Raw genomic sequence first — 71,559 nt, forward strand, 5'->3', positions numbered from 1 at the left:
ATCTTAGTATAAAAGCGTAGTGGGTTTCTTACGTTTCTCAGTTGCTGGAAGACTGATACAATTTTTGTTTGTTTTCCTTGGTTTTCCAATTTTACTTTTGTAATTACCAGCTTAAGACTCTGGGAAGCTGAAAATTCTCTGTTTACAGCAGAAAAGCAGCAGCTGCATGAGCTGTGCACGGTTCTCATCTAGTACCGCACTGACGCACCTCTTTTCTACCCAGGAAAGGCTGCACTGAAGAAAAAGGATTATTTCGGAGTCTGTATCAATCAGGTTGCAGCGATGTGACTGGATATGCAGTTAATAATCCAGCAAGAACTGCAGTGAGGCTGCTGTGCTCGTTTCCTCTGAGCCCCCAAAGAGCTGGGAAGCGCAGCTTTGTCCTGGTGACCTGGGCTGCATACAAATCACCTTCTCCATGTGAAAATCACAGCTCCTCCCTTGGGCCAGCTCACCGCTGATGCTTCCAAGCTCATTGTCTTCCTCCTCCTGTTGTTTTCGGCTACAGAAGGGAGTGTGGTGAGACGTAGATGATTCTGTTAGTGCCCAGAAAGTTTAACTAATTAGACCAGTGTCTGTATTTGATGAGAATCATATTATTTCAGCTGATGGGGAATCCGAGGATGTCGGGTAGAGAGACCATAATAGAAAGTAGGAGTTTTCTCTTACTGGAAGGAGGAAGAAATTTTGCTTAAATGCAGGTAATGGAGCAAAATCTTAAAAAGAATCCCCAGCACTATGCTGTTATAAATAATAATGCATGGCTTTTATGTAGTGCCATCTGTTATTAGTTTTGAAAATGCTTTATGAAAGTGGGAAACGGAGGCACAAAAGAGGTGATGGAACTTGTGTGGGTTTGCTCACTAGGCCACCATCAGATGAAGAACACTCCAGATCCTGACAAGTTTCATCCTCTGCTGGCTGTAAGGGGAAAGCCAACGGTGAGCTGCTGTTAACACATTTAGAACTAAAGTATCAGCCTAATATGCCCAAGCTACAAAGATTCAGTGATTTGCTGCTTGAAGCTGTTTTAATGATGTGAGTTCTTAGCTCGCCTAAGAACTGCCAAGTAAAATGGATTATTACAAAATACTTTTACCTTGTGGTTTTGCATTCTTGAGCCTTGCCTCCTTGGGCATTATTGCTATCGACAAGTTTGTTTCTTGTTTTACTTTTTGAACAGTTAGAAGATGCTCTGTAATTTTGGGCCTCCTTAACTTGGGACCCAGGGATGTAGGTGATGAGAACTAAGAAAGTGATTAGCATCTGGAAGGCAACTAAGACTAGAAAAAACGCTGGCATTTTCACATTCTGCCTTTTCTTTCTTTACCCACAATGACTTATTTCATATGAATTTTCTGAGAAAATGTGTGACATTTAGCCACATTTCTGTATTTATGAAGTAAGCCTAAACCATATTGTTTTTATTTTCATTTTTGTAGTCTATAACTGGAACACTCTTGACGTTTTATTCATCAGATGTAAAAAAATACTGTCAAGTCTATCTCTTATGGGTGACCTCCCTGGATTAGGCTAGAAGATCCTAAACTGGCTGCATGCAGACATTCTGAGTCCAGATAGCCTTAATTTAGTCTTATGGAATGATCTGTGCTACTCCTGAGACTGATTAGGGCTGTACAGCAGATTGGTGATTCTTATGTGATGGTGGGACTTGATTCAAGAAGAGCCTCCTGACCAGAGCCTGCTGAGGGTGGCTCTGACGCATCTGCTGCGCCTCATCTCTGCTTCTCTGCAGGGACAACCTTGGTATATCCATCCAAGTAGATCAACCACTGCAGAGCTCTGGCCTTGGTTCAGGTTACTTATGCTTTTCAGGACTCATAATTTATGTGCTTTGTTGGTTTATTTTCTTTGTCCATGGTATCTCAACCATCTCATTTTTATGGAAAATGGAGAATGGAAAATTGATTGTAGGTTAGTCTGAAGTAAATGGCAATGTTGGTGCCACAGCTACAAGCAGAATTTGGCCTTTGGACTTTCTGGATCTATCTCATGTGTTTCCAAGTCTGGGCCTGAGTAAAAATAGGAAGTATTCTTGGAAATCATCTTATAACATCTGTAGAAATGCAGCAATCTGTAGTGTTTTAACCCTAGCCATTTACCAAGTACCATGGAGCTGCTGGCTAATTCCCCCTCAACCAGAGGGATGGGGAGGAGAATCAGAAAGGAATGTAAAACTTGAGGGTTGAGATAAGAACAATTTAACAAATAAAGCAAAAGCCCTGTACATAAGCAAAGCAAACCAAGGAATTCTTTCACCGCTTCCCTTCAGCAGGCAGCTGTTCAGCCATCCCCAGGAAAGCAGGGCTCCATCATGCGGAATGGTTACTTGAGAGGACAAACACCATAAAGCCAAATGTGTGTCATTGTCCCCCCTCTCCCGCCCTTCTGCTTCCCCCAGCTTATATATACTGAGCATGACACCATATGGTGTGGAATATCCCTTTGGCCAGTTCGGGTCAGCTGTCCTGCCTGTGCCCCCTCCCAGTTTCCCGTGCCCCTCCAGCTTCTCGCTGGCAGGGCCCAGGAAACCGAAAAGTCTTTGATTGAGTATAAACATCACCCAGCAACAACCAAAACCATCAGTGTGTTATCAACATTGTTCTCACACCAAATCAAACACAGCACTGCACCAGCTACTGAGAAGAAAATTAACTCTATCCCAGTTGAAACCAGGACACAATTGCAGCTTCTGACTCTTCATACGTAACTGGCTTGTTTTTTACATCTCTCTTCTGTTTCATGTGCCGAAGGAGATGAAGTGTATACCGTTTTCTTGAGTACATGCATATGTAAGTATGTGAGTATCAGTGTGTGTCTGTCCACCTTGCCCATACTAACTTTTGATCCTGTGGCTAGTTTCATTCGCATTTGAAAAAAACCTAAAGATCTAAAAAAAAAGTAGCAAATTGATCTAATTAGTCTTAACGAATATAGCTGCTGAGCAGGGCTGAGAAAATGCATTTGTGCTCTCTCAAACTGCGTTGTTATCAGAGATTTCACTGGAGAGCAGTATGAAAACAGTGCATTAATAAACACACAAACTGGAAGAAAACATTTAGCTAAAATCTATACCTTAGTGGATAAATTTAGGTTTTGGTAGTTTCTTGCTCAAGGAATGATTTGTTCTACAAATACAAGGACGAGCTGTTGAACACCTCAGATGCAATAAAACTGATACTCAGCTGCAGTATCACAGTTACAAGTGACAAATAAAGCTCAGAAAGGTTATTTTATTCTGGTAAGTGGTGAGGTTGTCCTGCCTGTTCCTACTGACCAGAGTAATCCAACTAAAAGGCGCATATGCAGATCAGTTTGCAGTGGAGTCTCTGACCTGCAAAGGGAGATGCTAACTTCTGGCACTAACCTGGACTGCATCTTCTTCAGTTTTGTGCAAAGCTTAGGACGGTTGTTTTTATTAAGGAATATTACACAGAGATTAGGTTTGCCTTCAGCTGGTTCATGTTTAGGAAGGCAGTAAAAAAGGAGGAAAATTGTTCTAGCTCTCCTGTACTGTTCAGCATTGTTTTCAAGTACTTCAGATTTATTCTGCTGTGAAGAACAATAGGAAATTGCAACTGAGAAAATGTTCATCAACCATCACAGGGAAGAAACATTTTTATCTATAGTTAGGTGGCAATAACAGCACTTGCAGATCTGGAAATAGGTGTTGTGATTCAATGCACACCATCCATCCGCCTTGTCTTCACCTCAGCAAACCTCCAGCTGTTTCTGGCATTCTGAAAGCAAACTATAATACACAATTTTCTGGGAGAGAGCAGAATAAGGAGGAGCCCTTCCCTCCTCTTCATTAAACTGTGCCCCCCCAGGGCGCCTGTTTGCTTCGCAAAACCAGAAAGCGTGCAAGATGAAGCATGGAAAATAAGAGCCTGCAGCAAAAATAATGACGCCCTGGGAGATGGAGAGATGGGAGCAAACGCTCATCCTGAGGGACCTTGGTGCGATTTTCCAGCCATCACCTTCCAGGCGGTTCCATGGATGGGATTTTTTTTTTTTTTTTTTTTTTTTTTTTACTTTCTCGCTGCAACGCACAGCTCTGATCAGCAGTGTTGCTTACAACTTTCAGCTGTACCCCAGAGATATTTTATTTTACGCTTCTAATCGGATCTAGGGACTTTTAAAGAGATGTAATTTACAGCTTTTCCTGGAAACCTGCCAGAAAAAAAAGTTCTGATGGCTGTTAACAGGCAATACGCAGCTGCCAGGCCCAGCGCTGCCGGCCTGCGGCCCTGCTCGCCCAGGGGTCACAGCGGGGAGCAAAACCTGCCGGCCGGGGGTGCGGGGCCGGCCGTGGGGCGCGGGTTGCGTGCCCTGCGCGTCCGCGCTGCCCGCCCACGGCCCCGCGCAGCTCCCCGCTGAACCGCTGCCGGTTTTCAGTCAGAAAAGCTGAAAACGGCCGAATGACGTCAAGGCTAATGTCGACCCTGCCAGGTTTCCTTCCCGAAGCAGCGGTCAGCCGTTAATGCCGGAACTTTAGGGGTACGTGGGAACGTTTCAACGCCGCCCCTCTCGCCCCGCGCTGTAAGCGGTTTCAGTCAGCGGCGGTGCAGCGCGCCTCAGCCCAGCCGCCCAACGGCCGCGGGGTTTTGTCCCCTCTCGCCGCCCGTACCCAGCCGCCAGGCCATGGCGGGACGGCCGGCGCCGCGTCCCAGCACGTCGACAAACGCTGAGGGGACTACAGCTCCCAGGCGTGCTCCGCGCCGCCGTGCAGGGCGCAGCGTCCCCCACCTCCCCACCCCCTGCGCCATCTTGGCACCCGCTTCTTCCATCTCCTCGCTCGCGGAGGGTGGTGGCCAGAGAGGGCGGGAACTACAGCTCCCGGCGTGCCCTGCGGCTCCCGCGCATGCGCTCTGTGTCCCGCCGCCATCTTAACCCGGGGCAGCGCTGCCGCCGCCACCGCCACTAAACAAACCCGAGAGCGGCACCGGCGGGGGGAGGAGGAGCAGGAGCCCGAGCCCTGTCGCTGAGGAGCCTTTCGATGTGCCAAGCACGGCCGGGCAGGTGGGTCCCGCTCCCCGGCAGCGCCGCCGCGCCTCCGCGCTTTGCCCCGGCTGCTTCCCCTCGGGGAGAGGGGCAGCTCCCCTTCCCTGGACGGCGGGGACTCGCCGCCCCCTCACGGGCCCCGGCCCGCAGGCAGCACCCCGTCCCCCGCCCGCAGGCCACCGGCGCTGTCTCTCCGCCCGGCGCGGGGAAGCCGCGGCCGCCGACCGCTCCCTCCCTCCCTCCCTCCTGCCGGCGGGGGCCCCCGGGGACGGCCGCCCCCGAGCCCGGTGGGGACCCAGCGCCGCTCGCTCCCGCCGGTCCCCCGCGCCGAGGGCCCTGGAGGGCCCCAAGAAGGGCGGGCGGGGAGTCCCCGGGTGGCGGCTGCCTCCGGGTGCCCTCGTAGGAGATTCTCCCTCCCTCCAGCACCGCGCTGGAAGCTGCGACGGCTCCGGGGCTTTTGTTCCCGGTGCCCAACCCCCGCCGCCCCCCCGCTGTGCCGTTCCCTGCCCGGGGCGCACGGCGCGGCCGCGGGCTGGTCCCAGCCGGCTCGCCCTGCTCGCCTCCGGCTCCTCGTTTTCCTTTATTATCCTCGTTGCAATGGGGAGATGCGCCCTCCCTTCTCGTCACCCCCGGAATCTCGCCGCGATGTGATCGGGCGAGGGGGTGTTCCCGTGTTTGGGTTTTTTTTGGGGGCTGGTGCTGGTACGTGGAAGGCAAATTTCCACGGTGTTTTTGCCATTCTGTCATATAATAGGCTAGTGCTAAATGCATTCCCCGGGGGGAAGGGGGAGCGTGCGGTTAGCTGGAAGAGTTCTTATAATAGGTACTCAGTGCATAAAGAGAGGGAGGAGACTTGAACATCAATTCGGAGAGCGTTTCAGCATGAAAAAAGGCTGGAGAAGGAGAAAGCAAACTCGGTAAAAAGGCTTGGGTGATGGATTCGAGCAAGGGAGTGCAGGAAGTCCGTGCCCTTGTGAAGCTGCTGAATTCCTGCATGGCAAAACATGCCATTACAAAGGTTGGAGCCTGGAGCTGGAGTGCGAGGGAGTATGTTGGTGGAGATGTGAGCAGGCTGAAGAGAGTTTACATTAATTGGCTTGGGAAATCGATAAATGATGGACTTGCATTTACTGCATTTATATTCCTTTTCCAGCGAGGCTGAGCTCAGTGGGCACACAAACACAAGGGAAAGATGCCTGTGGTGTGGCCAACTCTTCTGGATCTTAGCAGAGATGAATGCAAGAGGATCCTTCGCAAACTGGGTACAGTAAGATACAATTTGTGGGTCTGTATGTTTGCCCTTTTAAGATTTGCCTGCCTGCTGCTTCCACGAAATACTTTAATATGTCTACAGGCAACTTACAAGTCATTTCCTGCATTTTGCATGTGTCATTGGTTTGACAGCCCTGGCTTAAAATGATGTTTGGCAGATGCTCTCTGCCTGAGCAAAATGAATAGCACAGAATTGTTTTGGTTTGGTTGAATCTCTGACCATGGATGTCCTGGTCCATCTCAGCCTCGATGTTGCAGTGTTGTGCTGTTGTTCTTTTTATGACTATTAACGTGCAACGGGATGCACTGTGAGAGGAGGGTCTTCATTTTTTTTTCTAATCTGTATTGGACACCTTTTTGTACCAAAAGAGGTGATGGTACCCTAGTTTAACTGGCACTGCGGGACTGAGGTCAAGCAGTAAAGACTTGAAACAGGAGGAAAAAAAAAGATTGTGATGGTTTGTGATTTGCAGTTGCACAGATTATCAGGGAAGTGTGAAAACAATGTTCTTACTTAACTGTCATAACAACAGCAGCTTTTTGCATTGTTACAAATGTAGATCAATATCAGAGTCCCCTGCCCATTAGATAGGTATTGGGAGACTTTTTTGTGCTCTGTCCTTGTAAATATATGTGTACAAGGAGACTTGCTTTTGTATTTTGGAAGGTAATAAAAATATTTGCTCTTTCCTTATGTATCCACTTCCAACTACCACAGGAGAGGGAATCCTTTGTTAAGCCATTGATCTGATCTTGCATGGTTGTTTTTGAGTTCTTGGAGATTAAATTCTTTTTATTTAGGTGTTTTTTTGGTTTTGTGTGGGGTTTTTTTTTTTTGCCAGTTACATGATGCATAATAATAGAAGGGAAGAAAAACCCCATAGATTTGGTTTCAGACTTTCTTCTGAGGAGCATAATCTAGGAGATGATGTCAGGAAGAAAGCTGAGGCTCCCTCTAACTTCCCGTGACTGTCAAGTCACAGTTATTCTTGTTCTCATTTTACTTGAACGTTAAAAGATGATGTGCTGTACTTTTTAACTGTGCCAAGGTTCTTGTATATTGTGAAGCCATCCACTTTATTTTCTGAGAGTTGAGGATTTATTTTCCCTCTATTTGCCCTTTTTATTTGATTTCTTGGGAATCTGGGATTTGCGTTCTGTTGAAACAGCGATGCAGATGTTGCACACAGCATTGCAACTAAGCTGTGTATCCATGAAGGCGACAACCCTGCACCTTAAGCGAGGCTCAAGAAGTATGAAAGCTAGGAGAAAGTGCAGGGTGCCAAGATTTGGACTGGGTCTGTGCTACTAAATTTTGTTAACGTAGCTCTGCTGGCTAGGAGCATGGAAAAAAAACTTCTACCCCAGCTGACAGTGGTGTGCTGGCAGAACCTTGCTGGTGCAGCCGAGCCAAACAGAACTGCGGCTACACCTCCTTCAATGACATAACCTAGGCTGACAGGAAATTATTTTTTTTTTTTTCTTACTGGCATGAGCAGTGTCCCCACAAGAGGGCCCTGCCAGCGTGATAGAGGATTGTAGCAGCCCTGTCTCTTCTGGGGTGGAGAAGCTCTTCTGTTAAATAGATGTACCACAAGAGTGGAGGGTGAAGGAGCAGTGGGAGCAGCAAATAGCTGTCTAACAGTCATATCCAGCAATATTTATAGAGTCCCACTTTCCAGCTCTCAGCCCAACATCTTGTTTGGCTGACTGTTCAGCAATTCCATCATGAATGAAATGCAGTGGTGTAGGTGAGGCTGAAATGCACCCTGAGGTGTGCAATACCTAGGGTTTTTCTGCAGCATTTGTGACTTATAACTGAGTAAGTGGGTGATGGTAGCACCTTACACTTGAAATAATGATATTTATTTGTGAAACCTGTTTTGGCTGTTTGTATGTTGTGTTGGAAAGAGAGCGCACCAGCTAGTGATTGCTATGTAGACATAAGGGTAAGGAAGCTAGTTACAGCTGTTCTGTAATCTTTACTACATTCCAAACAGCCAGAATATGCATTTTTAAAGTCCTAGTGTAGTGGATCTCTATTAAAAATGCAGAAAGAAGAAAAAAAATCTGTCCTTGCTAAATAATTATATGGTTGTATCTGAGAATTACTTTATGTTGTTAACAGAGTAAAATAATTAGTATCTTAAATATTGTAACATGGTTGTCTAAATAAATGTTGATATTAGTAATAACCATTGCATTAATTAGCAAATGTTTTATAACTGAAGCTGTAAATGCTTCTGTAGGTCACTCGGCATCCCTGTGCAGCCTGCATAGTTAACAAAAGCGACTTTGCTTTGTGTTTTGCCTGCTTAATCAGGACAGGAGAGCAGGACTTCTTTTCAGCACAATTCCTTGATTTGATTTCTAAATTAGCTCTTTGGAATACCAAACTGAAAGCTTTTCAGAATGGTATCAGTCTTTCTTTTGCAGCAAACTTCAGAGGTGTTAGGTTTTGGCCTGCCCATTTGATTCTTGCTTTTGGTTAACTGGGATCTGTTGTGGGGTTGGTTTGGGTTGGCCGCTGAAATGGGTGTGATACTTACATAGAAGGCACCTATGTAAGTATTAGAAGAATTTGTATTTCTGGTTAAAGCAGGAGTTTCAGAAATGTTTCCTTAAGCTGTGCTAAGCTTAGAATAGAAAGTCGTTCTTCGCCAAATTAGCAGACTCCATTATTTGTATTAGGTATATTGTCACTCTGTTTACTAGGACAAAATTCAGACGCATGACATTTACATAAGTCACCTGGAATTACAAATACATGTTAAATCAGAGTTGTATTTTTGAGAATTAAATCTTCATGATGGCTCTACATTTAAGAGTAGCTGGATTGTTTCTTTTGTGTTGAGCAGATTAAATTCGGTGTGTTGCATTCTTTTCAAATTCAAGCAGTTGTACATATGAAGTAAATGGGCATAAAAGATTATGGTGATCGTATTTAACAAACTAGAGCTGATGTTCTCCATGGGAATTGAGGAAGGGCATTACAAAAAAAAAAAAATATCAGTTGCTCTTTTGATAGTATATTTCTTTTTCAAGCCAAGCTTTTCCATGGAACTTTCAATAATGGTACGTGTTAAAGATCTTCTGCTTCTGGAGAATTCTGAGCTATTCTCTCCAAATTTGGGGACTATTTCTTCAAGCTTTCTGGCTGAACTGTCAGCTCAGAGAGAGCTTGACATATTCGGTTGGTTTTTAAACTGGATAATCCTCTGTGATGATACAATTGTTTCATAGAAAAGCTGTATGCTGCAGAGTAATTGACTGAGAGAGTTCTAAATCATCAATCTCTTTTGAAAAGCACGAAATAATTGAAAGACATGTTCCTCTTAATGATTTTGAAAATTAATGGAATACTGTCAGTAATACTGAAAGTAACTACCCCACCCCCCCCCACCCCCCCTTTGCTGTGAGCATTAAATAGAAATACTGTTTGTTCTAATTCTTCAGAACTGGAGGCATATGCAGGTGTCATCAGTGCCTTACGTGCACAGGGAGACCTTACGAAAGAGAAGAAAGATCTTCTTGGAGAACTCTCTAAAGTGCTTAGGTAACCCTGACCTTTTTAAAATAAGGACCAATGACCTGTTTTCTTTTAAAGTATTGCATGCTCTTTCTAGTCATTACTATCACAAAGCAAATCTTAATTTGGAGGAGTAATTCTCCATCTTGTGGAGATTTAATTCTTATTCTGCTCTGAGGTTTTGATAAAGAAAACAACTGTGCTTCTGTGGCGGAAGCGTTTCTGTTTTGTGGGTACTTTGTGAGTTATAGAGTGTTAAAAGGATTACAGCTAGCTCGTGAGCATGTGCTAGCTTGCAGTTTTGTCAAGGTAGGACTTCAAGGTCTTTGGGCCCAAGTTCCATCAAGAAAGAAGGCTGCATGTTCGGTGCGAATTTTTCTACTGTATGCTTTGCATTTATTGCTCTCATTAGGAGGTTGGATTCTAGCTGTTTTGCAGGGGTACCCTCTGAACAGTAGTGTTTCTTTTATTCTTCGGTAATATTTTTAAACAATAATACATTCATTCTTTCTCACTGTGATAGCACAAGTTAAGTGACAATCTCTTAAATGTAAATGACTGTTCCCTTTTGTCTCTTGAGTAGATTATTCATAAGTTTAATTTTAGCTAGAAGTTTTAGATAAATGTTCATGTCTCCCTCTGACTAAAATATATTGCTGGTTTTTTTAATAGTATTTCAACAGAGCGACATCGTGCTGAAGTTCGGAGAGCAGTAAATGATGAACGACTAACGACTATTGCACACAAGTAAGTTACAGGTCATTTTCTACATGATTTCCAAAGGTACCCTTTGGAAAATCCATTATGTCTTATATGAACGATAGAACTTTGGAAGATTGATAATGGTTTAAAGAACAGTAGTTAAAACAATGTATGGATGAAGGAATGATGGTGTCAGACTTAAACCAGGGAACTAGAAATGGTTGTTTAGTACTGTTGCATTTTGGATCTGAAGACATGGCAGTCACTGTACAAGTACAATATAAGAAACAGTCTTTTGTCTTGAAGAAGTTCCTGTGAGATAGGTGAGAAGAAACAGAGTGGAGAAAATAGAGAACTCCATATGCAGGATAAAAATGTTTGCTTTATTATTATTTGTTTTGCCTTTAATTTTATTTAAATCTGTTTGGAAAGGTTATATTAAGAGGGACTTTACATAGAAAGAACAAAGAGGGAGAGAGGAGGCAGAGATTAGTGGAAAACAGTGTATCAGCACAGAGGGGAAAAAAATTGTCAGAATAAAAAAACTGCAGCAAGCTAACTGATGACATCAGTGTCCACCATTCGCTGTTTAATGCAGCTGCTGTGCTGGTATTAACTGGGCTGATTCCTGCTTGCATTTGCTTTCGCAAGCTCCACATGATTTTGAGAGGTGGAGAGGAGCAAGAGGGCCAGTGCTTACATGTCTTTGAGAGTTATTTAACAGTCTTACGATTAAGGACTGTCTTTAAACAGAGCTGGATTGTATTTTTTTTCTTTTTTTGTGTGTGTTAAAAACATTGATTTTTAAGTTTGACTACTGTAGCTTAGGTGTTAGGGGGAGAAAAGAGGAAATCCTACAGATTTCCTGTAGCAGGCCACTTGAAGTTAGCAAATGTCTGATCCAAGACTTGCCAAAATCAGCATACTGTTTTGAGTGCTGCAGAAGGACATTTTCACATTTTAGTGTTTTAATGTTCAAATCTGAAGAGTTAGATGTATGCTGTTTACCAAACAACAACCACCAACTTCCTTACGCTCCTTTAAAGAAAGGGTGGGGGGAGGGGGATGAGCATTTAATTGTCAAATCAGGATTCTTTCTTGAATAGTTTCCTTTTTAAGTATTAGTCCTGTTTTTAGCGTTTTACAGAATAAGTATAAAGTTTGTCCTGAGGTGTTGAACTTCAAATGGATGAAATATAATCCAGACAAGGTGCAATTGTGAAGTGGTGCATATTTTTATTTTTCCTGGGGTAATTCTTTGTGTAAGTGATGGTTGGTAATACAGTATTTGACTTACATAATTCTCTAACTCTTTCGGAAAGCCAACTTTGTGCTAGCTTTGCTATGGGCAAAATTTCTAGTCTTACTTTTTATTTTAGAAAAGTATTTTCACTTCAGCTGATGTAGCTCTGCTTATACTATATAAATATGTATGAAGAATGCTGAAGCATATCAGGATTTAACGACAGAACAAATCCTTTGCATTTTACAAACTAATTTGTGGTAGTTTTTGCTGGAACTTATTTGCAATAGTTCACTTGAAGTTGTTTTTCAGAATATATTAATGGGTTGATTTGCTTAAGAACATAACATTGAAAAATAATTTGCTTTTCTGGTTTTGCTGATTTGACAAATGACTCATGTAAAACAGCCATAAACAGAAACATTTTTCCATCTAGATAAGAACAGCATTTTTTGGAAACATTCTCATTTGTGTGTAAGTACTAAGGTTAAGAGAAAATTAGAGCAGCAGGCTGGTTTCCGCTGAGGAAGATGCGGAGGGTGTGTTTAAATCACCTTATGTTCTGTTACCTTGTTTGGGACTACTTTAGTAAGTCTGAGAAACTCTTCTGCTTAGGTAAAACAGGATTTGCATTAAAGCAGAGGGCTTTTTCCTCTAATGTAATCAATTTCAGTAGTCTTGTATACAGTCTATTCAATGCCTAGGGATTTTTGTCATCCAGAATTGGAGAGTGTACCGACTCTATCTGAATTCTAGGTAATCTAATATGGCAATTTTGAGTATGACATGCGCACACCTCTGGCCCATTAAGGGCTTTGTAAAACAAAACAGTAAAAGAAGAGGCAAATCTTACATTTTTTATGGGACGGTTTCTGCATGAGGTGGGAAAAATGTAAGGGCTTTCATGAAATGAAGAAAGTTGATGATTGCTGTACTGTGTCTTTAGAAACTGCTTTTTAGGCTTTCATTGTTGAAAAAAGGCACTTAAGAATACTGCATATTTTGGAAACTCTGCAGGATACTTACAGAATGTGCGTTTCTGTTTAGTATGTCTGGACCAAATAGCTCTTCTGAATGGTCTATAGAAGGTCGTCGACTGGTACCACTGATGCCACGGCTTGTTCCACAAACAGCTTTTACTGTTACCGCTAATGCTGTTGCCAATGCAGCTGTTCAGCACAATGCATCTCTTCCAGTTCCTGCAGAAACTGGGAACAAAGAAGGTGAGAGAAAGACGGGATTCTACTGCAGTCTGTGGGAATATAAAAAATGTCACAGTTGAAATTGTTATCTTAGATGTGAAGTGTTAGATTAAAAAAAACCACCCAGATTTTCTCTTATTATATTCATAGAAATATGAAAAAATACCTTTGTTTTTACTTCTTAAAGATGCCTTTGCAGCATCTGCAGCAGAACTCAGACAGCTTTGTGTTAATGAACACAGAAGCAACTGAAACTTAAAAAAGAAAAAAAAACCCCAGGAAAATAGGGGGAAATTCACTGGGTAACTTGTTAATTTCTATAAACTATAAAACCTTGACTGATGGCTTTAGATTTTATGAAGTTCTGTAAGTGGTGAAAGATGTTTCAGAACGCTATTCTAAGAATGTAAGTAGGTTTTGGTGAAAGTCAAGAAAATTTTGTTGGGTTTCTCCCTTCCCCCCCCCCCCCCCTTCCCCCTTCAGATGAAACATACTGAGTTAACAAGTTAAGATTGCTTTCTGCTTTCCCTATACCTTTTAAATAATGCTAGTACACATTTCATCTGGCTTGGCTGAATGGGCTTGAATTAGGCTTCATGCAACTGGAGAATGTGTAACACTTCTTGAAAGAAGCTGTTTTATTCTGGTTTTGTGAGAAGTACTGGATTGTTGTTCTATTACTTAGAAGCAACAGTTTAAAAGAGCTGATTAGCAAAATCAGTTGTTCATTACTGAAGGAATATTTTGGTTTCTTCAGCTGATGCGCTGTTGAGGAGCGGCACTAGCTATTTTCTATCAGCAGTGTAGATATGGTCATTTACAGAAAAGCAAAAATTGAAATACTGAATTAATGCTAAAATGACAAATAACAGGTTGTAAAGTAAAACTTCAGAATAATACAAATAAAAAGTCTAGAATGGGCAGTGCAGATTTCTGGGATGGGTGGAGGGAGGTTAGATTTCTATGTTGTCTTTGAAGGCAGTTAATTCCATGGCTATGCTTAAGTCAAGCTGGGGAGTATTCAGCAGTAACAGGATTGCAGAGGCAAAGATGTGGATAATGACCCAATAAGTCTTTGGCTTCCATTTCTATTGTTAAAAGAGTGATAGAATAATGGGATTCTGCACTTCAGTTATATGGAAGGTGTCTTTTCTCCTCTTCAGTGGTGGTTTGCTATTCCTACACAAGTACCACTTCAACCCCAACATCTACCCCTGTTCCAAGTGGCAGTGTAGCAACAGTGAAGTCCCCCAGACCCGCCAGTCCAGCCTCCAATGTAGTCGTCTTGCCAAGTGGAAGTACTGTTTACGTCAAAAGTAAGTGATACTAGCAACTGATTAACCAAAGGGAAAGAAAGGGACAGTCTTGTGGCTGAAGCATGAAGTGAGTTAAACACTCTGACCCTGGGCAAGTCATTTAATGCCTTTGTGTCTTCATTTAATCTAAAGAATGAATTTGTTGCTTCCCTTTTTCAGAGAAATTGTGTTCAGAATAAATCCACTCACTGTAAAATGCTGCAGGGAGCAGTAATGGCAAAGTCAACAAGTGAGAGGTGTTTTGAAAATAAAATACAGGAATTGCTGTATATCAGTGGATTTCTAATCCAGCTTGTTAAGAACTAGTCTTAAAGGTGGCTCTGCTGGTTGCTTCTGCAGAGGACTTCCCTTTTCCTTCTGTTTAAATAATGCATAGTAGTCACTTATTTGAGTTAGGAAAGGTCCCTCCTTTCCACTTTCACAGTTGACCTAGATTATTTTAGAATACCATAGTTTGGTAAGCATTTATATGCTTACATTAACTATGTCTGGCCATTTTGTGATGTATTTGGAAGCAAATCTTAATGAGGTTTGTGTTCCTGGGCAACTGTGAAAACTCCATACAAAATCCCACCAGATACCCATCTTCATGTTTTTAACTTTGGAAATACAAGGTTCTATCCATGTCTAGAAACAGTCTTTTTTTCTTGTCTCCCCCAACCTTTTTTTCATTAGCTAATAAATCACCTAGTTCTTAAAGCAGAATTACGTCCTCATACATATGCCCAGCTCATCAAACATAGTTTTATTTAACTAATAATTAAAAATTTTTCCTTCCGCCTTTTTTGGTGTCTATCAAAATGTAGGTGATAAATACAGATTAATAGTGAAGTTGATAAGTGCTGGTTTTATGCTTGCTGTGGATACCTTTAATATTAAAAAATTATTTTAATCTTTATGCTAGATGTGCATGTTTGTATAAACTTCGAGCTAGTCAGAAATGTCACATTGTATGTAAATGTAATGTTACCTGCAAACCACCATCTTTAATGGCTACATTAACCCACAGAACCCATTACATTAAGATTTTTCATTTTTCTGATTTAATGCACTGATCACTCATCTTTAGTTTAAAGATTCAGGGGAAAATGTTCTTAACCTCTTAAAAATTTAATTTAGAGTTCTATTGAATTATTACGTGGTAATGAGTATAAAACCAGTGTAGACACACGATAGAGGGATGAAAGGTTCTCATTTTTATTCTGTTCATCCCTAGATTTAACTTTTCCCCCACTTCATGCACTTCATTTTATTCTTTTTCTTTTTTAAAGGAATTGTGTTTTTCAGAGTATATCAGTCACATTAGTTTTAACAAACCTACTTAAGAGCAAACTGAGGAGGCCTGAGTTAGTTGTGACTTTGCCACTGATCTGTTATGTGACCTTATCCAAGTCACTGTCTGATTGAGCCATTAACCTCTCCGTGCCTCTGCTTCCTTGCTCGTCAAGTGTGAATTATGGTTAAGCTGTATTACCTTTCAGCTAAATGCTTGTGGAAGACTTTGTGCAAATGCAGTTTCTAACGTGAAATTATAGGAATAACGTTCTTAAAGCCCCAGCAGTGAAAACAGGAGATTAAATGAGCTGTACCAACATGGAATAATGTTGTGCTAGTTTAATCTTACTTTCTTACTTCTGTGGTTAATTGGGGTGGTTTTTTGGGTGGTTTTTTTGTGAATAACAAATAGCTTTATCTTCAGTATTTCTTGGTGACCCACCAAAATAACAGCTGTGTCCTAACATCCTCTCGCTTGTGGATTTTTGATTCAAATGGGTTCTGAGATTCTGAAATTCCTGCACATTTTCAATGCGATTGGAGACCTCAGAGTTGAAAGTTTGTGTAGTGCACTCACTAATACTTAAAAGCTAGTTCATAATAGACCTTAGTCATGTAACCAAATCTCTGCTTTATAGATGGAGATCACCACCGGGCTTCTTCAGGGCCATAAAGTAATTGCTGATTAGAGCTTTGAAATCCAGACTTGTAGATCCGCTCTTCGTCTGTACTGTTGCAGCCAGCTAAAACTATGTTTTGGAGTTCAAAGCAAATTTGAAATAGAGCCTTTGCTTCTCTTCTCTAGTTCAATTTCCCGTTTTTACGTGAATGTAACTGTCAGCCTTCTGAAGTGTACCTGCAAATGAGCTGGTACTCATACTAAGGGCAAATCCCATTTTTCAGAAATCACTTGCTATGCTGCTGGGCACTTTCTTGTCCATGTCAATTCCTGCATCTTCACATTTTGCATGCCAGAATATTTAGTTATTTTAATTAGAGATTGACCGTAATGAGATACTGTCTGTAATTAGAGGTTGACTGCCAACCAGATTTGCTTGGATTACGAGCAAGTCTGCTTTTTGCTGTGACAGCATTTTTTGTCTTGAAGCCCCAGGCATAGGGAGCAAGATCTTCAGTCTTGTTCAGTATAGAGGAGGTAGTGTCTTTTCAGCTTATGGATGTTTTTCAAAATTTTTTTACACTGGCTAATTTGGTAAACATAAATGCTACCCAATAGCTGTAAGAGATTTTCAAGGTCATTAAGCTGTGTCTTTCTGTAATGTATACCAGTTTTTGAACCTGTTGCCTACTTTGGAAGATTTCATATGGATTCAACATTCCTTGATCACGCTGTTATCCTTTGCTCAGCTGAATATTGCAGCAGATTTGATTTTTTTTGTATGTACACAGATAGTGAGGAAGAATGAAACTCCTTGAGACTGGACTTTTGTTTTTAATTGTGTGTTAGGTGCCATTTTACATCTGTTGCACAAGATGCACCAAACAAGGCAGAAGCTGATAAAGTAAAGTTTGACCTTTATGGTTAAAATATATATAATTAAAAAAAAGTATCTCAAGATGCAGTTCAGATGAAAGGGGGGAGTGGTACTGTAACGATATAAGCATGGCATGAAAGCAGATGCAAAGCCTGAAATCAGAGAAGACTACAGGATGACAAGCTTAAGGGACTAGTTGCTGTTAACAAAACCACCACTACCAGTGTAGCGTGAAGTTTTAAACCAAAGTGTGCATGATGTTTCCCCACCACCCTTGTGTGTATAGGCTCATTGGTCAAACTTCTGTAGACACCATGAAATCCCTGTACTGGTTCTTAAGTCCTTTTAATCTCTTAAACTGAATGAAGTGACTCAGTAACTGAGTAGCTTGGATTTTGTTTTTTTTTTTTTCTTTGTTTTATGGCACTGGTGGTGTGGTTTATATCAAGGGCTAAGACCGTCTGTGGTGTGGTACAGGTTAGTTGTGACTGTAAGATGTAAATCATCCTCTGTTTCTTTTTATTATATTTGAAAGTGGGTGTAACACTCAGCAAGTTTGTAGTGTTTTAGGAAGCACGGAGTGCCACAGACAGAGAAAATATAATACAGAAAAAGTACTTCTTTTCCAGGTGTTACTTGCTCAGATGATGATGAAAAGCCCCGCAAAAGACGGCGAACAAATTCTTCTAGTTCTTCCCCTGTTCTCCTGAAAGAAGTCCCGAAGGCTGTGACTCCTGTCACTAAAACCATCACGGTGCCTGTAAGTGGCAGCCCCAAGATGAGTAATATAATGCAGAGCATTGCCAACTCTTTGCCACCACACATGTCGCCTGTGAAAATAACCTTCACTAAGCCCTCAACACAGACAACAAACACGACAACACAGAAGGTATGTGGGGGAAGCTGCCAAATGTTACTTTATTCTGGTATTATCAACGAATAAGATATGATGTTTGACTCTTCCTTTCTGTGAACTGTCTAGCTGTTTTCTAAGGATTGCACTTGGGATAAGGCAATCCCCCTTTAAAAAGAACAAAGAGAAAACCAAACTCTTGTATGAATTTAGTTCACCTGTGTGTGAAAGGACCTGGATTGACAGCCGTGGAGACTGAAGCCCTCTTTTTATCCACAGAACAGGTACAGCACAGGCAGCGGGAGTGCAAGCTTCCCCCAGACTGCCCCACCAATGTGCCTCAACCCTGACCTGAAGGGACCACTTCTAGGGATGAGAGGGGATTCAGTCTCCATGCTCATTCAATTCTTGGCCTCTCTGGTGAGACTGCCAACAAGGTTGCCAGTTAGTACCATTTGTGGTGTTGGGTTTTGTGATATGGACACTAGTCCACTGAGAACTGGATCACATAGGCCACTGAACAGCCTTCAGATGGTAACAACTATTGGTCAAAGGTAATCTTTCTTATTTCTATTTTCCTTATTTATAATTATTCTTTGCAGTAGTAGAATTCCAGGAGAGGTGGCATGGGCTTTCCCTTGCCAAGCCTTTTGTCTAGAAACTAGTTTTTTGGGGTCTATAAAGGTTACTCTTGGAGTTGATCAAAGACTTGGGGGGGGCTTTATTTTCCTTTCAGTACTAGGGTGCCATTTCTCATTCTACGTTAACAGTATTATAGTGGTCAAATTCAGTCGCATTATTTCAGCGGAGCGTGCCCAGCTTTCACCAGAACGCAGTGTGTGAGAGAGGTTTTCAGTGTAAAATTTGTTTTGGACTCAGATTTTTATGTGCTTAGTCTATGGCATGACTATTTTCCCATGCTTTAGGAAGCATTTCAGATGCACCTACTTTTTTGTTCTTAAGGTTTAAAAAAAGATTAATGGCTTAGACCAACTTCATTCTTGGTACAGTTATTAATTAAGGCAGACTTGGGGCAGGGGGTGGTCTGTGGAATTAATTTGGCCTTGATACTGACAGGCTGATGGTAGGCTGGCCACTAACAAGCATATTTTTTCCAACTGTGAGAGTTTGACTATTGAGCTCAAACCTTCACGTGGTATTTGCTTTTCTTAATTGTTTTATGACTATTTGGATTAGCAGAGTTCCCATGTCCTAGTTTTTGGAAACCTTAAAGCCAAGGAAGATTAACTGAAGTAACATGCAATAAAAAGCTTGCTTTCTGGCCTTTTCCCGCTTCAGAGCTCTTTGGTGCTTTCGTTTGATTCGCTGTTCTTTAACAGTGTCCTTAATCAAATTTAGTCTCTGAATACATGTATAGAGATCCGTGAGTGAGCATAAACCATCAAGTAGAACGTCCTGCATTCAGTGCAGCAAATCCACAGTTCGTATAGGGCTTAACCTACCCATCCTGTTGCTCTTGTTAGACTCATCTTTTGTGCAGGAAGAATTTTTTTTCCTTAAACGTCTGTAGTCTTGTATTAAGTTTCACTATTATATATCATGGTAGTTAGAGATGGAGTGTATTAAATCTCCAAAGGGAAGAGAATGGACTGTTGATACAGTCTTTTCTGTAGTTGTGCCTTTGCTTGATCTGCTGTGGAAATTTCAGGGTTTGCTTTGCGTAGTATTTGACTTTCTGAACGTGTCACACTGCCCTCTTTTGTTGGGTTTAGACATGCCAAAATATGTAACTGGATTGTTTTAGTGGGAGAAATCCCTTTTAGTAGTTTTAAACTGTCAGATTTGTTACACTCAAATTGGAAGTGTACTATTTTAAACAAGTGCTGTTGGATAGGAGTGAAGTTGTTGGCTATGAATAAAATTCTTCATTTCTGCATGCCAACTTTCTGAATTGTTTTGACGTTTAGTAGGTTGGAGGAAGACTAATAATGTCACAGCTCCAATTTCTGGATTGTCTTATAATAAAGTCCTCTGTCTAGGACACAGAAGGAATCTAGCTAGCGAGGCTTCTGGCAGTTAATGCCTTTATTTCTTCAAGGACTAGGTTTTGATGTCTATCAAAACACAGCTGACGACTAGTTTCAATGTATGTTAGGAATTTGTTTTTACTGTAGCAATTAAAATCAACAGCAACAAAAAAGCAACTTGTGGTTTTTTTAATAATTAAAAATCAGGCAGTCTTTCTGCTGTAAAAGAGATGTGGTGCGGTTTTGGTACTCATGATGAGGTTACTTTGATCATTTCAAGGTACATGAGAAAACAGTATCTCAAAAATACAATTGTTGTGATTTGAGCTTTAATACTTCTAAATTTTTACTTCTAAATATCCAAAAAAATTTTCTGGATATACTTCATACATGCAGCTCACTGAACTTTGTTTTGCTGTGTTAATTTTGGAAGAAGAAATAGAGACCCAAACCTGCTTAGTCGCAGGACAGCAGTTATTGTTGAGCTATAATGCTTTACAAGCTTTTTTCCTTACATGATTAAATAAAGTGTTATTAGATGATAATCTTGACTGATGGTTTTATCTCTGTCTTTGAATGAAGAACAATGGTCTTCAGGAGTCATGATGATTCCCAGATTCATCCTACATGTCTGTACCTACTTGGTTGAAATGCTGAACTTGCCAGGTTGCACTACAGATTAGATAGGAAATTAAATGTGAATAATCTGCCTTTTTTAACTGCAAGTTGTCCTGTATTTCTAAATTAGTTATTCTAGGTGGAAAGGAGTTGGCTCTAAAATTCAAACACTAGGGGAGTGTTTCTAGTGTTAGCTGTCTATTTAAGAAATAGGATAAAATGGCAGAGGCACATTATAGGGTCTTTCCACCTGCAAGTCTCGTACCAGAATCAAGTTGTGTTGTGTTCAGCTTGTCTGCATGGTTGTAGCCTAAGAGCAGTTTCAGAAGGGTGTTCTGGTTAAATCAAGGTTAGGCAGAAGGCAAAAGCAAGAGTGGTGCAGAGAAAACATTCTTCCTGGAGAATGCAATAAAGTGGTGGAGCAGCAGATGTGGAATTCCTGTCCTTCAGACATTGGTCAGTTGTGGTCAACCTGCTGTAGCTTGTGGCGGTAGTAAGGTTCTGGTTTTCCTCAGGTCAAGATATTAAAGGCTTAGCTGAGGAGTGGGGACCATAAAACCAAACACTGGGTCAAAAGGAGAGGCAGAGGTAACCATGGTGGTGAAATTAGCTGCTTTTACTCCATCCATGTGGCTATTGCTTTTTTTGTTGTTGTTATTAAATGAATTATATCTTAATCTTTTAGTGTTTGATCTGTCACTAAAGTCTCTTTCTGGTACCATTACCATATTATTTATTTTCTCTATCAGGCAAGGTTTCAGAAGTCCTTGGGTAGTAGTGTAAGACTTTTGGTTTGAGCTGACCCAGGTTTTCTTTGCTCTTTCTGTACCTTTTTTCTATCTGCCTTTGTTATGTCAAATAATAAGTTTTAATTTTCAAAGTTTTAATAAATGGATTTTTTATTAGGACAATTGCATTATTAAAACAATTTGTCAACGTTCTTGCATGGTAAACTGAAAATGTTGTATTTCTGTGGTGTGTGTTTCTATTTTCACTGTAAGTACAAGGAGGTACATGTAAGCAGAATAAAAGGAATCATTTTATGTGAACAGTTCCCATATTCAATACTTAAAATTCTTAGTTTTCTAGATCAGTTGCATAAGAACAGTTCTCTTCCAATGTTATAATGAATTCTATGTTTTTCTGTGTCAGATCAGATTCATGGCATTGTAATTGTAAGTCGCACTAGGGGTAATGTTTATTCTCTTTAGACAAATGGTTTTCAGACAGATAAGAAATAATTTCTTGTTATTGAGAGCACTAATTAAAGCAGAAATTGTTTCAAACCTAAACCAGTTTTTTCACTGATGAAATATTGTTTACAGCCTTGTGGGTCAAAAATGTTTCCTATTACTAACTCAGCAACTGCTTGCTCATTGTTAAAGAGGGGAAAAAAAAAAAAACCCAAACATCTATTCCCTCATTGCCATTTCTTGAAATATGTGCGAAGTTTGGGAGAACGGTGTTTAAAACTTGCTGGAAATCCCTTCAGTTGCATTTAAAATGACCTTCAGGCTTCCTGGCCCAGTGTAAATAAGCCAAGCAGTTCATTCCTGTCTGTTTGTCTTCAGACATAAGGTAATTCTACTTTAATTAAATAGTAATTGTTTTCCTCGGAAGAAAACACCTTCTAATTTTAAGGAACTGTTTAACACTATTACTTCAAACTAATTAATTTTTTTTTGTTGCCAGCAAATGTGATTATGACAATCTTAAATGGTCTTAATAACGTGTATCCTTAAAAGTAAATACACATAGACAGATACAGTACTGAAATTTTATGCTTTTAAATAAATGCAAAGAACAAATGAATTTCGTGTTGTTCTTTTTCTTCTTTCAGGTGATAATAGTAACCACCTCTCCAAGCTCAACTTTCGTACCCAACATCCTTTCAAAGTCCCACAACTATGCAGCAGTTACGAAACTTGTCCCAACATCAGTCATTGCCTCAACTACTCAAAAGCAACCAGTGGTTATAACTGCTTCTCAGTCCTCTTTGGTCAGTAGCAGCAGCAGCAGTAGCTCTTCCACTCCCTCCTGTGCTGCAAATACTATTGCTGTGACTGCTGTAGTATCATCAACACCATCTGTGGTTATGTCAACAGTAGCACAAGGTATGGTAATAACATTATGTTTATAAAAACTCTTTCACTGATGAATTCTACTTTGTGTTGAGAATAGCGTAGGGAAGATGCACTGTATGTTTACATATGATGAGCAAAGCACAGGAGACATGAAAGAAGTCTACTGATGAAACTAATCCAAGATACTCCCCAGAAGTTCTTGTTGAACTCTTTTCCTCTCTACTTAAACAATTAATGTGCAGATCCTTTTTAAAGAGAATGTTGTGAGACTGTGCAGCATAGCTTTTTATTTTGAAAAGGTTTTACTTTTGCAGCATTAAAACACTGTAGTCTCAAAGTGACTGGCTTTAACAACTCTGATGCATGGAAAAATGGATGTATCCAATATTTGAAGGTGATTGCTTCTCTTAAAGCCTGATTTACAAAAACCTGCAAAGTTAACGTTAAATAAATACAAATTACGCTTGACATGTCCAGTCTTAAGAATATTTCTTGTGGTAGCTAATACTGGTGACAATTCTGAAAGGTAGAGGAGTGTTTACACCTTTTTATCTGTGTGTTTTATCAGCATGTCAGTTTTCAAGTCCTTAAAAATTAAGACCTGAGGTGAGCCTGGATTAAAATCCCTAGGTTTCTGATGGCTAATTCCAACTATGTGTGCTAGCTTGACTGTTTTAGCTCCACAGCAACTAGCTAACATTTGGAAGGGCAGCTGTGGATGAAAGAAAGGATCTCAGTGAGCAGCACTTGAAAAATGCGGTGCCTGAGAATGACAAATGTCACATTGCAGTTTTTCCTGGTTCATATTTTCCATTCTTGTTCCAGTCCACAAAATGTTAGACAATCAAGTCTTTTTTTTTCTTATGTATATCTATGTATTTTCCAGTTGTAAAGATAGTTTAAATGCAAAATTAAATTAGAAATTGTAATATTTTTCTTTTGTGTTGCACTGTGCAGTCTTAAACCATTTACTCTTCCACAGGTGTGTCTACATCGGCAATTAAAGTTGCCTCTACCAGACTACCTTCCCCAAAAGGTTTGGTTGGGAATCCAACTCAGATCTTAGCACAGTTTCCCAAACAGCATCAACAGTCCCCCAAACAGCAGCTGCACCAAATACAACAGGCCCAGCAGCAGCAACAACCACAGCAGCAGCAGCCACAGCAGCAGCAGCAGCAGCCACAACAGCAGCAGCTGGTACAGTCTTCTGTAGCTCAACAGCAGCCACAGCAATCTCAGTTGCCACCTGGCATCAAGCCCACCATTCAGATCAAACAGGAATCAGGTAGTTGGAGTTATCTTGTGTCATATTGCTGACTGGTGAGGTCTGACGACAGCTCGAGAAAGTAGGGCAGAATTCAGTCCCAAAACGTGCATGGGAAGCTGTTATGAAGGCGTAATGACTTGAGTACAAGATTTAGCATTAAACTTGGATAGAAGTAGGTAGTGAAGGATGTCCTGATGTTTTCAGGTAACGTTGATTGAAGAATTTGGTTCTGTCACTCTTCTTGTTTGGTTCAAGTATTGCAGACCATGCTTTAGGAATAAATGTTTTAACTTTAGAGATTGAAATGTGTGTAAATATCTTCAAAAGTAACCTGATTTGAAACTGGAAGACAAGAGTGTTCTGAACATCCAAGAGCTGTTCAACTGTATCAGCTAGAAAAAGTTAATCCAAGTTTTAATTCTTTTCTTGGGTTCAGAAATCAAAACCTGCTTTTGAGGTACTTGTCAAAACAAATACAATTAGATCAGAAACTGGAAGTTGGACTCTATTCCTTTTGTAACATTGATTCATTCAGTTGACTTTGGGCAAGTCATATAGTCTTTCTGTCTTGGCTTTACTCTGCTGTAGAATACAGTTCTTATCTCCATAAGGTGTACTAAGAAGTAATGCTTGCAAAGTTGCCTAATTCTGAAGGAAGAGGTGCTGTAAAAGTGCAAAGTATTTTTATCTCCCTGTTTTATATTAATCATGTCAGTAAAGTTATTATTTTATATTCATATATTTTATATTCGTACTATTTAGATCAGATAATTCAAATAGACCATAGAATGAAGAAATAAACAGCCCTACTCCTGTCCTGTGATAAACTTCCTTTTGGATTATAGGACCATTGTCTATGAAAAAATAGCTGCTAATGAAGACAGATAAGAGGCCTCCATTGTCCAGTCACTGAACACTACTTGGTCAATAAGAGCTTCACTTCTTGCCTTCTACCATGGGTTTAGGCTCAGTGTGCTTTTTTAGTTCCTATTATTTCTGGAAGATGTGAACCAGTTTTCACAGAGGCTTTGCTTTTTACCCAGTTTTGTGTCTGGATGATGCAAAGGTTTCAGTTCCTCTTTCCCAACTTCATTGTATGGAGCTTACTGGCTCTGTACTGTTTATATAGTCAACATAAAAAGAAGGAACAATCTCTGGAGGATGTTCCACATCCTGAGTGGAAGAAATTGTTCACCTAGAAACATTTGTACACAAATACAAGTGCCTACATTTAGATGGGATTAATTTATGCTGGGTGTTTCACAGCATTTCACCAACACAATACAATGCATTTACCTCACTGTGGAACAATAGAAGATGTAAGTGCCCTGGATATACTTTTGAACAGATGACATGAATTTCCTGGTTTGCAACTGAGAAGTAAATCTCACAGTTCCCATTCCACGACACAAATAGAGAGAGAGGGAGCAGAATCTTTGCTGTACCAAGGTGTCCTCATCCTTCGTTCTTGCTGATTCTACTCACGTTGTTTCAGCCCAGTTCCTTTGTAGCTTTAAGATAACCAATAAATCAAGAGGCGAGTGAGCAGTTTACTTAAAACAGCCTTCCCTAGCCTAATACTACATTCTTTACACCCACTAATACTCTTTGTGCAGAAATCTTTACTAAATTTATTCACAGGGATGAAGTCAACTAGGCTAATTAAGACAGGTTAGAATTTACAGGCTAAAGAGATGAAGGTCTATTTCACTTTTAGATGGTTCATTGTGTATGAACCAATTCAGTATAGGTTGTAACCTGTTGGTTCCCGGGAAACATTCTGTTTTTCAAATCATGGACCAGAAAAGGTTAAAAATCGCTACAACAAATCTGTGATGGAATGGAATCCCATGCCTCAGTGGGAGTAACTAGGAATTGAAACAGGCACATGAAAGGCAAAGATGATGAATGTCTTGTTATTTACCAAAAAAAAAACAACCACCAAACCAACAAGAAAAAGGCAAAAAACTCCAACCCAAACTAAAAAAATAATTCTTTTCAGGATCAAGAATACATGGGCTCAGAATGGAAGCCTTGTGGGGCTACTTGCCCGTTAGGGCTTGGTCTGAGAAAGCATTTCAAAAAGTAACTTTTCGTGCCTGTGTTTTAACAGTGACCTTTCTCCTTTCCTAGGTGTTAAAATAATCACTCAACAGGTGCAGCCCAGTAAAATCCTTCCCAAACCAGTTACAGCGACCTTGCCCAGCAGTAGCAATTCACCTATTATGGTGGTTAGCAGTAATGGGACTATCATGACAACTAAACTGGTCACTACTCCCACTGGTAAGTTACGGCTCTGAGAAGGGAAGGGAGGGTAAACCCAGACATACAGATGATCAAACATGGTTTATTAGGGTAAAAAAAAACCCACTTCTCTCTTGTGAACAGTGAGTACAACAGCACGTTCAGAGTCCTGTTGATACTTGTTCTAGATCAGGATTTTTGCACTGAGTACTCTTTTATTCCTCTGACGGTCTTTTTGAATTGGTACTTAAAAATATGACTGTTCCTTCCTTACTGAGTTTATTTTAAAGGAGGTTTTCTTGCAGCATATACTGATACTTTGCACTTCTGTAGCATCTTATATTAGACAATTTACATTAATTTTTTAGGTATGTCAAGCAGATAGGAATGATGCCGACCTATTTTACATATATGGACTTTAAAAGACAGGTGACTTGCTCATAGTCCTGTAGTGAATTTATAAAAAGGGCAGTAAATTGAATTTTAAACTCCTAGTGTTTTTCTGGGGATCTAATTGTATTTGTGTTTTCTTAAAGATCAGAAATAATGCAGACTGTTCAGATTGTAAACTTGTGTGAGAAAAATTTGAAGGGCATCTTTATCCTAGTTTTCAGAAAACAGTAACTTTTAGCATGGGTTGGGAATATTAGCATAAATTAATGGTTAGTATTCTTTTTTTTAAACTTTTGAAGTACTTCACAAAAGCATTCTTAAATACATTAAAAAAAATCTAGCAGGCTTACAGTTCGTTTAATTGGTAAAACCTGTATTGTGCTCTCTTGGATTTGAAAACATGGCTTTCTTGTTAGACTGTCTTGCTCTGTGATCTGTAGCAGTTAAGGTCTAATGCACTATCTGCAGCACTACAAGCAGAATGGAATTACAATGTTCCTGTAGCTGTTGGCTGATATTATTATTTTGAGCAAGTTTCTTTTGGGGACTCAGTTCTGTTTGCATTCTGAGAAGGAGTAGATCTGAAAAAAACAACACATACCATGGCAGGAAGTTTGGTTTTTACTGCTGAATGCTAAAACCGTAAAATTGTATTATCACTGTAAATGATGTTTTTAGTCTTGGAGTGATATTTAGACCAGTCATTGGTGTGTTCTTTATAAACAACTTGTCATATAGAAGAAGCAATAGTATAGGTGTCTTTCAAGAGAGAGTAGGGATCAGTTCTGGTAGTGTCATCAGATGCCTGACTCAGGTATCTAAAGGAGCAAGTGGCAAACATACAGCAGAATCTGAACATCTATTGAAAATTAAAATCTTGGGCACAAGGATGTGTATTAAAAGATGACAGTTTATGAATATGAAATATGAAAGTTTAAAATACTTTAGAAGATTCTTAAAGTTGGTATATACTTGAGTATTGCTCTGTGGGTTTAAAAAGTAGCAGGAGAATTGTAAAGGGTGGTAATAAATCAGTGTTGGTCTTTGAATAAATCTAATGCTTTTCACCTAAATTAACTGATTTTTCCACAAATACTAGTAGAGGATCATATTCTGACAGTGAACTTTCTTGTTCTGTCTTTAAAACAGGAACTCAAGCAACATATACACGGCCAACAGTTAGCCCCTCTATAGGGGCTCGGATGGCTGGAACTCCAGGGGCTGCTACTTACGTGAAAACTACAAGTGGTAGTATCATTACTGTGGTACCAAAATCACTGGCTACGCTGGGAGGGAAGATTATCAGCAGTAATATTGTTTCTGGTAGGCATATGAGTACTTCTTGTGCTTACATATCAAGACTATTTCAAAAGTAACTTCAGACTTGCTCTAACTGTTTCCGGGCTTTTTGTGGGTTACATGGTCAAATAATTAGTAGGACCTTTAAAGGAGAAGTTGTTAATTCAGAAGAAAAGCAGCTGAGGATGAAGAAAATAATGGGTAGAAGTTAATGATGTAAGGTGATCTTAAAGATTGCAGCAGTTCTTGTGTGTAAGGAGGAAGCATCTAATGTGAGGGAAGCCTGGGAGGAGAAGAGAAATGTTGGGGGAGGAGAACTACTTTGTTAGAGGGTGGAAAGATCAGAAAACTGTTGGCCCAAATTTAAAGCATTTTATAATCTGGGTGCTGCCCTTTTCTATTCCACTGCATGTCCAAAGAACCAGAATAAAAATAAGCTCTGTATGTTAAACTCAGTGGTGTAGTCTCCGCCTTATCTTGTTCTTCTTTTATTATTGTCAGCCTGTCTTTCCCTTACACAATGTTCTAACTTCAAGTTTTTCCTCCCAGCCTCACGCAGACCCTACTGCTTATCTTTGTTAGTCTGCTGACCTACCTTGATGCTCTCTGCCTGTATAGCCTCTAAACCTTTGGGACCAGGACCAAGCACACTCACTGCAGTCACAGTTTCTTAGTATCTGATTTGGACTTTTAACAGTGCTAATGCAGAGAGGGTCTGCTGTGTTTTCCTGGCTAGGTACATATGTACAGCAAGATCTGCTGGTTCTGTTCATCCTGTCTGGTAATATCTTTAAATTACTCTAAGGTCCCATTGTTGGTGTTTAGCAAAGACCTGGCATGGCACCAGTCAGCCACTGGAAGCTGCTGCACAAGCTGTCCAGTCAACCCCCTCTGAGGAGTAGTCTGGTAGAGGTACCTCAGTTTTTTCAGATGCTGATTTCTACAAAATGATATTTAGAGCTTCTTTGGGAAAAAGTAACTTTTTTAGCCTGTTGTGGATATCATGAATTGTTCAGAAGACTTCTAGATCTACTAGTAGGTTTATACACAAATGCAAGTATAATTCTCCTGGACACTAGCTAATGTGGGGAAGCCCATGACTGACCCTGTTAGTGATAGTAATGATTGTCCTGAAACAACACAGGTGTGGAAAGGATGCTTGCCTTTTTTATTTTTGCTTTGTGGTGGTTTTTTTTGGGGTTGTTTTGGGGGTAGGGTGGTTTGTTGGGGTTTTTTTGTTTGTTTTGTTTAAGGAAGCAATCTTTAGATGCCTTTGAAGGTCACTAGAATTGAGTAAATCATGGTCTTGTCTCAGCACATATTCCCTTTCCCAGAATTAGTAAAATTATTAATCTGGAATATATGAGTGAAGTATCTACAGGCATGACTGACGGAGGGAATCCTTGGGTCTGCAGCTCTGCTGTGACTGAGTGCTACTTTCTTCCAGGAGAAAGTGGAAGGTAGTGATAAAAAGTTGTCTGAGATACTGAAATGGCAGTCTGGTAATGGTGATGACTTACGTATCGGTACATATGTACTCTTGTAGACTGGGGGGGCTGACTAGAATTACCTGTCATGGCAGTTAAATAAAAACCTGATACAGGGAATGGAACTAATTAAGTTCTGGGAGAAGATCAGAAATAGCCAGCACAGCTCTTCCTAAAAAGAAACACCCCACCCCACCCCCCACTTCTAAACGCAACTTTTAAGAACTGATTGTAAAACAATAGCATATTTTTCTTTTTTCCTTCTTCCAAGGCACTAGTTGTCACTTTCAGTGTTACAACATTTCAATGCCCAAAAAAGCTGGTATTTCTCTTGACAGATACATTCTTGGTATGTACATTCTTCTGCAGAAGAAATCTTTAGAAGAATATTTGTGAGGTCAGATAGGACCTTGAGTTGAGTATTAGTGGTGTCCTTATCTCCCCCAATTTCTAGCCTTTGAAAAGTTAGACACGTTAGCTTGAGAATATTAGGTTGCTCCATAATTTGTGAGAAGGGGCTGACTGTCCTAATATAGATTACTCTGTCCCTCACATGCCTGTTATTACTGTAGGTGAAAGGTTTGTGGAGTGGGAATTTAATCTTTATATGTTGAGTTCCATGACATAAATTCCTGTTCCAGATGCTGCTTTTATTTTGTCGTTGTTGTGCTGTTAGATCTAAATACGCTGTTAGCTCTAAATACAGTGATTCCTGTATAGCTCACCATCTTCTGTAGTGGTATATAAACATATGATAAACTACTCATTATTTCTTTTCCCACAAAAATTTAGGAACTACAACCAAGATCACTACAATTCCAATGACATCCAAACCCAATGTGATCGTTGTGCAAAAGACTACTGGAAAAGGAACTACAATTCAGGGGCTTCCAGGCAAAAATGTTGTTACAACGCTATTGAATGCTGGGGTAAGTAAGAGATTCAAGTCTCAAATTGATAGCCAAGTGACAGGCTGTGTGCTGGCTGCTGCATTCATTCTGTTAAAGTCCCTATTAAAAGCAACCTGTGTGAGCTCCTTAACAGATATAGCATGCCTTAATGTCAGGGATATTTGAAAAGCAGTTATGTTTTGTGGGTTATGAAAGATGCTTAAAACAAGCTGTGAATGTTCTCAAAGTTAATGGAAGATAAAAAGATTTTTGAGCTTGCCTTTTTGCCATGGTTAATGATTTTGTAATCCTAAAAGGATTAAGCAGAAGAAAACTACTAGAGTCTTGCCTGCTTTGTGCTCCAGTGAGAACCATGGTCCTGTTACAAACTTGCATCTCCAGCTGTTTATCTTTTGGATGTAAAGGGCAGAAATAAACTGTCCTTCACAGTAAGAGTACCACCTTTTGATCTATGTGGTGTGTAACACTGTAGCATCCTGTACCTCAGTATTGTACAGCATTGAATTATTTTTTTGGTAACGTGATTTTGGTCTTGCACGTCAGGTTTCCAGCTTCATCTAGGTTTACCTGTAAGTGCTAGTAAATAAATATGGTGATCATGCTTTATATTCCTAGATAGAGTTGTGAGTTTTAATGCATTAATCATGTAATCTTTAAAGGTCTACCTGAGTAGCAGAGCTGAGTAGGGAGGTTTGGGGGTTTTCCTAAACCTTTTAGGAATTTTTAAGATTGTGAACTTCCGTAGTTTACAAAACTTGAAGATGTATTTTCACGCAAGTGGAAATCCGTTGGTGTTACACAGTAGGAACCATCAGAATGTGATGATATTTCTGAAACAAGTATGGTTCATGGGTTTTTCCCGCTACTTGATGGGAATTGGTAGGAGCACTGGAAGAGCTGGCAATTAATGTTGCTCAATGTCTTTGCTGCTCTTAAGCTGTCGGGGATCTAGTCATATGTCAGCGCTATTCCAAAGTCAAGTGTTCCCTGTGAAACAGCTGTGAATCTGTTTTATTTTTTTTTTTCTTAGTTCAAAGAAAGTCCATTCATAATTAATGTCTTGGTCATGAGGATAATACAAAGATCTATAAATAACTTTTTTTTAGAATCCAAATTAAAGTTTTGTAGATGTCTTGCCGAAGTTAGTGTTAATAGAAATAAGAGGTTTCAGAAAACATTTGTGAAGGATTTGAGGAAAGTTCCAACTTATGTGAATTCTTAGAAGCAACCTTGAAAAAACTTGTCAGTGTCTCTTAGTTACTGCTTTTTGTTCACCCCTTCAGAGCTGCTCAAAAGGTAAAGTAATGGAAAAGGGGATTTTGGTAGCTTTTCTATTTAAAGCTGTAGGGTTTTTTTGTTATTGGTCTTTAAATGTTTTTTGTATCAAGTAAGTCTAGTTGCAGTAGCAGCAGTGACTTCATGGTACACAAACTTGTCTATAACTGTATTTTTTTAGAGACTGGGTCTTTCTGAAGAATTTCACCAAGTTAACCTGTAAACTTTGACTTCTCTGCAGGGGGAGAAAACTATTCAGGCAGTGCCAGCAGGAGCAAAACCTGCTATCATCACTGCCACAAGACCCATCACAAAAATGATTGTTACACAGCCAAAAGGAATAGGCTCCACTGTCCAGCCAGCCACCAAAATCATCCCAACTAAAATTGTTTATGGTCAGCAAGGGAAGACGCAGGTAACAGTGAGGACCCATTTTTCTTTTGAAATGTACCCCTAAATTTTAATGGGAAGTAAATAGTTTTTCACTGTGGTGTCGTATTTGTTGCAGGAATAATATAAGTCTATGGGGAATAAGACTTGGGGCGTAATCAGTTGGCCTTGATTCTTCTTTCTTGAGCGTGGTGTTTGGGTTTGTTTCCTTTTTCTGAGCAAGCCAGAAGGATTTACTAAGTCTTTTACATAGCTGAAACTGTCTGGTTGTGTCTCTAGATGCCTCTTCAACTCCTACAGTTAATACTAGATCATGAGAAATAGACGCAGAGTGTGGACATAGGTCATCCATCAAATCTGAGGTTTTATTGAAGTTATTTTCTGGTTGATGTATGTTCAGGTTGTCCCTGCAACCATGTGTAGTAGGTGGGGCTGTATACAGAGAATCTGGCCTATTTCTGGATGCTCTCAGTTTCAGCTTTTTCTCTGGTTGCACTTAGTATTTAAAAAAGCTAAACTTGTGTCACATACAATGTTTTGCATGTCTTGATTGTTCAAGACTGTGTTTACAGTGGGCTGTGGAGGAGAAGTGCTTGTCCTTATCAGTTCAGTGCATGTTCCAGCTCACTTGTGTAGCTTTCTCTTGTCGCACCATAGTTGTATCAGCCTTGAAAAATGGTTTAGTGGTTTTGTGTTAAGTACTCCAAATTACTGAGTGAGAAGTATATTCTTGTGCATTGCTATGTACTTGGGCTTTGTGGTTTAATAATCAAAGCTGCTGAATTTACAGGTAGACTTTTCATTTTCAGTAAATAGTGAATATTATGTAGGTCTTGCACATTGATCTGTTTGAATAGCACCCTGTATTCGTGATTGCTCAGATCTGTTTTCTTGAGCATGCTTACTGAACACAAAATTTGTCTTTCCAATTAGGTTCTCATAAAACCAAAGCCAGTGACATTTCAAGCAACAGTTGTGAGCGAACAAACTAGGCAATTGGTGACTGAAACGTTACAGCAGGCATCAAGGGTAGCAGAGACAGGAAACTCATCCCTCCCAGAAGTGAAAGAAGAACCACAGACCTACACTGATAGCAGCTCTTCTTCTACAGAGTCTTCCCAGAGCTCCCAAGGTGTGTATTAGTGTTGCATAAAATACAAATGGACTGTCTCCCAAGCATGCTAGCTAGTTTCATATAACTGACTGCATCTCCTTTTAGCACGGCTTTTCACCCAGTCTGTTATAGTGAGTCACTGTTCACTTCCCTGATGGCTTTCTTTGTCTTTTATGAACTATTTACTGTATTGACTGCATTTCCTATGTGAAAAGTGGAGATAATGGTTTCTTGCTGGGTGCCAACTTGTTAAAATGCTTGTGGCCTGCAGCCTGTTCCCTCTTTGGGGAGTCTGACAGAGGTAGGCAGTGTAGCAGTTTTGGGGTTTTTTTGGCAGCTCATGCTCTGCCAACCCTTTTTCCTGAGAGTATTGAAGCTTCTGTCTGCTGCGTGACTGAAAGCTGTCATGTGACCACCGTAAATTTTGGTCCTTTTATAGGCACATGTGAGTGGATCAGGACATATATCAGACAATCAGTCCTGCTGCTGTGGCTTCAAGCCATGGTACGGATGCAGTTCTTTATGTGGTAGAGGAGCATAAATAACGGGGCATAAATAACACCCAGACTTCAGTCAGGAGTGGCCGTAGGGTGTATCGCTACATTAAATAAAACCAAATATGTCTCAGTGAAATGTGTGTACTTTACTACGTGTGTTTCAGCCACCTTTTCTATATAATTCTGTCATTCTTGGTCTATACTGCCATTTTAAGTAAATTTTTAAAAAAGTTTTGAAGCTTCAACAAACCTATCAAAATTTAGGAGCTCTTAATTCAGAATGCTCAATACACGTTGATCGCCTGAACTGCTGAAATCCTCTGAAAAAAAGAGTTCATTCCAAGGCAAATTCAGTATACAAGGAAACCTGCTTTAACTTTGATTGTTCAAACCAAAGCTTTTATGAACAACTAAGATAAGACCTTTTGGTTTTTTTGCTGGAAACTTAATAACATCAGCAGTGTTTTACTTCAGTAGTTAATTGTAATAAAAACTAAAGTGTTGCAGAATGAGAGTATGCATCCTTAGCAGTGTTCAAAATGCTAATGGATAATGAGTAGCTTGGTCCAATTTTGAACTGTAGCCCTGCTTTCAAGCAAGGAGTTGGACAAGAGACCTCCAACCAAAATGGTTCTGCGATGATCTGATGTGCTTTTGTTCTTTTGCAAACAGATTCTCAGCCCGTAGTCCATGTGATTGCTTCAAGAAGTCAAGATTGGTCAGAACATGAAATTGCTGTGGACACAAGCCCTACGATAATTTACCAGGATGTATCCAGTGAATCTCAGTCAGCTACTTCCACGATAAAAGCTTTGCTGGAACTTCAACAGACAACAGGTGTGAAAACACATATGGTTGTTTAGGATAACTTTAAAGCTTATTAGTTGCTTAAGCAGCGGTTTGTACTAAGGTTCATAATTGAAAAGCACCTATCTTGAGTCAGCTTGATTCTTTTCTTCTTATCCTGTAACAGTTTCTTTGAATATATTATATAATGTTCCCTGTCTATTTAATTAAACTTTTGCGTTTATATTGGAGGTTTATTTTATTATGGAGGTTCATATATTGGAGGCTTATTTTATGCTTTGTTTTTCTTCTGAAGCAGTGAAGGAGAAGTTAGAATCGAAGCCAAGGCAGCCTACCATTGACTTGAGCCAAATGGCTGTCCCAATCCAGATGACCCAAGAAAAGAGGCATTCTCCAGAGAGTCCTTCAATTGCTGTAGTGGAGTCGGAACTAGTTGCTGAATATATCACAACTGGTAAGTGACTAAGGTGGTGTGATGGTGGGTTTGCAGTTCAAGCCTGGGATCTTAATTTTGAACTTTTCTTACAATGGGTTTCATTTTTATGTTTTCACTGTCATTTGCTGTAGAGGAAATGAGTTTTCTTCCACTCTTGAGACCCTGTACAGGGGACAGAGATTGTATCTGCTTTTCTGGGGCGTAGTGGAGAATGTTTCTAGCTGAAACAAAGGGTTGTTGCTTCAAGACATCCTACTTGAACAGGTTCCCTAACCTGTCCCACTTGTCTTTTAAAGAAAACACTTAGTAAGGAAAAAGAAAACTAAGAGTACAGGAGCTGTATACTGCTTTTGTACATAACCGGGGGAGTCCAACTTTTGACTTTAACCCATGTTTGCAAAATGTTACTTGTTTACCAGGACTGAGTGGTGTTTTTAAGCCAGGTGTGCGTTTAGAGTGCTAATGTAGCCCCCCGTTTCTTCACTTTCTAGAAGGCTTTGAACTGAGAAATTTGCACGTTTTAAAGAAATTATTCAAACTGAAATTATGGTTGAGATTCAACTCTTTCGAAACTCTTGACTCTTCCTATCTGCTTGCCCATTTTGTTTAAGTCCTTGACTCCCTTGTCTCTCTGATGCTCCCTGCTACCTCAGAACACTAGCCACTTCCCACACATACATGAGAAGATCAAATTACCTATTTTCCATTTTAATTTCTGAAATCTACATTTTTGATCTACCTACTTTATTTGGAAAATGAAATCAAAAATGTGTTTAAAATCCGCATTGGAAAAGAGGAATAAAACTAGATTATATTGAATTGTGTAAGTACATATCTGTAACTCCAGTGTTTTTAGTGTTAAATGTCTTAAACAGTTACTTTAATTTTTCATTTACCTGCTCTGGATATCCTCCCCTTGCTTCCATCCCTCATATGGTCTAAGTTTAAGTTGTGTGAAATTGAAGCAGGGAGGGATGTTACTTAAAAAAAGTAACAATAACGCTTGCTGTGTCTGGCTTCAGCTGTGAATGTTTGAGTCACCTTCCCTTGGATCTCTTTTAAAACAAACTCAAAAGTACAATAAATAGTGTTAAAGTGATTTCCAGTTAAGTCAGTTATCTTCACTGACACAGACGCTGTGTGTTGAGCTTCTATTCAGGGTTCCAGTTTTTGCTGGCTCCTGCTGTAAAAGTCGATGTAAAATAGGGCCCTTAGCAAGGAGGATGGGAAATTGCAGTCAGTATCTTTATAGATTTAAGTCCTTTTCTGCAGCGTAGAAGCCACACAAAGTATGCAAGTTGAAAATTTCTTTGAGTTGTGATTACTGTTTGAAATACTGGGATTTTTGTAAACCTCGAGTTGATATACAGGGATCTTCTAGAAAAATGCAGGTTGCTGAGAGTTGACTAGCAGTTTCTACTACAGTGCAAAACTGGTTATTCTGCTGTTAGATTTTTTTTTTTTTTTTTTTGGTCCCTTCCCCCAGTTTCTGTGAATGCTGACAGGGAATGCAGGTAATTGAGTGTTCCTTTTTGTTTTAATTTTTGCTTCTCAGGATTCATCAGTAATCCATGTAGCTATATTTTTCTGATAAAAATTCAGTAGTAAGATAGTAAACAGTCTATAATCTGTTGTGAAATCTCCTGCATTCATCTAGATCAAAGGATAAGGCACACTTTAATCTATATGGTAGCTGGGATTCAGCATGTGCTTCCTTGTGAGATGAAGGGAGCGGTTCACACATCTTTGTGTCACCATTTTTTGTCTGTCTACAGACTCAGGAAGACAACACTGTATTGGTTCACATTCGGAAGAATATCTACACAACCATATAGGTTAGAAACTTTATTTTTAAATGAAATTTTCAATTGTACAGGAATTGTTGGGGGATATCCATGACGGATCTGGCACAGCATGCAGGCTGGTATTGATATAATCAGACCCCTTTCTTGGAGTGGGAAAGTAAAATTATCATACTAGTTTAAAACATGACCTTTCTTTTAACTTTCAGGAAAGTCACTAGAAACTTCAAGTTAATGTTACAACTGAATTTAAACTTCACTTGTTCTCTTTCGTTATTAATTATTTTGTAAATAAAAAATTAATAACATGCAAATATTTGCTTTAATTATGGACAGGCACAAAGTAATTGGATTCATGTCTTATCAGTGACTGCAATACAGAATGGTTTGTGGCTTTTTCTCCTCAGCAGATCATTTCTCTGTCAATCCACTATTTAATTACAGAGCCATCATCATAGCTCATGCTGGATCTGTTCTAAAAAGTGGCATAAACCCATTACAAGGTCTCCATTTTTTGGTCTGTAATTTCTGATCAGCCTTGCTTTCACAAAATACAAACATTTTCTAATTGCTAATCTTTCAAATTTATCCTGTGCTCTGGACAGTGTTTATTGCAGATTATCAGTGGTAGAAATTCAGTGAGCAAGGCTTGCTGTTCTTAATTGCAGTCAATTATGCAGGTAAAAACCTACAGTATTTAGCAGTGTAAAAACCACAGACTAACTTGTGGTCTGCAGTGCTGTATAAAGAACCCAGATGAAAATAAAGTATAAATTCTGCTTGCAATGTTGGTGTGTTGGGAGAGGGAGGCCAGAAGATGTTTTTCATACTCGGATTACTTAGGAAAGAGAAACAAAAGCAAAACCCCTGAGTTACTACTTGAAGAGGCTTCTCAGAATAGATCTACACTTTAAGGTTGAAGCTAGCATACAGTAAAAGATGTTTTTCATACTCGGATCTTTATTTCACCCGTGTATGCTTCCAGTTGCGGCTTAAATGCAAATAGTAGAAGTTACTGCAGTTAGTTCTGGAGAAGTGCCACTGACCTCTTTACTTTCAGTCAGTCATCGGTCCCAGCCCCACCAGCAGTCATCTCAGCCTCAGAGGACTCTGCTGCAGCACGTGGCTCAGTCGCAGACAGCAACGCAGACTTCTGTTGTGGTGAAATCTATCCCCGCATCCTCCACTGGCGCAATTACCCATATCATGCAGCAGGTTGTACCCTTTCTTTTCCCAACAGTCTACAAACAGCAGTAGGTTGTATGTGTTACATAGGACCAGGGCTTGCTCTGAAGGAACATGTCATGTTGCTACCACTGAAAATGCTAGGTGTAAGGGCAAGTTAATAACTTATTGCCTTTTTTTGGTGGTGAGGGTGGTGGGACAGAAGGGAAGCAGTTAATGAGATTGCTTAAGACTGTTAAGAGGTACTAACAAATACTGTGGAAAAGACAGTGCTTCCTAGATGAGTTCCTGCTCTCTGCATGTCATCCTTCAACAGCAACAAGCTGCTATTATATGTTGCGTTGCAAGGGCCTAGGCTCTTTAGATTATGTTGGTGTTAGTGTAGGGAGAAGAGGGATGAAGCAGCATCTGGTCAGTACAGAGAGCACATGGTGTCTTTTTCATCTGAGGGCTTTAGTTTGTGGATAGGCAAACTTCTCTGAATCAAAAAGCAAGATCTTAGACTACTGCTGTAAGGATCCCAAACACTTCAAACGGTGTAGCTTGTAGTGAAATCTTACTGAAGTCACTCCAATGCCTTTGTTCAAGACCTCCTCAGCTCTGCAGTGCTTTCACTTCTAGGAACTTCAGCTGTGGACCAGGACAGTACTGTGTTAGGGTTATAAACCCACTTCAGAGAGTGTATTTTCACAGGTGTTTGAGTAGGCTGCTGAGGCCATTTTTTAATACATTTGGACCATGGTATACAAAGCATAGTAATGCAGATGTCTTGTTCTCTCAAATCCATCACAAAATAAAACAATTTTTGTGCGGTTCCCAAGGAAAATTGCAATAAAATTTTGAGGAAGGAGAACAGAGGATCTTTTCTCAATCTCAGAATCCTCTCGAGGCAGAACAAGAATTTACTGTGCAGAAAGACTCTGGCTTTAACGAGGAGCTACTGGTTCAACTACCTGCTAATCCCTGCTGCTTCATATCCAATTATCATGCAACCTCAGGGGATCTGAACCTTAGTCTGACACGTGTGAGGGCTACATCATTGCCACTGAGGATTAGTTATGTGGTTAATGTCACATAGATATATATGTACCACATTTTAACACGATAAAAAATAGCCATGGATTACTTATGTATTGTGGAATCTTCATGTAAGGGTACCTTTTCATACGTGAATTGGGAGTCTGTAATGGTAAAATAAATGAAAGTAGTCCAGTTGAAATATTAAAAGTTATTTTTTAGATTGTGTATTCTTATAATTTATATTTCTCTTTACTAACTTAACTCTTAACTTCTTCTTCTTAAGGCCTTAAGCAGTCACACTGCATTTACCAAACACAGTGAGCAACTTGGAACTGAGGAAGGAGAAGTGGAAGAGATGGACACCTTAGATCCTCAGACTGGCTTGTTTTACAGATCTGCCCTGACACAATCGCAGGCACAAAAACAGCAAAAACTGAGTCAGCCGCAGCTGGAACAGACTCAACTGCAAGTGAAAACTCTGCAGTGTTTCCAGACTAAGCAGAAGCAGACAATCCACCTGCAGGCCGATCAAATCCAGCACAAACTCCCACAAATGCCCCAGCTTTCTATAAGGCATCAAAAGCTAACCCCCCTGCAGCAAGAGCAAGCACAGACCAAACCAGATGCACAGCACCCCCCACACCACATGATGGCCAAAGAAAGGCAACTCCCTACCTTAGTGGCACAGCCACAGCAAACTGTAGTACAGGTGCTTGCAGTAAAAACCACGCAGCAGCTGCCCAAACTGCAACAGGCACCAACGGCACAAAAAATCTACGTGCAACCCCAACCCCCCCAGAGTCAAATGCAGCTACCTGCCTCTTCAGAGAAACAGCCAGCAAGCCAGGTAACGGAATATTGATAGCATGCAAAATACACGTCGCTGTTCAAGGAAAAAAAAAAAAAAAAAATCAAAACACCAACCCTGTTGCTGTAGCAGTGTTTTGTCCTGGCAAGAGAACTCCTCATTCCGCTGGTATTAATTACCCCATCAGAAGGTTGACACTAGGAAAGAGAAGCACATGTTCTAGGGGAAAAATCCATAGAGCTCACAAACGTATTTTGTTGGACAGTTTTTTTTGAATTTCTGCCACCACTGGTGCATGGAATTTGTCCCTAACTATTTTATTTTCATTTTTAGATATGAGACATTATTAATTTCCGTTCCCGTAGCACTTTTTATTTCTGTGGAAATAAAGATGAATACACTGCAGTCTCCTAATGCTCTCTCCATTGTACGTCTTCCTTTGTAGTTTACATCTTCCTGAAGTTATATGGCTTTCATGTACAGGAGTAATTTGCTTTTCCTTGGGAGGGAAAAAAGTAAAGACTGAGGAGCATGGAGGTAAAAAAAAAAATAATATTTTAACTAACTCCAGAAAAGTACAAGTAGGTTTGGGGTTTTTTAGCCCTTTCAGGAATGCATGTGAAAACAAGAGGGTTAACAAACGTTACATGGGGATGTAAATCCCAAAGGAAAACGAGGCTGCTGTGGTATTATACTGCTACAATCCTTATCTAGCAGCCTAAAAAGCTGCTTTTCCCTAGGCTTCAATTAACTGTTATCATATCGTTGCTAATTCCTTTGTTAAAACACTGAGTTTCAACTGTCTTCCTAATAGCAAGTATGTTGTTTGTGCCATACTGCCTTGGAAATATTGATTAGCTTTTCAATAAATTTAGCTGTAACATGCACAACAAAAATTTGATTTTCAGGTGCAGCATCCAATTATAACGCAAGGATCCACTGTTACAAAGATAACTTTTGAGGGGCATCAGCCTCCTTCTGTTTCAAAGGTAGCAGGTGGCAGTTCTGTGCCCAAACTGGCATTGCCAGTTACCAGCTTATTTCCCATGCAGGCATCTGTGAAGACAGCACTAGCAGATATTGTGAGAGTGTCTATGGTGGAAGCTCAGATTGATGCAAATGTAGAACATGCAATAGTGGATCCCCCAAACAAGGCCATGTCCACTAGTAAACTTGCTAGCGAAGCAGAGCCGTCACCTTGTACCCAGGTGCCGAGGGTGACTGCAGTAGGGATGACGGCAACTTCCATCCCCCAGCAACAGACATGTACAGAATCCAGTTCAAGTCCTCCTGCTGTTGGTCCTACTTTAACAGAGAGGAAACTCGATGCACAAGGAATGTCTACAACAAACCAGTTTATACAAATTCAGAATATATCACAAAAGAAAGCTGAAGAGATTTCATCAGAAATTGTTATCCAGGTAAGAGAAGATCAGAGCAAATAAGGCAAAGGTTGAGCAGAGCAAACTCGTGTCTAATGTGATGATAGCAACTGAACAATGTTCGAGTATTTTTGTTTTCCTTACCCAGTTTTTGGTTCTTTTTTTCTACTCTTATGCTTGTAATGGATTACTACAAAGTGTGTAATAATTCGTAAACTGAGCTCGAGTTTGTTTAGCACTGTATCATTCACTGTGTCTTCAGTGTCTGCCTTTCTTTTTCCGTTAAGAAAATAAACCAAGCTCATCTAATTTTACAAAGTACTTTTATTTGAAACTCTTTAAAATGTGACCTTCAACGCTTACTATGGAACAATGATTAGAAATTTGTATAGTGGCTATTAGTGTTACTTCTGAATGTAAGTTAGCGCAAAAAATGGAGTAGTGGGGTTCTGCTTACTGGGAAAGTTCAGTAAATAAAGTCTGGATTCAGAAGAAAGCTTGCTAACTTCACTTACAACCAGTCTTGCCACTTCTGAGATAAAATTACTTGATCTCTAGCCCAATGCATTGAGTCATTGCCTAACTGATGATTGGTACCTTCATTGATGCTGCTGTCTTAAATATGATGTTTGATGATTTAATACGTGGTCAGAATATCAACTGAGGAAGTATTTAAGTCATCAGAGGACTCATAGTGGTATAATGTAGATCTTCGTAGGCTAGTTGGCATGGTGTATGTTCACACAAATGGTAGTGTGGACTGAAATGGTTTTATTACATATCGTATTTGTGTTTCAGTGAAAATGCTTCTGAAGTGGAAAATAATCCGTATACAGAGCTTTCAAATTTTTCATGCTACTTTGTAAAATCTTCATTGCATCAGACTTCGCTTTTGTAGAAATCATCATTTTTGTACTCATTTTTAGTCCTCATTCCCCTAAATAGACAAAGGTAGATTGCTGTTTTACTTCAAATCTGTGTATTTTGAGAATCTGTATTGTTTGTCATTGTGGCATGTTTCAAACGAGCTGTTTCAAAAGTAAAATACTGCCCAGAATGTGAGTTCTATAAAGTTGCAGATTTAGTTCCTAGAACCTGTGAAAGTGTAAGCAGAAATCAATAGCTTGGATCCATTGCATTTCCTCAGCCTCTGTGCTGCTGCAGCTCTGAGCAGGGCCAGAGTTTCTATGTCTTGTCTGAAAAAGATTGAGAAAAAATAAGGCTGAAGAAAGGATTTTCTCTGCTTTGCATTTGAGGAGTGGTGGGCACTGGTGGTGTAGCTGTTTGGTTATACCGTCACAGACCTTTAGTGAAGATCCAAGGCCAAGATCAGCACGTTAAGAGCAAGATTACTAAAATTTTATCTTTCACAGCCTAATCTGGTGAAAGGATGCTTTGAAGTTTTAGCTTGAACATAGTCACATGCAGCAGGCCTTAGCTGGGGAAAACTGCTCTTGAACACAATAAACCTTTTCCATAAGTACCTGCACTTGTGCAGATGCCTTTCCCTGTGAAAACAGTGCGTGTTAAAACTTAAATATTTTCTTTCTTTCAGACTATCCCTCACTATTCCATCCCTTGTCACTCCAGCTCCAATGTGGTAGTGGAACCCAGTGGGCTCCTGGAGCTCAACAACTTCACCAGTCAGCGCCTCGACGATGAGGAGACAGCAATGGAGCAAGACGTGGACAGTAGCACTGAGGATGGCACTGAGCCCAGCCCCTCTCGAAGTTCTGCTGAACAATCCTAAGGAATTGGGACACTGGAGTGCACTTTAAAATATCTTGGGATTTTGAGTATCCAAGATACCCTTGTATTGTGATGTCTTAGAGCACTTTGCCTATTAGAGTTGTTCATTGGACCCTTGAAGCATCAGTGTGTTTTAACAAGATGGTATTGCAAAAGCTGCATCTTAAAAATTGTTCCCAAAAAAAAGAAAAAGTTACCAAGATTTAGTAAACCTGTGACAGTGGAATGTACTCCTGTTAAAAGGCAAATCTGCAGCGAATGCTACAGCTCGTGCTATTGAAGCCGTTGCCCAGATACTGAAATAGATTTCAGTGAAAAGGGATTGTTACTTTGCTGTGTCTTTTTGTTAGCTGTTGAGCCAAACAACCATCAAAAAAAGAGGATGTTTAATAAATATTTGTATTTTTAAATAGCATGTGAGAGAAAAAGTGTCTCTGACAGTGCTGAAAAAGCCCCAGGAATTTTGGAATTGGTTAGCTTTCTTGCACTTGTGCTCACTTAGAGTTAAGATTTTTTTTGTAAACCTAAAAATATAGTTTATATTTTTTCAGTTCTTGTTGGTGAATGGTTAATAAGCAAAATCACTAACTGGCAGCAAAGTGGATTTGCTAGTGGATTTTTTTTTCATGCTTTAAAAGAAGGGTAACGGTCTATGAGGCATTTCTTTGTGCCATAAGCACACAAAGTGCTCATATACGCTAGTTAATCTTTGATTATTTATTTAAATATAAAATTCAAAGTGAGGCCAAGTTGTTTAGAAAGTTCCTGTGAAACAGGCAGGTGAGTTAATTCTAGTACAAACAGGGTGTGGGGGGTTGTATTTTGCTATAAATCAATTTTTCAAAATTGGGGATAAATGGTTCAGCATCTTTCCAAGTTGAACCTCCGAATTTAGAAGTGAGCTAAGGCTTTTAAAATCTGTATTTTACTCTTACATGCTGTTTTTAAAGTGACCATTTTGGTAGTTTAAAAGCTTAAATCAGTATACAGTGTTAGGTTTCAGAAATTAGCCTTATGACTTGGCTTGTTGAAGCAATACATTGGGTTTTTGTGATAGTTACAAGCCACAGAGAGGGGGTTGCGTTCAGATGGGATGAGAGAACCAGTTTTAATACATTCTGCTAATGAGACAATACTTTTTTTCCCAAATGTATATAAACCCACGTTTTTAACTGTTTTGTACAGATTTCATTATAAATAACTAAGCATTTTAAGACTTTGACATATCATTTAATTGTATATACATCTATCAGCCTAACTGCCCACTTTTTGGTGCTGAAGTACTACTGTAAGTAGATTTCATCCAAAGTCTAATACAGCTTTTTGCGTCAGTCTTTTTTAAGTTATGATTTTACTGTTGATATTGTAGTTAAGATTAAATTCCAATAGGGTAACTCAAACTAAAAATACAAAACCTAAAAAACTCACTTACCTTACTTGTCCTGAGTATCCACCTGTGTAAGAACATGCAGTAACCCCAAGATGGTGCTGTTGTTTTTTCATGTAACTTCAGTTATTTTATAATTTCAGTCCTTATGACTTCCATACACTTTTTATTCCTTCTGTTTCCTTTTCCATCAGCCTTAGTTCCAAAATAATGTAGCTTATTATGGTGGAGAAGTGTCCTGATAAATTCAGTGTGCAAATGCCAGAATAGTGGGTTAGGAAACTAACTTTTTGCATTACCTTTACATTGGAATAGGTATTGGTTTGGTTTCTGCTGTACTGAGTGCTCAGGATGGAAGAGAATAATATATATGAAACGAAGCATACCATATTTTTTCCCGTAGTGGGGGGAGGAAAAAAAAAAAAGCCTACCACTATGCCATTCTAGATCGTTCAGGTTTTGATAGTTGTTTGGGAGCTTCTGCTCTTGCTTTAGTGAAATAATGGTGACCAGCAAGAGTGACTAAGTTACGATCCAAGTCCTGAAAGTTGCGCGTTGCTGCAGAACGACAAAGAGCAATTTAATACAGGTTTTATTGCCGGTGGGATTGGACAGTCTGTTGTGCTTGCAGATGCCAGCATAAGGCATTGTCTGTAGTTTTCCATGCACAGTTACGAAGAGCCCAAAGCAGATGACAGTTCTGGCTTGTATCAAATTATCACCTGAGGTCTTGCAGTATTTTTGAGCATCCCTGACATATCTAGGACTAAAAGGCCATGAGAATATAAAGTAGAGCAAGATTTTTCTTAGTGCTTGTGCCCGAGAACTTTGCCTTAAATTATGGTTTCAGGTTTAGGTGAATGTATATGCTCTCTCCAGCCGAAAGGGGATACTAAGAAATGGCACAGGGTGAGTTTGATGCTCCTAATGCATGAAGTGTGTTGTTGAGTTGTGGTCCAGCCTACTCCGATATTTTATGTAAGGCTTCTGTTTGCATCTTTAGTGATGACTTTACAGAAAAGTTATGAACAACTACAGTGAATTATTTAACAGATCCTTAAAGACAGCAAATCTCTTTTTTAAAACATGGAAGGTTTTAGAGTTGCTGTGAGAACTAGTTGTGCTTCCATTTGCCAATTTGAAAACATGGTGGGGAGATCTAGGGCTCGTGAGAAATTTAGAAAAGGGACTTTGGTAATCAGTACATTCATTCTTGAAACTTCTGTCTTGATGCTTTCCCAAAATGAGCTGATTGTTTTCAGATTATTTAATTTGTTCCAGCATTTCGCTATATAATACCTTTAATAATAAGGAATATACAAGATGAGCTAAAATGTAGGGTCAAGATGTTAATTTTTTTCCTAGCTACTTGGTTTTTGAGAACAAACTATAAGAAGGTGTGCTCAGAGCATTTGGCCTTCTGCCGCTTTTCATGAACTCCAGGCAGCACTGCCTGTTCTGTGTCCTGCCCTGCAGGTACGCAGATTTTTCATACCTGCCGCTGGGATACTTCCTGCATCTCCTGCGGCCATGTATCTTCTCCTTATAGCCTTATAAATATCACTAAGCTGCTAAAAATAAAACATCAGAGTGTAAGGTAATATTTGCATATCCCTTTTCCCTAATAACGTACGTCTTCCTTTCTGAAATGGATTTGTTGTCCCTGCTTGGAACAGAAGGAAAGGTGAGCTATGGTGATGATCTTTGGTACTAGGGATTAGCAGGTAGTAGCTGTGGATGAACTGGAGAGCAAGTGAAACAGCATTAAAGAGTTGCTTTGAATTCAGTGTTCTAACAAATGTGCTCTGGCACTGCAATAGTACAAACATGAACTTTTAAAAAAAGGCTGAGCAAAATGAAGTTAGAGGAAGTACTGAATCGAGGGAGAAATATTTAAAGATGGGTGCGATCACAGAGGACTATGCGCTTTCTGGAAAGGTTTAACCACTGGGGTAACAGTATTTTCAGTCTTAGTCTTTCTCCTGTGGACAAAATGAGCTTTTGAAATTTCGAGTTAAAATAGAAGAACAGAAGCTACTTGCAGTTGTGTAACCTTAGATGTGGAGGACCCTTTGAACTGGATGCATGACAAAATAGATGGGACTTAACAAAATCCCAAACAGCCACCTAAGACCTTTAGAAAAAAATCAAAAGTCAGGGAAACTTAAGACTATATGCTTTTGTCTCTAGTATATAAATAGTTCCTGAACTCTCAGGGTTTCACTAATGATGGTGATTATGCATCCCCACAGGTACACTGCAAAGGCAGATGGTTTCAGCTTGGCAATGTGCAATCTAGAGAAGACTGATCATAACCTAAGATAATGAACTATAAAAATCATACTATTTGGGGGTTTGCCTGTGCTGGAAAAATAGTATGTTTGGCACTTGTGTGTCTGTGCTGGGCTCAGGACTGGCTTCTTTCTCTAGGCTGGATGTAAACCATGAGGGGTGATCGTTAACAGCCTGTGCAAAGTTTGCATCCATGCCTATGGGGCTTCGAGTTTTTCCCCTACCCAGAGTCTGTCCTGAAAATCTGTGAATCTGGTTTCTTCCAGCAGAAGTGCAACACACAGCTTATGATAAATACAGAGTTTAACAAAGCTAATCAAAGAGAAAGTTAGGGAGGAAGTACCTTAAGATGTATTTGTGGGTTCTCGTGCAAGAAGAAATTGCCATTGGGGACGTTTTAGTCTGGTATAGAGTCATAGAAACAGAAACTTGAAAAAAAAACTAATAGTAAGATTGAGGATAATTAATTAGGGTTACCACAGAGCATCATGTTTCTTTGTCATTTGGAGTCTCTTCTTTCCAACAAGCACAGAGGCTGCAGGTTGAAATCCAGTGACCTCATATCTGATGTAGTGGCAATGAAACAAGGCAGTTGCATTGGTATGTTAAGGCTTTAAACTATGAAAAATGTGTAGTACTTGGTGGTACCTTGGGGCAGCTAGAGCTATGACTGGCAAGTGGAGGTGATTGGTGATCTCAGGTGGGTTGTGGTGGCGGTGGTTTTTTTCATGGTACTGGGGTGAAAAGTTGGTGGTGGTGTAAGTAGAATGAGTACCTGGGAATTTGTTAACAATTTCTAGAGAAAAGGGTCTTTGAATTATTTGGGACAGGAAGGAAATCAAAAGGTTTTAAACACAGGGGACTGAAGAGTAACAGCATGGCTATGAATCATTTCTGGAGTCCAGAACTGTTAGAATTGTCCCATAAATATTACTTCAGATCAGGTCTGACTCAAAACTTCGTATGATTTTGGTTTTGCCCGGTACTTGGCCACTTTTGAAAAACAGAATTTTTTGGGAATGATATCTTGGATGTTTTTCTCAACTTCCCATCTTTCAGTAATTTTTTAGCAGTTCTGAAATTTTCTGGGATCCCATTTTCTGTAGCTGCCTTTATTAAATGGATTTTATTGTAAAGAAAAGATACTCCTGTCACCTGACTGGGTGTGGGTTATTAGGACCGTGGGCTGTTTGGGTTACCCTTCAGAGGGTGCTCGGCATGTCAGCCAGTCTCTCATGGACTACGCGTGGGATTTAGACTCCACAGAATGGTTTGGGTTGGAGGGGACCTTTAAAAGACCAGCCAAACCTAGCATGAATCTTCTGTGATGGATCTGTTGCAAAACCTGAGAATTCTTAGTGTGAGAGCCTGTCTAATTTATTACTCGTTAGAGCAAATGCTGTTCAGGAATTGCTGTGTTTCATGGTAACAAATCCAGTTTTTTGCAGCCGCCAACCAGAACTGTGCAGAGGCTCACAGGACCCCAATACTTTGGGACATCCCTTCATGTCAGTCTCTAGGAGAAGACAACTCTTTGGAGTTTGGAAGTCTCTTTGCACAGGCTTTTATTGCTGTTAAGGATGCTGCTTGTTTTAATATTTGCATATGCAGTGTGCAGCAGGCTCTAGGGATGACGGTGCGTCTGTCACTGCTGCCCTGTAACGGTCACCGTGGCTGTTGACTGTCTCCATAGGTGTAAACCCTTTGAGTTGGGTGCTTGGTCAGGCCAGACTTTTTCTGAAGACTAATTAATTCTTAACTGCCAAGTTACTCTTTGATATTGTATCCTTTTTTTAAAAGCAAAGCAAGCCAACATGCAGGGTATCTTTCTTAGTGTCTGTTTCAGGTCTCTTTTTTTCCCAATTCTCTTTGTTCCTAGGAAGCTGTTTTCCCCCTTAAGCTTAGTTTGGTTCTGTAATCTGCTGCTGTCTCCCGTAACTGCCATAATTTCCAAGGAGAGAACGGGAATGCTTGCATCCCTTCCTTAGAATGGGAATGCTTGCATCCCTTCCTTTCAAGAAACTTCTCAGTGCCCGAGACCTGAATACAGCAAAGGCCTAGGAACAATTCTTCTTGCACTCGTGGTCAGTGAGGTTGGCAGGAACCTCTGGAGATGACAGTCTAGTCCAACCCTCTTACTCAAAGGAGGGTTTATCCCCCCCCCCACCCCCCACCCCCGCTTTTCTTCTTTTCTTTTTTCTTTTTCTTCTAATGTGTGTGCTGTGTTTTGTCTTTTTTCCTCGGTTTGTTTTGGATATGAAATAGAAATACTATATTGGTTTGAGAAGACGTTAAAAACAGCATGAGAACAAACCACAAGAAATAGGAAGTAGCACAAGTTTAGTGAGAACAAAGTTTTGTAGCTGCAGTGTTCCCAGAAATAGGGATATTTGTTTTCCTCTCCGGACTTTTACTCGTACGTTCTTCCTGCAGCCACATTTGGACTGCGGTGACGCAAGGAACTAATAAAGGACTGTAGCGAGCTCCCACTTTCTAGTATTAATACTGAAAGAGTGTCTGGAGAAGGATTTGGGTCTCAGATGTTTTTTCAACTGTGTCAATCTACGGTTGGATGCAGTAGCTGTTAGTGAGCACTGTGCAGCCTCCTCATTTTGCATGCCAATATATTATATAGATCCATGGGTGGCCATGGCACAGGTTTAGCTCTGACTTTTTCCTCAAACCTACCATGTAAATGTGCGACACGCAAGCCCAGAAGGACTAATTTGAGAACCAGAGGGCTGCCTTCCCTGTAAAGCAATGATTTTGGTCAGGATGGAGCCTGTCTAGCTTTGCTTTGAGGACACACAAGCTCATTCGATTGCTGGTACTGCTTCAGTGCCTCCCTTTGAATTTGTCCTGAGGGATGGGTGAGTTCTGCAATAGATAGGTTTGAGGAGACCAAAATAATAACAAAGATCTGCCAAAGCATCTTAAGACAGCCCAGGAGGATGCTGCAAACCAGAGCTGGCTGAGTACCAAGGCCACAGGATAGGGCTTTATTAAAAATAATTGTTACCAAGTGGCTTTATTACAAATAATTGTTACGAAGTCAGACTTGTATTATTGCGTGGACTCAGTGAGCGATTGCCTGGTCTGATCAGCTGCTGTGAATATACCATGGGGCTCGGAGTTCCCCTTGGGTTAGGGTTAGCACAGGTGCTCTATGGAAGATTATTTTGACCGTGTTTGGAAATAGAATAGGGGCCTCGAGCTGAAATAAACTGGGGCTGGGGAACGGGGTTTGCAAACTTTGAACCCGAGGGTAAACATAACCTGGATCATTTCAATTCTCTCAATCAAGGTGCAGGAAGACACAAAGACATCTCTGGCCCTGGAGCTTTAGTCCTCTTGCGAGAGTTGAGTAGAAGAAGTGATCTGGGAAATTGCTTGCCTTGGACATATGTGGTATCTACAGATGGTGAGTGGGATGTGTGAAATGACAGCAGGCAGGTGCCAGCCGACAGCTGGAGGGGGACTATCAAGATCCCCTCCTGGGAGCTGCAGCTCCTGTTACGGTGAGACACGGTTAGCCCCCAGATGGTTGATTTGGTGGCGGCACGCTTATTTGCAAAGCTTACAAAGGCTCTCAAAGTAAAATAAAGCTATCGAATTCCTGGCTGAGGTGGACTAAGCACCCCATTACATCATTCCTCCTCACCTTCTACCCCTAGAAAATAAACATTAAATTTCCCAACTTCATTCTGAAAGCTACCAAAAATCACTTTTCCTGTCTGACAACTTTCTTATGAGTGTGAGGTTTGTTTTCATCACAAATCACACCCTTGTTCTTGGTTCTAGCAGAAAGGATGTCCTTTGTGTGGTTGCCAAAGAACTTCATGGTTTTTCTTTCCCTTCTTCTCTGTCCTTCTCGTCCTGGAGTTTGTGGTCACGCTACAGTAGTCACTACAGCGTAGAGATTAGCAGGATGGCTGTAAAGTAATGAGTGGAGGTTTTCGGGTCAAATCTAAGTGAATCATAAAATCACAGAATGGTTTGGGTTGGAAGGGACCTTCAAGACCAGCCAGTCCCACCCCCTGCCCCGGGCAGGGCCCCCTCCCCCCAGCCCAGGCTGCTCCCAGCCCCGTCCAGCCTGGCCTTGAGCCCTGCCAGGGATGGGGCACCCACAGCTGCTCTGGGCAGCCTGGGCCAGCGCCTCGCCGCCCTCACGGGGAAGGGTTTCATCTTAATATCTCATCTAAATCTCCCCTTTTCCAGTTTAAAACCGTTACTCCTTGTCCTATCACTACAGACCCTACTAAAAAGTCTGTTCCCCATCTTTCTTATAAGCTCCTTTTAATATTTAAAGGCCATTATAAGGTCTCCTCAGAAAGTTCCCCCTGGAAATCATCAAGAAATTCCTTAGTTGGTTAGGACAGCTCTGCAAAAGCATGAGGCTGCTTACTTAAGTAAGTCTAGAAGTTCTGGTTTCTTATGCCTTTGAGATCACCACACAGGAGAGAGGTCTGCTGAGGGATGGGATGTTTGGGAGGAGTGTGTGCGGCGTGCTGACTGCATGGCACAGAGCAAGATGCTGATGTTATGTGTTGTCTTTGGAGAGACCATGAGCTATCCCACCAGTAGATTAAGCCCATGTGCCATTGAGAAGCAGGAGGGAAGAGCGGGGACCTTTCTGGGTCTAGGACCTGTGAGCTCAGTAGGTGAATTGACGCAGGAGCTTGCAAACTTGTCAATCATGCCATCGAGAGGTGTGGTGACATCAACCATGCAGTCACTCCCACTGTCCCATGGGATGTGTGAAGAGTCCTGGATGTGATGAAATTTTACAGTGCAATAGCAAGGACAAAAATGATATGAACCCCCAAGGACCTGTGGAGTCTCCTGTGAGGAATCTAATGTGCCTTCATCCTTCACCTTGATTTTTGGTCTGTGTGCTCTTCGGTGATACAGCACTGTTCTCTAGAAAGGAGAGGGTCTGCACTGCAAAACCATTCATCCTTCCTGGACTCCCTGTTTGCTCAATGACCTATGGAAATATCCCATAAGTATTGACACCTCCTTCATTGTTTTTTGGGATCACTCATGAACTGTGGAAGATAACAGGCAGTGGGAACGCCAGGATGCACCTGGATTTTGTTCCTGTGGAAGACAACAATTGTTTCTCCTACAGACTTGAAGATTCCTTTGTTCTAACTTAATGTTTTGTTGATTTATCAAAATTCAAATGCTTGTGATTTGAGCCCTTCATTTAATATATTTCACCCATGTTGTTCATCATACTGTTGGTTGCAGAATGTGCATCCCTTGTTGCCACCAAAGCACTGCAAGAAGCCCAATGAAACAGAGCAGTCTCACTCCTGCAATTCGTGCTGTCTGGTGTGACTTGTCCACCAGGCTTGTCTTCCCCTTCCCTTGGCCCGACCTGTTGCGTATCGCCGTGTAGTAAATAGTAACTTGTGTTAACGTAACGCTCACTGTTGCTGCTGTTGGAGTCTTGCCACAAATACTGTTTGTTTGTCAGATTTTAATACCAAACTATATAAATTATCCAGCCCATGAGAGCTTAGTGTAGATACCTTCTGGCTGGCTTGGCAGGGACCCAGCCTGTCTGTGTGTTGACACAATGCGCTCCATGCTGAGCATAGTGTCTTGGCTACAGTCTTGTTCCCTCCACGTCTGTGGCAGGGACGTTCCCACTTTGCTGTCCTGGTGTATTCAAATTCATCCTGTTCTCCCACAAACCATCCGGTTTTGAAAAGTTTCCTCTTAATGCTAGTGCCTTGTGCTGATCCACCTTCTCCTGACCAGAGAGGAGTCACCGTGGAGGCTGCTTGTGAAAGAAGCTCTGGGAATTGCTCCTGCTTCCTCTTCCCTACAGTCTTGCGTTAGCACAGTTTTAGTTTTATATTACTGTTTAGGTGGCACCAGTCTCTTCTGAACTAGGTAGGATACCGCTAGCTTGTGGTAGTAAAAAAGCAAGGACTCCTTGAGGTTTCTGATGCGCTAGGGACAAGGAGGAGCTCCCAGCCACGTGTAGCGTGAATGGGATAAACCAAGGAACTAAAGGCCACTGTGACTGTGGATTTCCCTGGGTTTCTGTGCTTCAACTTCTGTTTGCTTTTAAGTTCAGCTACTGAAAATTTCTTGTTTCATAAAAGACCCAAAATTGTTTTGCCAATATAATAGAACTTGATTATAACGGAAGTGGAGAAAGACTGCTGTTTGGGAAAGACTGACTCGTTTAATTGGATGCTTCATTTCTGAAACACGAGCCCACAATGTTGTACGTTTGTGTTTTTCTTTTATGGATGCTGAAGGACTGAGCTGGCAGAAAACATACATGAGTTGTGAACTAAACCTATGATTTCCCGCCCTCCCTGAAAACATATATTTACTGACGTAAAAGACAAATCAAAGGGTCAGGTGTCTTTATCGGATGCCACCTGCGTGAAGCTCTCTAGGAATGAAGCCAGGCCTCTGCAGCCACTGTGCAAGCTCGCTCTTGTTTTGCAGGAACATAAACAATTCTGTGCAGATGTTTCACAGCGAACCCAAGCCGGGACAGCACAAACTGCATCCTGCTGTAAACACAGTTTCCTGTGAAGAACAATATAATACTTAATCACTTTTTTATGTTGCCGCTTGAGCTTGGTGGCAGGCTGGTCTCCTTCATGATCACTTGACAAAGGAAATAGCTCAGAAAAATCAAATTGCTACCAGAAAAACCCCAAATTCTTTAATCTAGTCATGCCATGTACCATGACATTATAAATATGTGTTCTTCAAGTCTTTCCCAGACTCAAAGAGAGAAATAATGCTTTTTACCAATCTGCATTTAGTTTCTTATTCAGCCATTCATGTCTTGACATTTGAGGTGATGTCCAAGAGTGAACAAAAACAGATTCTGGTGAAAGTCCCTTTTAGTTCTTCGTATGGTTTTTTTGCAGCTCCTAAAGGGCAACATTTTATCAGTGATACACACAGGAATAGAAAACCTGGTATTATTCTGATCAGAAGCATCTTGAACAGACTGTTCTCTGAAGCCCACGGTTGAAAAAACTGCGATGGGATTAACTTCCCAGGTTAAAATATTTGTGGAAAATCCTCTGTTATTTGTCCTTATGGGGAGGAGGAAGGATGGTATTGTCCTATAATGGAATCAAGTGCTTATGTTAGCCACTGAAGGCAGTGTATGTGAGAGAAATGAGGAATGGAGGGAAGGCAAGCAGAGAAATCATAAATTCTTGCCTGCATGCAGCAAGTTGACTTTGCTTAGGGTAGCAGCTCTCCTGGTGAATATCACAGGGTTTCTTGAGAGATGGAACTGAGCAAGGATAACATTTCCTGGTATTTAGTCCAGTGCACTTTCTGTTATATTCTGATGGAGTCTTAAGGCCAGGTGGTGGAAACCATAATGAAGACTCCTGGGCAGAGCAAAACCATGGGGCATTCTGTAAGGAACCAAACACAAACTTTCTGTGAGTCATGGAGATGCCGTGGTTAGTGCCCTGGTGTTTATTAAATTTCCAGGGTTGTGATCCAGCTTACATTTCAGAGGTTAATGTAAAATGCTGGTGGAAGAGAGAAATTAAAAGCTCCTATTTCTGGAGAAGTAGTGATGAGTACCCATAGCAGAGGACGAGTTCTGACTGTTGCGTAGATGATGCATCTCCTGTACTCTCTTTTTTCAGGTGGAAATTCATAACAGCTTCTAAACATGAAAGCCTTTTGCTGAAGCAAGGAAGAGTGTGCTGGATCCATGTGACTGGGACATCATCCAGCAATGGTTGATTTTGCATCGGTACTAAGCAGCCGGCCTAAAAACCTCAAGGGAGTGCTTCTGTGTTGGTGAAAATGCATCACCCTCACCACGCTGTTCAGATGGTGGGAAACATACCTGGGAAACCTGCGGCTTCCAGATCAGGAAGGATGCAAAAGTCCTTTTCATGCAGACTATGGAAAAAATCCACGGATGGCCATAGTGGACCAATGTCTCTCCTCTCATCAGGACCCATCCCATCACCCTCTCTCACGAACGGACCCAACAGTGCTGTGCGGATGAGCTTTGCCCTGATGTGTGGACATATATAATAACGTATCTTTTTTCCCAGTGGAAGACCTTTATAATAACAAAGTTATTTTTATGTGTATGTGTGTGTGAAATTTCTTTCTATACTCTATCAGTGTTTTTCTTGTCCTCAAGCTTTTCTTCTCAAATAAATACCGGCAGGTTGCTGACCAGCTTCCCTCCTTCGGGGAAAGCATGCCTTTGTGGTGAAGACGCTGAACTAGGTCTCACATCAGCTGGGTTAGATGGTCCCTATGACCCCAGGCAAATAAATCAATTGCTCTGCTTTTTGCCTTGGCTCCCCGAGCATTTGGCCGTCTCCCTGCTTCACAGGGTAACGTAAGGATAAAATCCATTTGTGATTCTGAGTTGCATGGTTACTGTGTGGACTTGGGGCTAAATAAAAAAATAAATAAATAGAAAAATGCATCTTCTAGAGTCTTCTCTCTGGTCTCCAGCTCTCCTCACATAATTAACCAACCACTGTGTCTTTCCCCGGGCCAGTTTGCCATCCCAAGCTGCTACTCATCTGGTGTCCACGCTCAGCGGCTCCCCGCAGGGCCCTGCAACTTCTCTCCCTAATTGGCAGCTTTTAATTGGCAAATCATTGCCCTCTTCCAGCACAATTCCTCCCTTCCCTGCAACATCCCTGGGTGATGCCTGAACGATAAAACACAACTGACATCCTCTTGCAGGGCTTCCCCACACTGTCTGCTCCTTGGAGGAAGCCTATGCCATTGATAATGAGCAGTGCTCATTTTTAGCCTTATTTTGCTATAGGTTATATATTATATAGATATATAAAAATAAAAATATAATCTTCATTGCCTAATTCCAGACCAAGATTATGAACTAGACTGAAGAATCCTTAGAAGTCACAGCTACAACCACACAAATATTGCCATGCAGTGATGTCTGACGTTGTTGTAGATCTGTTATAAGATCAAATGCTTTGCAGGGCTGCACCCTGCTTTTGCAGGGGTGTACACCCATAAGCCCATGCTGATGGTAGTAGAGCTACCCTAGCTGAAACCTGCTCACAAGCCTCAATTCCAATTAATTATATGATGAGATTTATTTTTCAAACGAGAAAGAAATGACATGTTTTACCTTAAATTTTAGTGTGCACCGGTACATGCTCTAGGAAAATACAGACTTTTAAATGCCATTAGCTAGAAGCCAGGTTTGCAGAACTTCTGGCAACTGTTATATTTTGTGTATATATATATATATATAAATGCATATATATTTTTTGAATGGCGTACACCATCTGAGGGTTGGTGAAGTATATTGTTTTCTGAAAGCACATGACAGCAACTCCTTGCTCCTCCCCTGAAACCACCATAGTTTGCAATGTTCAGCAACTGATGATACTGAGATGCTTTGGGGAGCATTCACAGCAATTGGGCTTTATTAGCTGCTGATAATATTTATTTTCCTTCCTCCTGGCCCCAGCACCAAGGCTACACTTGGAAAGGCACCAGGGTCAGCCAGAATCTCTCTTCACTTTGGTGGATTATAGGCATGTTAGGAACAGATGCACATTGTAACTTAAATTTGCAGGGAAAAGCAATCTAGGTGCTGACTTCATATGCAAGATACAGCAGCTACTGCCATATGTTCTGCTAAACCATTTGCTGAGGGTGGCTGGGCAAATGCGGAGTATGTTTGCAGCGATGTACTTTTCAGAGCTGGAGCGTGCTTCAGGGGGACTCTAATACTATAAGCTGCCTTCCCTTCTATTCCCAAATGATCTTCCTACTGCGTAGAAGGTCAGGAGGCACCGCTTCAGTGACTGTAACAGAACTGAAGGTCATCCTGGATTCTTCTGTTTTCAAAAGCTACTTTTATCTTTTCTATCTCATTCCCTACTGTCCTGACTTATGGCAGTACATGTGCTCCCGGTAGCCTGACTTCATGGGTCACAACTCTCCCAACAGGCCAAACAGGGTCAAAGCACGGTCCTGTGGTTGTCAAGACTGTAACTGTTAGCACAGCAATGTGAGATGCTTAATCACAAATCTGAGCACATGCTTCAGAGTAAATTCCTCCTGGATGGAAGCAATGAAGCAAAACCCAGCTGTTTGCTCATATGTAGCTGCAAATAATGATTTCTTTACAGTACAAAGCAAAATCTCACTTCAAAAACAATCTCTTCTTGTCACTGTGTTCTGTGGTTTAGGTTTTAAATGGTTAACTGCACATCTTAGCTGGTCCTCCTCATCCTTTTGTCGCTGCTCATAAATACACTGCAGTGAATTCCATTTGTTAGATAACATTTGCAGAGTAGCATAGATGTGAACAGTATTTCATAGATTACAGATAAGGCATACTCCCTCTCTAGGAGACTTTGAAATCTAAAGTAGTCAACTTACACACATGGAAGAACACGAGAAATTTTTTCACTGCAAGGATTGTCTGGGTTGCCAGTGATTAGAAAAGAGGAGTGCTGCTTGAAAAGCCAAATTTTAAGCAGCGATTTGAAGAAAAGAAGATGTTTGACAAATGAACATAGAGAAGGGGCAAAGGCACAAGGCCAAGAATGTGAAGAGAGAAAAAAATATTAGATGAGAAGATAGAGATAAGCCAGTGCACTGTGAAATAATGGTCTAGATCTTGGTCCTGGCAGGAAAAACTCAAGTTGTCAAGGTTGGGGGGCACTGCAGGTAGAAAAGGAGAGGTCTTAGGACAGTTGTGTTCATAACTTCAAGTGCACAATTGCATACCGTGTGAGGTCTTGGTCTTCAAGAAAGAAAAAGACCTCTTCATGAAAGAAAAGAGTGACATGCTGCAGCAAAGACAGGAAAGGAGGCAAAAGAATAAAAGGTCTGGGTGTCAATGGAAGGTTGAGAGATGGGATTTGGAAGGAAAATGTGTTCATTTCTGGAAAAAAGTGTGTTTGAAATGCGGGTCTTGGTGGGGGAGGTCCCCATGGGTAGCGTTAGGATAGAGAGGGAAGAGAGGTCAGAGCCCAGTGCTGAGGTTCAGCATTGTGGCTGTATGGCAGGAGAAACATAGATTAAATACATCAGGAGAGGAGGTGGATAGAAGGAAACACAGAGGACCAAAATCAGGCTCCAGTCCAACACCAATACACAGAATAAGAGTAGAGATAGAGGAGCCCTTGCAGAAAGGTCTGTAGGAAAATGTTCAGGAACACCTACTCCCTCTCCATTCTGTCGCAGACATCGTTCCCTCCATCTGCTCACACCCAACATGGAAAGACCAGCTGCTTCTCTTTGGATTTGGTTATCATTGCTTATCTATTAGACTTCCAAAACCACAAGTCTGTACTTTTCCATTCTGTGCCTTATCCTTGATAAAATTCCCCCACAAACACCCGCAGATAGACCTACACCGTCGATGTTGCAGAAACCTTGATGGCTTCTGGTGGGCCTGACTGCTGCTGGTTGGTCTCAGTGCTTCCTTGTGCTCCCCTGTCTGTGTTCATCTGTCTGCCCCTTGCTTTATACTTTGACTGTGAGTCAAGGAGACCCTTCAGTAGACCTTCAGGGTGCTGTGGTGATACAGGAAAATCATGTCCTGGTCTAGATTTTCCTCCCTGATAGCTGATGAAGAGTGGGTTGTCACCCTTCTCCTGGCAGGATTGGTGGAACTCTCTCCCTTGGGTATATGTGTCAAAAATCACACAATCTTTACATTGCTGTAATTCACTCGAGAACCTGAGAAGAATTTAGCATGGCAGTAGGGATTCAGGAATTGGTTTGGGGCAGGTACCCAGACACAGGATCTGGGAAACCCCCTGATTTAGCCATATGGAGACACAATAAGCTGGCTCCAGCAGCACAGAAGTTAACAGAGGACAAGTATCAGCAATCAACGGGGGAGTAGGTGGGTGGATTAAAGACAAAAATACAGAAACCCATGAAAAAAACAGTTAGGAAGACAGGTTTTTTCTGTCTGTGCTTGGTGCAACAATTCCCAGAAAAAGAATGAGGGTAGAAAAATAACACCCTTCCACAAGCCAAAATTTCATTGTGAGTGGAAAAACAAACTCCTCTAACAGCAGCTGCTGTTTTATATGTTGGCCATAAAGGACATAGTATTATGAAACTTGTAATAATATTTAGCAACTGCAGTAATCTCATTAATTTTTTGATAGATGTTCACTTACATCCTGTTTATAAGATGTCCCTGAGCATCTGCAATATTACAAAGACATATTGTCATGACAAGGTGATTAGAGGAAATTGTTTGCATGGGGTGGTGGTGATTAATTAGAGTTTGATTTACAGTCTAGAAAATAAGTGGAACAGGATAAGACTTTGGTTGATATTAGGACAGGTCTTAAGCTAGTTCAGCTTGGCCTGGGTCATTTGAAGACTAAATTCTGGTCTACTTTTCTGTTCTTGGTTTTAATCAAAATCATATACAATACCTTGAAATTTGTTTGCCTATCTATTTAAGGTTTTCAGCATTATTTATACCGTGTTTTATTTTTATGTTACCCAAACCATGTAGATCAAGTCTGAAACTGAACCTGAATGTTTCTAAAAAACCCAGGTATTTACCCTCAGAGGTTTCGACCCACAAAGTCTGAACGAGATACATAATCAGGAGAGAGTTGTGTAAAGATCCCAAGTTCAACGCAAATTACCCAGATTATAAAGTTCATATCAGCAAATGTTCCCATACAAGGCTGTCCTAGGAAATATCTGTGCATGATTGAGGAATGTCGTGCTGCTTCTGGGATTTGGGGTGACTGGGGCAGGGCCAAGTGCTTACACAACTACTTGAAGGATTGCAGATTTACCGGGTAAGCAGGAGGCGAAAGACTCCATTTCTTACTGACTTGAGCCCTGAGCAGCTTCATTGACTTGCTGGAGGCAGCGAGGTGCAATTCATGAACCAACTTAGCGGGGTGGGCAAAGCTTGTAGCCGGTTTCTGTGCTGGCACAGCTGATCTCATCACTTCTTGCAGCAAAAGAAGCAAATATGGAGCAGAAGCAGAGGTTCAGCCTGTGCCTCACTTCAACATGGTGGTGGCTGCAATTTGCCCGTGTAGAGTAGGGACAGCATGCATGGCCATAGCCTGTCCTCCCCTCATCCTGCGGACAAACAAGAGGTTTCTTTCCCAAGACCTATTTGGCAGCTTCCAACAGCTCCAACGTTTTTAGCAAAGAACTGGGGTGGGGGAAACCCTCACCCTGATCAGTGTGCACAGCGGTAGCAGTGAGTGTTTCCGATAGCAGCCAAACGTCTTCTCTTCTGGTGTGTGTGGGTGTGCAGGAGCGAGTCCAAAATCAATAATACCCAGAAACATAACAACAGTTAGCACACATACATAATTAAACCTCCTTGCCTAAAATATCAGCTCAGAGCATATATTTACCTACTCATGCTTCCCACTAAAAATAAACAGATTGAAGTCACAAACCTACTGTGTGAGTAGGTGGGGGGAAAAATACCACATGTGAAGCATGGCGTGTGACAGAAATTCCTCTGTGCAGCGTGTTCAGGCTCCCCTCCCATCTCACCCTCCCTTCAGCACTTTGGATTGAGTTGCAGGACAATTCTTGCCAACAAATATTGGGACAGCGTGTCTGCTTTGTGTCTATATTGTTATCAACTATCTGCAGCCACCACAGCCACATTTCCAGGCAGAAGTTATCAGAAATTCTTAGTTTTGGGAGGTTTTGTTTGTTTGCTTGCTTTTTCATTGTTGCTGGAGACGCTGACCACCAGGTTAGGACTCAGATCCTAATTTTTCTGCTTTGCCACTGATCCACTGGCATTGTTGGGAACAGGTTGCACTCATGATCTGTGGAGTAGTATTGTTCTGTGCCCATGCAAGGGGTTTTTCATCAAAACCAAAATCATTTGACTAGTGCCAGCACTGTTCCTTGAGTTCTTTCACTGTCAGCTTTGTGCAGCTGGGCCAAATCTCTGAAGTGGCAAAGAGGGGTGTTTGCACAGCAAAAGCAAGGACGAATCAGGTTGCTGATGGGCCTTGCCATGTTCCCTGCGTTTGATCTAAGAAACGGTAAGCAACGACTCAATATCTTTTGATCGTGACCTCCATATTCAACCCAAATAGCTAAACATGCTGGCATTTCTGCGAGTCCTTTCCCTGAAGGCATGACTATCGTTTCTGTTAGGCTCAGGAAATTACCGTGGAACCTCCCTTTCTTTTGGGTTGAAGCTGCACAAGAGCTGTCCCATCAAAAAGCCCGAGTTATTTCTGTCTCCCGAGCATGCCTTGAGTAATTCATTCTCCAAGGCTATGTCTACACTAGGAAATTGAACTTGCCCATGATTGCTCACCAGCACTGAGGCCAACTGGCACGGGACAGCCCGTGTCCATGCTACTAAAGTCTGTTTGTCACCAAAACATACTGTCTGAACATCTTGTGCTTTTCCCCAAACCAGTGGCACTTTAGGAGAAAGCTGGTTCGTCCAGGGCAGAGGTGTACCAGGGACAGCTGAGCAGCACTGACACTGACAGACAGACTCTGAATCCACATAGCACCTAGTTTACTAGAGCAGATTATGCTTGAAAGACTGTTCTGGGTTGGATATTAATTTTCACAGGGTATTTGCTTATCTTCTGAAGTCTTCTTGATGGCAGTTTCTTCAGAAACTGGATAGTCCTTGCCCATTTCTTACCATCTAGAGAAGAGGCTTCCAATTATTTGGGACCACAAACCTTCAAAGTCCTTGAAATGTCATAAAAACCAAGCTGCACCTTTCTATCAAACTTTAAACTGAAAATATTGTGAAGGTGCTATCATTCCTGATCCTTTATGGCTCACTAGATATGGCTTTGCACACCACATCTTGAGGTGCTGTGCACCTCATGTGAGGCGGGTGGGGAACTGGGAAAGCCTAACTGTGCTGTGGTAGTGGACTGCTGAAGGGAATCCAGATGAAACACCATTTCAGTGAGAAAACAGCTAAATGTGTGCGGAGGGACCAGGGTCCCTCCTTTTGAGGGATCTCCCTTTTGAGATCTCCTTCCTTTCCTCTCAACTGAATCTTTACCCAGGACTGGGGTCAACCCCCTTCCCCAGCTCTCCTTTTGGCCTCGTCAGTTGTAGGACGTGTAAGTGCTGCACGGTTGGCCTGGTCAGTGCGAGGAGAGGCTGGGACAGGGATGTCTGCTGCACGCTTGGGCAGGAAGGCAGGGTGTGGGCAGGGAGCCCTGAGCCCTGCCTTGGCATGGTGAGGTCATGGTCTACGCTCATGCGTTGTAAGCACACCCATGTCTTGGGAAACTCCTGCTTCTGGCTCAAGTGTCATGGCATGGATGGGAGTGGTGTGTGCCCTTTCAACCACCGCTGGTTCCACACATGGACAGCTTGGGTGCCCAGCTGGGCATCACAGGATCCTTCCAAGCTGTCTTCCTGAGGGCCATGCGATGGGGCATGTCACAACACCTCATGTATCACCCAAGTATCCTTCTGGTAGAATGGGGGTCTGATTCCTGTTTGTCTTAGTAGAAACAGGAGACAAAACTCTTAGTAAGACTCAGGTGTGTTTGGTACAGCCCAGGTAGAAGCTAGGTACGCAAGTTCAGGAGAGAAACCAAAAGCCTCTTGCAAACTCTTCTGGCATTCTTGAAAAGCTGAAGTCGTGAGTTTATTTCAGAAACTTGGTAGGGAACTAAAGCTACATTAAACGTGGAACATCCCTTACTTCATCTGGGCTGATTGTCTACCAAGCTATCTAAACTTCAGGCCAACTGCCTCAGCCAGAAGACCTGCTGGAATGTGCTTTGGCTCCCTCCCGGTACACGTATCCAGGTTTTCCTTCTTGCTGGGGAAACCAGCACAGGGAAGAGTAGGAGGAAGGGTGCAGCTGGGTCTCCTTCCAACACGCACTCAGGAGCTGAAAAGTACTGCCTGTTCCTACTATTTTTTCTGTTCCCCTGATGCTCATGGCACGTTCCAGCCATTTCAGGGTACACGTAATAAGTGACCTTCTGACAAAACTCCTGTTCCTTCCACACCTGTTCCTTCCACCCAGGTATGGGTTTGGGGACCAAGCTTGGGCATCCAGTGATTAACTCAAGGTAATCTTCTGTTGGATCCCCATTTAATTCAGGGTGCAAATTCTTCTGCTGTTCATCCCCGAGGAGATTATTAGAAATACTACCTTGGTGCACCTGTGCAACCTGCACAGAGGAGCAACTAGATGAAAACCTGAGCTGTGGAGCACAAATTGCTGCTGCCACTGTCTTCTGGATGAAGATTACTTATGAAGCTCTCCACTTGCCTTGAACATTTTGTGGTTGTTAAGTCCTCTTAAAAGCCCCATACAGAACCACTGTTACAGTCTTTTTTTTTTTTTTTTTTTGAGAAGAAATATCTTTTGTGGTTTATTTCACTAACAGCAAGAAAATAGGTAACAGATCTCTTAGTTAAAAACTTAAATGAAAAATCCATCATGCAGCAAAAAGAGCTTTGAATGATATCTTCCAGACTAACTCTGAGAAAGGCAAAGAAGGTCCCCTATCTCTTAGTGATCCACAGCCCTGAACATCTGTCCCAAAATATTCAGCTCCAGGCTGCCAGCAAAAAAGGACTGGAGGTTAAGGGCTTGACCTTCCTGAAGAAACTATACTTGGCCAATAAAGACTTTGGCTACAAAGCTTACTGGGGGATGGATGAAGACTCATCTCAAAGCAGAAAGTGATGCCAGTGGTTTGCTCAGATGTAACATTTTAACTGGAGATTTATTGAGGATTTTTTTTGTTGTTGTTTTGCTATTGCTTCTCTTTGCAAAGTTGAAACTTGTCCAGCAACACTCTGTTTTGGTCTTTTATATGGATTATCAGACACTTCAGAAGAACAAACTAACAAAAATATAACACAATTTGCCTGTGACATCTGCAGTTTCTTTTAACCAAAAAAAAAAAAAAAGAAAAAAAAAAGAAGAAAAAAAGAGCATCAGCAAGTTTGTAATGAAAGGAGGTGGACTGGGAGATCTCTTAACAAACTTTCAGCTGAGATCTTGGCATAACAAAAAATGAAGAGTTGTTTTCCTTAGTTGCTGCCAGCATTTTTAATGTTTCCACCAGCTTCATTGGGCATCAAATGGGCACTAAATTGGGATGATATAATTTCCAGCACAATGCATGATGCATGACTCCTTTAACATGTGGGAAGTATTGTACCTTGTGGTCTTTAACTAAACACAGGTGAAACTCTGGGTTTATTCCTAAAGGCTGGAATTACTTTGGCCATCATCATGGAACAGAAAGATAAACAGAACTAATAAAGTAATGAAGCTTTAAAAAATCCTCTTGAGACTTCAGCCCATCTGTAAATTGCTCAGTGATTTAACAGAAACTGCACATGTAGAGGAAGAGAAATACGGGGCTCTAAAGCCAGTTGTTGGGGCTGTGTGACAGTTTTGACGGGTAGGCAGAACTCCCTCCGTATGTCCAAGTTACTGTCTATCTAAAGGCATCCCTGAATCTGTTCTATAACAAAAGAGAGTGTCACTGAGTTCAGGATCAGGACCAACAGCCTCAGAGTTGCAATGACTGACTCTCTCCATCGATTTACGCTGTTTATTTAAACCCAAGCTTTTTTTCCTGGTCCAGCCCAGATGTAACCAAGTGTAGCCGGCAGCTCTGACCTTGTGAAATTTCCACTATTTATATCTCATGGGATTAACTTCAATATGGACCCAAACCTAGCTGTCTCCTAGGCTAAATTTTATAAACTCCATGCTTTAATTTATGCCTAATCCACATCCATCTCCCACACTACCCTTGAATCCCACCCTGATGGAGGGAGTGGGAAATTTTGGATAATTTCCTTATCCAAAACCTGTGAAGTACCCAGGAGGACTCACGATGCCCGTGATGATACTTCCATGTGGTTATACCAAGTTTATGTTTGTTCCTGCTTTGCAACAGCAGAGGGAACTCGCTCAGGGACTTCAGTATATAAAGCACCCCAGCTGGCACCTCTTGTCTGCATTAAAATTCAGAGTGAAGACGAAGGTGTTGAAAAATAATAGCAAGATGATTGTTCCCTTAGGAGGACAATGCTTTTACTCTCTTGCAGCAATGCGGAGAAGAATAAAATCTGCTTTTCCAGGGAAGTTGCCAATCAGTGGTTCACAGCTGGAGGGGATTGACTCACAGATATAAATTGAAGGGCGTTTAGAATCTGAAACAAAATAATAAAAAACATTGACCTTTTTTTGAGAGGGAAGTGAATTTCTGCTCAGGATGAGTTGTATAAATGGGCTGGAATAATCATAAGATATGATTATTGATTAATCAGTGTATTGGGGCAGTCAGGAAAGACCAGGCTATGCTTCAATGACATAAACAGGGAAAAAAAATTCTTCAGGGCTCTCATTAAGCAGCAGAGGGATACAGTCGGTGATGCCATACCTCCATCCCTGCACACCGGTGAAATTCGCTCAAAGGGTAAGTAACCATGTAATATTATTAATTCATGTCCAATCTCAGTGCTTTCCACTTTTGTTCCCAGACTGGTGGCTGCTCTTTCACTTGTTCCCCAGATTCACATCAGTACATCTCCATGGGAATGGAAGTTTTTGCTGGAGTTAATGTGGCAAAGCATCAAGGAAAATCAGTGCACTGGTCACTCTTCCCGATCAAGCCTGTAAAAGGCACAGTTGGTGTGGCACTCTCCCCACCACGATCCAGTGCGGATGTGTGGATAGAAATAACTAAGCGAATAGTTTTTTTCCTCTACTACGCTGGGAAGCCAGCACAACACAAGGTTCATCAACATTTATGGAAATCTCGGTGACCCTGAAGTTTTTCTTCCCAGAGGAATCCCAGCATATCTGGGAACTGCTCATAGCATCGGTGTGACTATTAAAAGCCGGGCTCCGGGCACCTGCCTAATGCCATACCTAATCACCTCCCATTGCACAACGCAGACCAAAGCTACAGATTACCTTTGCACAAGGAATTAATCCTGACCGTTGCTACCTTACCACCATTTCATTGGTTTTCTACCTTATAAACGCTGCATGCATCCCACAGTAAATGACACAGATGCCTGTGTGCCCAGCTACGCTTGTGCATTGGTTGGCTTCTTCTCTGCAGCCCTTTAGCCCTAGCTCACTGCTGTAAACTCATGACTCTTTTTCTCTCTGAGTGTTTGCTTTTGACCTGGAATTGCTGGGGATTTGCTGTTTAATAATTATTTCTCAGGAAGCCTACACTGTATGGTGATTTGTAAACATCACGGTCTTTTAATCTGAAAGACCAATCTTTTTTGGTGTGTGGGAGTAATGTGTAGAAGTTGCTCATCAACAACTTTTTTTTTGGTCCTTTCTTTAAGTAGCTTCAAGCTCTATGGCTATATGTAAATTGTTGGGTTTCACCATATAAGCTTCCCCTCATTTACCTGTAAGAATAAGAAGGAAGCTCAAGGGGTCCTAGAGTTATCGGATTTCAGTATTTTCTGTCCCAAAATATATCAAAGCAACATTGTTTCTGGTGTGCCTGGGTCCTGTGGGACAAAAGGGGTTGGCACCATTTCTTCACCTTCCCTGCACAGCCGCTGTCAGTGCTTCGAGGAGCCCCTGCGTCTGAGTTACCACCTCAGCAGGCTGCTGAGCACCTCCTTGGTGGTTTCACCTCTTGTGGTTTCCAGGCTGTTAATCAGCATGCACACAAAACCAGCCTCCAAGGCAGCCCCTGGGGATGTCCCCACACCTTGCACATTTGAGGCCACAAACTGTCTGTCCAGTGGTGCTGGGGTCTGCACAGGTCCTTGCAGCAACATCAGGAGCCAAGCCTCATCCCATCTTCCTCTTCTGCAGGTCAATGGAGCCAGGCAGCGATGGAAGAGTGGGAGCACGACTGAGCCAAGCACCGTCTCTGAGATGTGATACTTGGGTGTCACGTCACCCATCGCTGGAGTGCTGTTGACTACTCTGCTGTTGGGTGGTTTGTGAGCAACGCTGCCTTGCAGCCTGGGAGGAGGGATGGAGTGGCTCTGCCAGTCTGCAGGGGTTTGGCAAAGACTGGGCTTGTCATGAGCAAAAGTGATCAATGTTGGGGATTTATGTCTTTATCTATAAGATGATGGAAGCCTACTGACCTGCTTTTATAGTGGATTTGTTTGGAACAGCTGCTAAACTCAATTCTACACAATACTGTTTAATAAAATATACTGAACAAAAAGTAAAAACCCCACAAAATACCATTAAACCCCCAAAATTGTTCTTTGTAGCTCACATTGCCACTAAACTCAGTTGTCTGAGTCTTGTGTTGGGCCAAATTTTCTGAGGCAAAATCAGTGTATATTTTGTGACCGGCACAGTTTTTGATAGCCCAGATGTTTTCAGGGTTGTCTCAGCTATAATTAGCTCTGAGGACTCACAGCGTGAGGAGGTTTAGCAGGATTTAAGACTACCTTCCCCTAATTTGTGGTAGTTGTTTCTGAGAAGGGCAAGAAATACTTGCAAACCTGCTGCTGCCTTTGCACGTGGGTAGAGCTCAGTGTGAGTCTAAGCCGGTTGCAGTCGGCATGACCCCACCACCAGCAGATCTAGAGGGGAAAAACTCCCCCAGATGTGCTGCTGCCACTGTGGCTGTGCTCCAAGACGAATGATGCCAGTCAGAGGTATGATGAGATGTTTCCTCCAGCAGCGAGGTCTCCATTGCATAGGCTGCTTCCATTTCTTCATTTCCTCTACTCTAGCCTGACGTCGTCTTCTGCTTTCACTCCTACTTAGTGACCTTTGCATCCTCAAAGCAGCTTTCATTTTAATTGCTTTTATCAGTACTCGCTTTCAAACCAAGTCTGAGGACGCCTCATGTCTGTGTCTGGTGGAGGCTGGGTGCTTGTTCACAAAAATGGGGCTGAAGTGTACTATTTCAGCATCGCACCCAATTAACTGCTTTTGAAACTCACCGAATTATAGGTCTGAAGGCAACGCACACTTAAACTCTTCACTCCTAAGACCTCTAAGGGATGCTTGCAGCCTCCAGTGTGGGATGCATTCACATCAAGCTTTGCTGAGAGGTCAAGTTTCTTAGGCGGCTGTTGCAAATTTGGTTGAAACTGAACATAAAGAAACAGAGCTGCTGTCTAGGACTTGTCTGATGGTCAATAATAAGGAGAGCCTAACAGATAGGAGCCTACAGATCATTTAAAAAGATTAAACACATGACACTGTGGTGTCCTGCTCTGCCCTTTCAGACCGTGGGGAGGCTGGACGTCTGGGATATGTCTGCACTGAGCGGTAGCGTCTTCCTAAGAACTTGTTGCTGCCAAGAGAAATCATCTTGTGCAAATCTTTGCTTTCTCAAAACTGTTCCTTCTTACCAGATTTCTCTGGGCTGCGCTCCCACTGCGAGGCCAGGGGAGAGCAAATCACCTCAGCAAACCATTGACTCACATACACTTTCACCTCTAACTGGCAAAGATTGCTGAAAGCCGGGCCAGACACATTCGTTGCACAAATGAAAACAACTTGCAGCTAGATTTTTGCTGCTTTTCCTGTTGTTGAGGAAATTTTTTCATACTCCAGATTCAGTTGGTTACAGCTCATTTTGTTGCTTGCTGTTCTGATGCTGCTATAACGCCTCGGAGGTGCATGTTATTTGTGTGGCTGTTGGTGCAGAGACAATTCTATCTTCAAGGCTTGGTTTGATCCCAGGTCTTCTTACTGGAGCCACACCACATGTTCCCACTTCTTGGCAATGGATAAGGGATCTCAACAGTGTTTTGGAAGAGGTGGGAGACAGCCTCAGGACCTATCATCTGACCTAATGACATGGTCACACGCAGCGGACCATGCCGCACATGACTGCAGTTGATACGCAACCCCAGAGCTCTGGCTGGGTTTGCTATGAGGAGCAGGGGGCTTTCAGATACACCAGGGAAGGCCACCAGATGCTTTGGAGACAATGACCAGCAATTGTCACTCAACTTGATGTTGGTCAGAAGAGCAGAGATGGGATCTGCAGTTTCCTCGGGAGCCCTTGTGAGTGAGGAGGTGCTCTGCAACATGCTGTGCATCTTGTGATGGCTTAGGGGCAAGTACAGACTGCTCTGGATCAGGCCCAGGATGCATCATCGTGGCCTTAATGTGTGGTAAAGTCCTTTTGTGTACATGACTCTGTTACCAAGTAGGGTTTCTTCTAAGGATGTAACTGGTTGTGCAGCAAGATTGTGGGCTTACAGGGAGGGGACAATATGAGCTCATTAATTTTTTAAAACCATGCATTCTTCTCCCCTTCTTTTCTTTGGAGTTTAATTTTTAAAATGGTCTGTCAGGTTTGTTGCCAAATACCGGTTCATCACTTTTTTTGTGAAGTCTTTGCAGCTGGGGACTTTCCATGGGATGGGTTGTTTGGAAAAAGTGATGCAAATTGTAAATTGTGTCTTAATTTGTCTTAAAATATCTAAGCCTGGGAAAACATGTCATCTTACTGAAGATAATTCACACGCTCAGAAACTCAGCAGGTATCTTTTGGAAACACACCAGCAGTAAAAGTCACAGTTATTTTTAAAAGCAATTGTTAAAATGTATAGCTGATCCTAAAAGGAGATAATTACATTTATGCATCAGATAAATCTTCTTTTCCTCCCTAACTTCCTACTGATAATAAGACCATACAAGAGAATAATTGGGCAGAAATAAATGACAACTGAACCCTCTTTAATGAGATTTCAATAAGCAACTGGTAAGTTAGCTAGTTTTCTTTCAATTTCTTGCTCCAATGCAGAAAAAAGCATGGCCTGGAGTTCAAAACCTACGTCTTGAGCTAAACATAGAATCATAGAATCACAGAATGGTTTGGGTTGGAAGGGACGCTAAAGACCACCCAGTCCCACCCCCTGCCCCGGGCAGGGCCCCCTCCCCCCAGCCCAGGCTGCTCCCAGCCCTGTCCAGCCTGGCCTTGAGCCCTGCCAGGGATGGGGCACCCACAGCTGCTCTGGGCAGCCTGGGCCAGCGCCTCGCCGCCCTCACGGGGAAGGGTTTCTTCCCAATAACTAATCTATATCTACCCTCCTCCTGTTTAAAACTGTTACCCCTTGTTCTATCACTACAGGCCCTTCATCTTTCTCGAGGGCCCTTTTTAGGTACTGGAAGGATGCTATAAGATGTTCAACAGCACTGGTCCCAGTGACACCCCTGAGGAATGCCACTCATCAGTGGTCTCCACTTGGGCATTGAACTGTTGACTGCAACTCTTTCGAGAGCAACCCTCCAGCCATTTCTTTATCCACCCAGCTGTCCATCTGTCAAGTCCGTGTCTCTTCAATTTAGAGACAAGGATGTCACACAGGACAGCACCAAACGCTTTGCACAAATCCGGGTTGATGACATCAGTTGCTCTTCCCTTATCCACCAACACTGTAAACCCGTCTTAGAAGGCCACCAAACTTGTCAGGCACAATTTGCCCTTAGTGAAGCCACGCTGGCTGTCACCAGTCATCTCCTTGTTTTTCACATGCCTTAGCATAGTTCCCAGGAGGATCTGCTCCGTGATCTTTCTGGTCACAGAGGTGAGACTGACTGTCCTGTAGTTCCCTGGGTCTTCTTTATTTCCCTTTTTAAAAACGGGAGTTATGTTTCCCCTTTTCCAGTCTGTGGGAACTTCACCAGACTGCCACGACTTGCCAAATATGATGGATAGTGGCTTAGCCACCTCATCTGCCAGTTCCCTCGGGACCCACAGATGCCTCTCAGCAGGTCCCATGGACTTATGCACATTCAGGTTCCTTAGATGTTCTTGAAGTGGGTGGTTCTTCATTCTCCCAGTCCCTGCCTTTGCCTTCTGTGACTTGGGCAGTGTGGCTGGAGCACTTGCTGGTGAAGACTGAGGCAAAAATCTGTTGAGTACCTCAGCCTCCTCTATGTCCTGGGCCTCCAGTTTCCTTCCAGAGAGGGCCCACATTTTCCTTAGTCTTCCTTTTATCACCTATGTACCTACAGAAGCTTTTCTTGTTGCCCTTGATGGCCCTGCCCAGATGTTATTCTATCAGGGCTTTAGCTTTCCTAACCTGGTCCCTGGCTGCTTGGACAATTTCCCTGTATTCCTCCAAGGCTACCTGTCCTGGCTTCCACTCTCTGTAGGCTTCCTTTTTGTGTTTGAGTTTGCCCAGGAGCTCCTTGTTCATCCACGCAGCCTCCTGGCATTTTTGCCTGACTTCCTCTTTGTTGGGACGCATCGCTCCTGAGCTTGGAAGAGGTGATCCTTGAATATCTACAGCGTTCCTGCGCCCTTCTTCCTGCCAGGGCTTTATCCCATGGTACTCTACCAAGCAGATCCCTGAAGAGGCCAAAGTCTGCTCTCCTGAAGGCCAGGGTGAGCTTGCTCTGCACCCTCCTTGCTGCCCTGAGGATCTTCAACTCCACCATTTCATGGTCACTGCAGCCAAGGCTGCCCCTGAGCTTCCTAACCCCCACCAGCCCCTCCTTGTTGCTGAGAACAAGGTCCAGCACAGCACCTCTCCTCGTTGGCTCCTCTAGCACTTGGAGAAGGAAGTTATCATCAACACATTCCAGAAAACTCCTGGATTGCTTATGCCCTGCTGTGTTGTCCCTCCAACAGGTACCGGGGTGGTTGAAGTCTCTCATGAAGACCAGGGTTTGTGAATATGAGGCTGTTCCTATTTGTCTATAGAGGGCCTCATCTGCTTGGTCTTCCTGGTCAGGTGGCCTGTAGCAGACCCCCACTATAATGTCACCTGTCCCTGCCTTTCCTTTAATTCTGACCCATAAGCTCTCAGTCAGCTCCTCACCCATCCCTAGGTGGAGCTCCGTGCACTCCAGCTGGTGACACCCCCTTGTGTCTCCCCTGTCTGTCCTTCCTAAAGAGACTGTATCCTTCCATTCCAACACTCCAGTCACAGGAGCCATCCCACCAGGTCCCCCTGATGCCAGTGAGACCATAGCCCTGCAGGTGTGCGCACATCCCTAACTCTTCTTGTTCATTCCCCATGCTACGTGCATTTGCTGGGCCCCTGATGGAGCTGGCTTACTGGCTGGAGTGGCTGGAATTCCTTTGCGCTGCTCTTCAGGTGCTCTCCTGCTGACCCGTGATACATCTCCAGGCCCTGGGCATCTCTTGCTGGCACTGGCATCAAACTGGTAGGAGTGGGATGGATTGAGGTTCCCCTCCCCCAGCAACTTTAGTTTAAAGCCCTCTTCTCCAGCTTGGCAAGCCTATGACTGAAGATGCTCTTCCCCTTCTCTGACAGAT

General features: G+C 41.7%; 1 protein-coding gene across 15 annotated transcripts; it reads left to right on the top strand.

Annotated features, from left to right (window-relative positions):
- The first annotated feature begins 4,887 nt into the window (after positions 1-4,887).
- EMSY (EMSY transcriptional repressor, BRCA2 interacting) lies at positions 4,888-54,791 on the top strand. 15 transcript variants are annotated; one of them, XR_008820099.1, is made up of 21 exons: positions 4,888-5,043; positions 6,179-6,287; positions 9,754-9,853; positions 10,499-10,573; positions 12,819-12,994; positions 14,137-14,289; positions 17,690-17,949; positions 22,360-22,633; positions 23,586-23,888; positions 26,004-26,153; positions 27,657-27,830; positions 30,086-30,222; positions 31,721-31,900; positions 32,803-33,001; positions 34,153-34,317; positions 34,583-34,741; positions 36,499-36,558; positions 37,586-37,740; positions 39,014-39,577; positions 49,653-49,769; positions 54,001-54,791. XR_008820099.1 is itself a non-coding variant. In XM_056327919.1 (21 exons), the coding sequence occupies exons 2-21, from the start codon at positions 6,262-6,264 to the stop codon at positions 42,668-42,670; spliced, it is 4,023 nt and encodes a 1,340-aa protein (XP_056183894.1). In that variant the 5' UTR covers positions 4,888-5,043; positions 6,179-6,261; the 3' UTR covers positions 42,671-44,096. The 15 variants fall into 15 exon arrangements, 14 of the variants coding, with proteins under 14 accessions (XP_056183894.1, XP_056183890.1, XP_056183891.1 ...); XM_056327919.1 differs by lacking the exons at positions 49,653-49,769; positions 54,001-54,791 and adding exons at positions 40,447-40,959; positions 42,476-44,096 and having other exon boundaries at positions 6,179-6,292; XM_056327915.1 differs by lacking the exons at positions 49,653-49,769; positions 54,001-54,791 and adding exons at positions 40,447-40,959; positions 42,476-44,096.
- Positions 54,792-71,559: the final 16,768 nt, after the last annotated feature.

Source organism: Falco biarmicus, chromosome 2 (genome assembly GCF_023638135.1).
Source record: "Falco biarmicus isolate bFalBia1 chromosome 2, bFalBia1.pri, whole genome shotgun sequence".
Lineage (NCBI taxonomy): Eukaryota > Metazoa > Chordata > Aves > Falconiformes > Falconidae > Falco > Falco biarmicus.

Coding starts and splice junctions, on each gene's coding strand:
- EMSY (XM_056327915.1), top strand. CDS start 6,218: ATGCCTGTGGTGTGGCCAACTCTTCTGGATCTTAGCAGAGATGAATGC. Junction 9,854..10,498: donor GAACTCTCTAAAGTGCTTAG/GTAACCCTGACC, acceptor TTTTTTTAATAG/TATTTCAACAGAGCGACATC. Junction 10,574..12,818: donor CTAACGACTATTGCACACAA/GTAAGTTACAGG, acceptor GTTTCTGTTTAG/TATGTCTGGACCAAATAGCT.